Genomic DNA, 72,089 nt, shown 5'->3' on the forward strand with positions numbered 1-72,089 from the left:
ATGAATGTAAAAGTAAATCCTTTTTACCAGTATCTTTTTGACCAACAAAAAAGGTTATGCACACCCCTTCGACTTATGTCAAAATATTCGCATCAGTAGTATAGTAAACAATTTATTTATGATATTCGCATGAATAATAAGCGAATACGTGGGCGAATAGACATGTAATCGACATAAGTGAACTTATATTAACGAAGACCGCCTCAAATAAGTACACAAACGTCTAATTCCCGCTAGCTGTAAACACTCTATCCGTTGTGTCTCTCGACATGCACGTCGAAGACATTCTGTCTGTGGGTCCCCAGGTGTGTGTATTTTGTTTTAATAGCATCTTTACAAAAAGTTTAACAGCAAAGCACCGGGTCGTTTTAGCGCTGAAGCCGCCACGGAATTCAGCCAAATACAGGAGCAGAGAGGACAAAGACGCGGTAATTGGGCGTATGATACAGTGCCCTGGAGTCGACAATTTAATTGAATAAATATTAATGGGTTAGAAGGGGAGATAAAACGAATATATTAAACACGTTGCAGTCCGAGAACTCGTTAAATCAATCATAACTTTCGTAACTAGATCGAACGAAATAATTGCATACCTATTGTTGCCTTAAGGAAACCAGGTGGGTGGTTCAAGAAATACGAGCGACGTATCTTTGGCGTGCCTTTTAAAACACACAAAATTCAATAATAACAGAGTCCCTAAACGCTCACATACAATTTTTTAATGTAGTTGTTAAAATTCCCTAGATGAAAAGCCGGAATTTCGATCACCACTTTACGACTATTCAATGTGTATACGAGTTAGTTATTTCTTTCCTGTATCTGTATACAGTAGGCAATGCGTTATATTCTTTGTTCTAACTACCGTACTTACATGGAACTACTTTAATAATACGTACACTGGCACACATACGTGTCCGTCTTTACTCCACACGACCGTCACAATCTCTCTCAGTGAATCATTCAGTCAATCTAAAAAAAAATACCAAACCGCGCTCTATTGGGAAGTGTAAATATATATAAACTAATAGTAATTTGCAAACCAAGGCGACACGGAATACATCCAGATTTCTCCATAACGTACTGCTTGTCTGTGTCGTAGATATTCACGACCCAAGTCACATTTTCTTTATATTACGTGGCTCTGTAAACCATGCACGAACGCGCTAAACCTCAAATACATCAAGAGCACGTACTAATATTGTGAAACCATCCACACATGAATACCACTAATTAAATTGATTATTATAATAGAGGTTAAACCACAGCCATGAAATCATACTAACTATCTGATACGCTGCTCAAATACGTTTAACAGGTGGTTTTTGGAGCATTGATAACACCAGCTGTAATTCAGTGTATCAAGGGGTCACATGGGCACCAACAAATGCCATTTATTTTGAAACAAATATAATTACAAGAGGATAAACGCACAGTACCAGAATAACAAAGCTGATTTGATTTGTGAATGAGATTTCAGCAAAAACCAACTGGATTCAAAATGGATCGACACATTTCAAGTGTGTGCTCATCTGGTAAACTTTTCAAATGTTAGTGTGGTTGAATCACTCCCATTTTAGCAGAACCCCATAATATATTTACTTAACCATACTGAAGTAGTTCTTTGAATTATGTAAATTTTGTAATTAATATATGCAAATTAGAACTAAAAACAAATATATCTGGTTAATTATTATGCAGACTTCAATCAACAAGTCATTGTCAATGATATAGTCCCTCATTTTTTAGTGGGGGGGGGGGGTATTGAGCAGGTTAAAAATATGGTGTTACTTCAAATTGCGTCTTATCCCAAGTTTTTTTTTCAGTCAAATTTAAATGTCACTTCATAGAAACAAGATCATTCTCATATCATACATTGTATAGCAACAAACATAAACCAATTAGATATTTTGAATCAAATTGAGAGAGTTGCCCAAGTTTGAGTGAAATTAGCCCAGGCAGCCCTGAAAAACAGTTCACGTTTTGTGATTTTTGTTATGAAACACCCATCATATACAAAAATAACTGAAGACAACATCAAAGAGTTTTTCTATTTTTTTGTTATTCAAATTCATAAATAGAGTAGTAGCATTTTTTGCCAATAATAAGCCAAACTTAGTTTACATCCATACTGAACACTTCTTAACTAAAGAAATCCCAGCACCAGGTTGTGCCTGAATGGACGGCACAAAAAATCTCAATGCTAGCTGCAAGGTGATGAAGGGCAAATACCTAATTTGGAAAGAGTTCCTTTTGTACCCCCCCCATCTTTAACCCTACCCTCCAGCACTCCCCATTTAATTGTATATGCCCCTCCTAAGGACATCTATAGTTATCTAGAATTGGGTAACGGGGAGTGTTAAAATTAGGGTTAGGGATGGGGGGTACAAAAGGAACTCTTTCCCCTAATTGAGTTATCCTGGCTTTAACAACAACGATGACAACAACAACAGCAGAAACATTGGCAGCAATGACAACAATGCCAGACATTGTAACATACCTTACCACTCCATTATCATTACAGCAAGGTTAAAATCAAATTACTATGGCTAAGCCATATTCGATCATCACTGTGGTGAAATAAAATGTATGATGATGATATGCAAAGTGAATGTGATAAATGCACGACACACAAAAAAACAAAATACACATGAATGTAGTAACAGGTTGGGGAAAGCTTTACTGTGGAACATATAGCTAATTAATATGCAGTTTAAATAATTTATATTCACAGACCTAAACCTTAAACTTATCAGGCCTGTGCAAAATTCTAGAAAACTTATGTTGTATGTTTTAATGACATCTGACACAGACAGACAGACAGACAGACAGGGTAAATAACAAGCAGCACTGGAATGGAGCAGAAATTTTATTGATTTTCAATAAAAAAAAAAAGGTACATCATTCAAAGTTATTTTGAAACAAAATAAAACATTATTAATTCATCCAATAAACTTAAAAAGTCTTCTAGACTGTATTTCCTATAATCTACGTCAATTTTCCATAAAATTGTTTAAGTTACAGCATTTGCACCTTTTGGACAACATAATTTTTCACACTTTTTTCTTGTTTTTTCTTCTATAATTTTGCATTGTCTGATCGAATTTTATGAAAACATATGAATAAAATTATGCAGGTAACAGAAGCTGACTTTGTAATGAAAGGGATGAAGAAAAACAAAAATATATTTTATCACAGCAAAATGTTTCGATTTTGTGACAAAATGATTCAAATGCAGATATTTTCTGTAATTTGCACATGATCATGAAATATATATTTGATGAATTCAAATGTATCAAAAAGTTGCAAATTCTTGGAGTTTTAAGAAAAGAAGTTCATTTAACCTCTATTGTGAAGTTAATGTGCCAAGTAACTTGTTAGATCTAGCAGAAACTATAAGCTAAAAAAAATATCAAGAAAAGAAGATGAAATTAATTTATTTGCACCAAACCATAGTTTATTCCTGCAACACGAAATGACGAAAAAATATTAAATACAAATCTAAACTTTGAGATTCTATCATTTATTTCTGGGTCCTCCGGGTTTCCCCATTTTCTGTTGACCTGGTTTGGGAGCCCCTCGACCACGACCTCCGAATGCACCTGCAAATAAAGAAAATAAAATTGTAAGATATATTTCTACGGAAACAAAACTCTTGAAATTGAACATTTTGATAATTATTGTGTGTCAGATGACAGTTTCTGGGAACTGAATGGCACAACTCACATTTTTTATGTGCAAGTGCCAGTATACTGAACAATACCAAAGCGATGAGGCAAGTGGTTTCTATGGAAATTCAATCAATAATACATCACCACAAAATAAATCTACAAATTGGTTAGAGCATCACCAATTGTAACAATGTGTAAAATATCAAAGAAGTTACAAAGATGCTTTCAAAATAATATTTTTTTTTTACCAAAAAATATTAATTAAAATTAAAAAATTTAGGTTATCATCACAAAATAAAGAATCCGATCGAAGTCCACCCAAGATACCTATAAATATTAAAGCAATATCACCAGTGGTTTTAGAGAAAAAAATTAGTACACAGAATTATGATATATAAGTAGATAATATTTGGTAATCGTTGTCTTATTAAAGTAACTATTCAAAATACCTAGACGTTTCAAGCAATGGCTCTTTAAACAGAATTATTTCGAGTATGTCACAGTAATCACATCAAGTAACAAACAAAAACAACTCATTATTGAATACAAACAGTGAATTTTACACACCAGTACTGTTGTACTTTCTTTTCAGTACAGATTTGATGCTATTTTGGGCAGCTTCAATAATATTTAGATACTGCATTGAGACTTTGTATGCTACAGTAATCTCTCAGATAACAATAGAAATGAAAACTTTACTTTCAATTGGTGTTTCCGTATTAGTCTTTTTTTAGTTGATTGCGAGAGATTTACGAGGATTAACAACCAAAATAAAAGGAATGTAATAAATATAGTTGTACTTTTTAGGCAAAGTAAAAATAGAATCAATAGTATGTGATTTATGGGAACACGACTAGACTAACAGAGAATTCAATACAAGCAGTAATTGGGTGTGTGCATTCAATAACAGATAAGGAATGCCACATAATGTAAGACTTCATCATTTTTCATAAGGGTGCAAGATTGATGATTTCATTATGTCCTAAAAGTTCACATTATATTAGCAAATAAACATCACAATAATTTATTTGCTAAGTCATGTCATGACATGAAAGAGTCCCTGTTAGATCAATAGTAAACAAAACTGAAATAAGTCAACCATCTGGGACCAAATGGCAGATATGTTTCATTATAATGCATTTTTACATTAAAATGATGATCATTCGGCCATCTTGAATTGGATCATCAAACAAATTACTGTGCAATTGTTTGACATGATGTCTAATGCATCTTTGAAGTTTGAACATAATTGGTTGAGGTATATTAAAGATATGGCTCTGGAACAGCATTCATTCAAACAAAATGGCCTCCAGTTGTCCATTTTCAGGATTTTACCCAACTTTTACCGAACTTTCTCCTTTGTGAAGTTATAGTTGGTTGCCGTTATCTCAGTGTATTCAAAGGCCTACATAGTACCACTTTAATTATTTTGGGTGAAGATAAATATTTCCCCGTTTCACCCCAATCTGAGCTTTATAATTAGCATGGGTGGTTCATACCGCCAAGCACAAAGTAACTGCATATTTTAGTGACACTGACAGGGAGAATGTGTCTAGAATGCATTGCATGTCAGATGTAGATATAGATCTGAACCTCAAACTTATCAGGCCAGTGCAATCCACAGGTAATCCACAGGGCATAGCTTCATCCTAACAGGACTAAAACGACAGTCAATCCTGATGATATATAATTGTCAAAATGAACATATTTAGACCGACAGGTTCAAGTCCATGAGCTTGATTCTGAGTTTATCAAAAAGCTTAGAGGTCTGATACTTGTATCACATCATTATATAACTAACAACTACCAATGCTATAGCCTGTTTCACATTTAGCTTGCCTAAGGCCAGCCCAAATTTATTGTTTGTTGGATAAACAAGATTAAAATTTGGTTCGCTTTCACACAGTCAATATGTCATTATTTAGGCCGTCCATTGGAATGCAGATTTGTTCTGTCAGAAGTGTACAACATGGCAGACTTCAGATTTTGTCTGTATATATTTAGGAAATCTTGAAGAAAATGTAGTTTCTTAAATTGTCCTGGAGTTCAAACAAATTTGAGTCATGGATAGCGGCGAAATTGGGCACAAATAAACTGTGCAATTTGATTTGTTTTGAACTGTTAAGAGGAAACTTGGCGACAGTGTCGAGACTTGACACTAGGAAGAGACAATAACTGGTAGATACAAATAGTTTTGAGGAAATGTGAAAAAAATCACAAGACTTTCTCTTTCAGACACTACGATTGTTGTTTTCAATATTGCTATAAATCCGCTCACAAAAGTCTCAGCGTTTTTTTTTACTTGTTCTATTGTTCTATTTCAATATCTCCTAACTGGGCTGTGATCTTTTCATGTCTTTCATTTTGAATTTGGTCTATCGTCCATGTAACAATCAATGATTTTATTTCTTTTTAACAGTCAAATTCACTTCTCTCACACACTCTCAACCATCATTTCTGCAATTGTGAAAAGATTTTGAGACAGTGCAACACAGCTCACGAACCTAATTCACATATTTAGTCAACGATAGCGGCGATTGCATAATCTGGCACTTGTTCATATAGTAGTTAGGTTGGGATTAAAACTAGGGCTGGTTCTGGCACCCCCTTCCTCAGCACAACTTATTTAGGCCAACCTAAATTTTTAGGTTTGTGTTCACACTTGAAATTTAGTCAACAGCCTTAAATTTGAGAAACAGCTAAAGGGAAAACATTATCAATTATAATTTGGTGTCACTGGGTGGTGTGTAAATAGACACAAGGTAGTTAGGGACGCAGGTGTGAGGAAATATTATGATAGATGCTGTAAAACATGTCTTTTTCACAAGCATGTCTTTTAGCGGATTTAGCGAGAGAACTGATTCGCTAATTCAAGATGTCGCTAATGACTTTATTATAAATTCAAAATGGCCAAGCCTTTGGGATTTGTATACAAGTAATCCGGAACACAAAAATCTGGGGCACTTCCTAATTACACTTGAAATTTTTCTTTGTTTTTATGGAGCTGATAACTGCACATTTGTTTTGGCAAGCGACAGACAAGTATTGTGAAAACAGGAAATCAACAATGACAAGAGAGATTCGCTAAATCAACATTTCGCTATTACTTCATTTTACCACAATTTGCTAAAATTGCATGTCGCTTTTTCAACATGTTTTACACCAACTACCGGTATAAAATGAACTAAATTGAAAGGTAAGCTTATATTAGTAATTACCACATTAGAACATAGAGGGGGCACATCTAAATGGGAAAATCAAGACATTGTTACTGATATACTCAGAATGTCACATGGATAAAAGAATGCATGTGACGTATGTGACAGTACATCTCATATTTTTTTAATGCTCAAAATTTCCCTAGGGGAATTAAAATGGTTACATTGAATAACAAGCAGCCTGTTGGCTGAGATAGCTCCGCTGTTAGCAAAGCACATTTCAATTAAGAATTGAAGATCATTAGAAAAGGAACAAATCTGAGGGAGGTCTACATGAGGTACCTATATGTATAGTATCAAAGCAATCAGACTTGCGGTTTTTAACAAGTTGTCGAAAATATCACTTTTTATCCCAAATGACAAAAATATTCATCAGAATTAGAGAATTGAAGATATCATCACGAAATGAACAAATCTGAGAAAGGTCTTCCTGAAGTACCTATATGTATAACATAAAAGCAATCACACTTGAGGTTTTTAACAATAAGTTGAAAATATCACTTTTTACCGAAAATGGCAAAAATATCCATCAAAATTGGAGAATTGAAGATATCATCACGAAATGAACAAATCTAAGAGAGGTCTGCCCAAGGTACATATACATCAAGTATCAAAGCATTCAGGCTTGTAGTTTTCAAGAAGAAGTCGAAAAAGTAAAACATTGACACGGACGACGACGGACAATCACTCGTATGATAAGCTCCGCCCGACAAAGTCGACAGCGGAGCTAAAAAGTTGACACAGATGACAACGACGAACAATCACTCATATGATAAGAGGAAATACAGGACGAAATTCTAGCATATCATAAACTACTGCTTACAATACAGTGACATACATCACTACAGAAATGTGAGTTTACACATAGCAAGCTTAAAACTAGAACACCTATAAACTACATACACGTAGATGCACGTGTCACCTGATGTATGTAACCAAGATCCATGTCAATATCTAGCAATGACAGCATAGGACGGAAGATTTTGAGCAGATAAATGCAATTTTATCACAAGTATCATATTGATAAGAAACATATATCATACACAAGTTTGTTTGCAGAGTGGATAGAGGGGCTGGTCACTGTACCCCCTATAGGGCATGTATCCCACCACCCACATAACGTGGTGGTTCTATTTTGTTATGGAATCTTGCTGGTGGCAATATATACCTGAATCTGTGAAACTATACTCAATAGACCACCCATTATGATTCAAGCCTACCTCTACCTTCCCATGCAACAATAGACATCTCTAAGAGTCAAGAAGTCTTAACAAGTTTTCTTCTAATTATTTTAATCTTACGGTTAGCTCATTACAACGCAGCATTTATTGAGCACTACCCAAGGATAGTCATAGATGCGTGCAGGCGTCATTCAGAGGGATTTAATAACATACAAAAATCATCTATTTTATTTGAGGTTCACTTGTATGTTAAGCTTCTCCTGCAGCGCAGATATCATAGAAGGACTTAAATACGTACATGTACAAATCACAAATAGAGATACTCAGAATAACAGCAAGTATTGGCAACAAGTAAACAAGTAAAAAGAAAAATACCTAAGTTAAAAACAAGTGCATTGTAAAGAGGTTCTTTGTGTTCATTTACCATATATATCAATTTATGAGAGCATACCAAGCAGCCAGGGTGGTAATATCATAAGGTGTAAAATCTAAATAAGCTTCACTCCACTTAACACTTGAGTAATTTCTTTTAAGGAGATTTGGAAGACAATCAAATAGAGATGCAAAGACTTGTTACTCCTACTCTGCTGCCTTTAGGAACCACTCATACAGACTTAACTGTCTAACAATGCTGTTTGCACACAAGAGTGCTACAGGGAGCGTCTCAAAATTTTTTACAACTTTTAAAAGCATGCTGTGTTTTTACAATATGTTCACATCCATGTAATACAAAATGACTTTTGTGATACCAAATGAATACACAATGAAAAGTATTCCCTTATTGTCACAATAGTAAAAAGCACAAAAAATTTTGAAAAAAAATAGTTCAATTTTCTTAAATTGAGGTGTCACTATCAATAAGTATAGTATTGCATGGCAAAAATACCAAACCATGCTTCTATGTATATGCTGTAGTGTAAATCACTCCAATTTTGCAATACATGAAAAATCATATTTTTTTTCAGCAGTGAGGAACTGAAGACATTGAGTCACAGTGACTTCTGCAGAATGTCCTCACAAATTATTTCTGAGAAAGTTCTTGTAGTTATTAAAGTGAAACATTACTTTCTATTTTATTTGTTTGCTTGTAAGAAAAACACATATTTTTGTAAAATGAAAGAGAAAAAGCCAAACTTTCGGGCTTCTTGTATCTTATTGTAAACAAATTTATGTGTGAAAATTACATTGCAAAAGAAGGTAGGACAAGTAAGATGATATTGCACCTCAAGAAGTGGAGCCCTATCCTGCTCTATCTGAGATAACTTTATTGTAAGACAACTATACAGATGTAATACAGAATATTAAGTAACCAATAACAAGTTTATTGAAAAGTTCTTGTAGTTCAATATATAGTTGTGACTTCCAAAACGTATACAAATTTTCATCAACTGATGTAATCTCGTAGATAGACAAAAATAATATATAAAGATGAAAATTGGGTTATTTTGATTATAGTGCGGTTATCTCAGAACAGATGACAAGCAATTCCAAGTGTTATGAACAAATCTAACATTCCGAGTGACACAAACAAGCAATTATTATAAGCTAATAGGGGTCATACATGAGGAATAATACTTTTATGATTACAAAATCATTATTACTACCTTATACTGAAATATTTTTGATCCGGCCCAGTTAGACTTAAAATATACCACAAGAATTTACTCTTGAAATATAATTCTGGTATGTGTTTGTTGTTCATGGATATTTCAGCTTCATCATCCTCTACTTCGTTTATTAATTCAGATTTCTCAGATTGAGTAAAACTTGATACCTTGGATTCATGTCTTTGTTTGTATATGTATGTTCATGGTTTATCAATAAATGTTCACAAACAAAGTTGCCATAAAGGAGTTTTTTTGTGAGAACATATTCTTTCACTCATATATTAGAATGGGACAAACTACTGAAACTGTTGAATCTCAATACCCCTTTCTAATTTTTTAATAATATTGTTCCTGACACAATGTTTCATTATCTTCAGGAAGAAATTTATAAATTATATAATCGAGTCGTTTTTGTTTTTTTCAATGCGTTAAATTTGTAATTAGCACAAAAGTGATAATATTTATATCAAAAATATTTGTTTCCATATGTGACCTTTTATAACAATCATCAATTTTCAAAGACTTGTGAAATTGTATTACACCACCTTAAGGAAATCATACATCATAGCTGACTAACGGGTACAATCAGTTCAATAAGGTCAGCATTTTACATTATACCCACAATTATCCAATTTGTCAAAAGTTTCCCTCGAGGCATAATCTAAATTTATTCACTCCCTTCCATGCTGTAGGGGTTCGTAATATAATTCCAATTGTATTTTTATTTTGTAGTGACTTTAATCTTGTGTTGTTTTTACTACTGTAGATCAGTTTAAACACAGTAAGCGAGCTGACAGGGGGCCTTTAAAGGACATCTCAGACAATTTCATTTCTTACTTGTATCTTTATTTTGCATTCTTGTTCAGCCTGGGTTTACCGGCTGCTTATATTTGTGCAGAGTTTGAAATAAAACTATTAGTCTATTATCATGAGACTTTGAAAAATCTACAAATAAAATAGACCAGTGAAATGGTCTGAATAGTTTGACCGGCCTTTACACACAAGTCAGTCTATGCATGTGAGTTTCCATGGAAATGTACTGAAGTTATGGAGACAACCAATCAGTGATGACACAGTATTCTGTGACGTCAACATATTCAAGTGCACTGAGAAGGGCATTTGAAATGATTTGATTCATTTACATGCATTGTGGGGGGAGGGGGGGGGGTCATACAGCATTGTGCAAGTCAGTAGTCCCAACATAGAATACAGAGTTTTTTGACAAAAATACATGGTATGTATGGAGTGATATTCAATGCGTCCAACTATCACTCATCACAAAATACATCAATTATAGACACACCTGATAGCAGTGCATTTGTACATGTTTTATATACACAATCATTAAATGTGACCATAGAAACACATTTGTGATGTATCAAAGTACATGCGATACTAACTATACAGTAATACATTTTGCCATACAAACCACATGTTGGAGACTACATTTGTATGTTACTGGGTTCCATGATGATAGCAATTCATTACCATGGCATTAAACAAGCCCCAGAACAAGCATAAGCACCTACAGAGCATTAGTAAATGAATTTGAATCTTGGCCAGTGAAATTGACCACCCAATTGAGCCTGCGGCAGGATTGGGGGTCCACCCTTTATTTTTTGGTGTTTAACACCAGGTAGGATTTGAAAATTGCATTCATCAAAGGCAAGTTTGATGTAAACGACGACTATGCTATCAACACTAATGCACTTATATGAATACTAGAATAGGGCATTCATCAGTTATTGCCACAAGATGTAGATAGTTAGAAATGTTCCTATGTCAATAGTGTTAAAAGCAGACATTGTTTATTGGACATATCACACTCACAGCTATTGGATATCTAATATATCTAAGTGGCTTTATATCAACTCTATACTCACTACGGACACTGAAAACTTAGATCCAGACAAGGTTCTCAATTTACAAGTATGTACAGTCATCAGACTGATATGGGTCACTGTTGAATGATAACATCAAAATATTTAGTTTTTTCACAGGTGGACGTCAACACTTATTAAGGTTAGGCAGGCTTGCTTTCTCAAGTTTTAGATCGAGTAAATGTTCCTGTATCATTTCCAGTTAATTTTTTTTTTCAGTTAAGCTCCACAGAACCACATGTTACAATGGATGACATAGTCCCTGTTACGTTTTAGCAACTCCGACAGTGGAAAATAAGTGTTAAAATGTTTGACACTGAAAAAATGTGCCAACAAGCTAACTGTACATTGATTTAATTTAGTAAAAAACAGACAGGACAAAATACCAGTACATTGACATACATTGTAATAAGATTCAATCACAAAAAATCAGCACTATATCAAAATGTCAGAGAGCCCCAAAGTTACCGTCACGGGAACCAGCCCGTCAAGGGCACTGTTCCTGCAAGACTTCAAACGAACCAAACTCCAGACCTCGTTGTGCTACAATCGTATAAACGCACAAGGAATAATCTCCTGTTAATTAGTGGAAGGAGCAAAACTTTGGCTTTAATAAAATTCTCCTGTGTAACTCTAGCAATAGGCTGTTCAGGTATCATCCAAATAGCAAACATATTCTAATTGCAGTGTAAAACCTATAAGTTAACCGGTAGAAGAAAGTAGTCCTTTTAAAACGATACACTTACAACAAATCACAACTTGTCACAGGCCAACTGCTCTAAGCACATTTACTCTCCCATGACATGCACAGTAGATTCTGTTGTAGCTAAGTAATACAAACAAACAAACAAACCAACCAGTTGGGATTATCACAGCAACATGAGTATAATCCTGTTCAAAATGGCTGCCATTGTACACATGTATCAAAGTGACATTGTTCTTTGTCAATATTATATTGTTGAAATCAAATTATTGAACTTAAAGATTAACATACTCAATAAACTGGCTGAGAATAGGTTAGATCCTACGAGTATGAGCTGGAAAATAGTATGAGCTGGAAAATAGGCCATGTTAAGAGGTGACAAATTTATGAAGTTATTGTCAATTGCATACTAGTATTTTCTAGCTGACTATCACCTTTGCATTTGATATAGACAACAGTTTCAGTGTTATATTCCAAGTATATACAATATCTGATTAAAATCTGATGTACATGTAAAACTATGGATGTTTTTAAAATACAGTCACTGGCTTATGGACTTTGGTATACATGGCTCTCACTACATGTACATCTGACCAACTAATTATGCAAATCGTGTTCAATTCTTGCAGATCAGTAGCCTATCGGAGCATGTGTTACAGGCAACTGTTTTTGAACAGCATAAGTAAAGTGTGTTTTAACTGGTTGACAAATCCATCATTGGAGAGCTGCTGAATTGAGAGAAAAAGATGAATGACTGATCTTGAAGGGCGTTATCTTAACACACATTGCTACATTAAGAAACTAGTTGCACGACTCTAAATCCATTTACTGAATCAAGCTTATTTTGCAATCTTTTCATATTATTAGAAATAAGGGATTATATTCCTGCCACATACTATGGCGCTTCTGTGTCTGATGAAAACAATTTTTTTTGAATGTGACGTCAAAGTGCCGCACAATTTCAAAATAAGGAATGTTTACAGCATGCCGTAATTTTCGGAAATGCTAATTCCAAATATGGAATGATTACATGCGTAAGTGTTCTCTGATAATAATAACAAACATGGCTGCCACCAGAGTTTGACTGGATTTTGTTCTAAGCATTTTGGATTTCGGCATTCCCATGATGTATCCTTGGAAGGAAAAGATGTATAATAATAAGGTTATTACGAGTATACCTCAAAGTATGCACTCAAGACAGTACGCCATCGCATCAACCTCCGCTGCGTGTCTTCGTGCATACTTTGAGGTATTTGTTCTCTACAGCCACTGTTTTGTTGGATCCAGCTGGACTAATATGAAGGTGACACATGAACTGATAAATAAAAGACATGTCAATGATGATTAAGCTGATAGAAATCAAACAGAAATTGTTTGTTTGAAGTTGTCTAAGAGAACCAAGCAACAGTATCACTGCACAACTCTCATCAACTCTATTTATTTAGTTCACTTCATGATAACTTGTGTTCTAATATGCACTGTTTGAACAGGTGGGTACAAAGTAATTTTTATGGAGTACCGGTACTGTAGACAAATTTATTTTCACTGTTTTCGAAAAAAAAAAAAATTAAATCCAGCAAAAATACTAGAAAATTTTTGCCAATTTTGTCATGTGCCTCTAGTAACTGAAGAAGAGGTTAATATTTAGTTTTAATGAATTGAAGAGGGAACTACTGACTGAGGTAACTACCAGTACTGAAAAATCTGTATTAGAAAGCAGTGGTTTCTATCATAATGGTACAATACAACATCGGGGATGTGGTTTCTATTATAGCATCTACACATATGAGAAATGATGAATTTCAATTGTTCAAAAAGAATGGGTGCAACATCTATTAGGGATGGGGCTTCCAATAGAAATTTAATGGTACATGTTTTATTATACTGATTAAATAAACACAACATGAACTGAGCCCTACAGTCTGTTGCATACATTTTTTTTTTAACTGTATATGCACAAAAACAAAATTAAGGTCACTGGAGTTTCATTATTGAGGAGTTTTATTGATCATCACATGACTATGTTCTATCCAATCAACATGAAAATCTCGATTAAGTGACCATGTTCTACCCAATCAACATGAAGGACTCGATCATATGACCATGTTCAACCCAATAAACATGAAGATCTTGATCACGTGACCATGTTCTACCCAATCAACATGAAGATCTTGAACACAAGGTATGGTAAATATATATATAAATACATGCTTGATATTGTGAATAACATTTTGTGAAAATCTGTCAGACTGAAAACATATCACATTATCAGTCAGTGTAATTTGATAGGATGAAATATTCTCAATATATAAATCAAGCAAAAAAAAAAGAAGATGAAATAATCACTTCTGGAAGAAAAATCACAGAAAACAAGTCATGTCAAGTTTTTAGTGACTTTGTCAAACAATGAAATAGATAGTCAGATTATGTTTAAATATTGGGATAGTATTTAGCATAACTACAAATGTGCATGAAACAGGTGTAAAGACTAAGTTTGAATGAAATTGGTCAAAGCTTGCCCCAGAAACTGTTAATGACATGCCCAAATGTTGATTTTTGGGACAATTAATGGCTGTCAGTTGAAGGTCAACAAAATAAATCAAAGCGATATTCCATGTATCATGACTTGTGATATACTTGTTGAAAAAAACAAAACATTTAACCCATTATATCTTGCCTTTGTATTAAATTTAAACCCAATCTGTAAAATCATCTCTGTAAAATGGGCAGAACACTCATAAAAAACAAAATGGCCACCAGTCCGCCATTTTGAATCGAATTACGAAAAAAACGTGCATCAGTAACCCAACATGACTGATGTCAATGCCAAGTTTGAATGAAATTGGTTAAGGTACGTTCGAGAAACGGTTGATGACATGTCCAAATGTTGATTTTTGGTGCATTTTGTGACAAAAATGGCTGCCAGTCTGTCAAAGGTCAACCAAATCAAAAATAAATAGATAATTATTAATCTTGTAATCTTATTATAACTTGTCTTCGTACCAGCTTTGAAGAAAATCTGAAAATCCAGGCATCTCTGAGAAATAACGACGGATGCAGAATATAATAATTGGTGACTCTATTGTGAATGCAACAGATGCTACAGTGTACAAGTGACCAGAATTCTTTCCAGTTGTTGATTTAATTATCAACTTATAAAGAACTTTCTAATAATTGGCTAATTCTATAAAACCCATTCATGCTCCAATTATAAATATTAATAAATTAAACTATGACAACAGATATCATTGTTTTCCCTAATCTATCAACTTAATCCATTGTAGGATTAACTGGCAGCTGTTTTAGTAATCACATAACATTCCCTGCATCTGTATCTCTAGTTGTGATAACCGACAACAAATACAAATACTCTAATGCGCTTCTTTTCAAGATTTAATTCTAATAGAGAAAATACTGTAAATGGATGAGAGGATATGGTATTTCCAGATTTGCTTGGATAATTCTAAAATGTGGGCCAGGTAGACAGATTTAGTGAAATAAAGTTCAATAAACAACTTACAGAATTGATTATGACTAAAATGATTATAAGAAATATAAAAACGTATATTGCGTCAAGGTCTCAATAGACCAATAAAACGAATGTTTAAAACATTCCAGTAACACATGATTGGAAAAGTGTTGAAAGGTAACACATTTTGTATTAAGTAATTTCACAGTCCAGTAGTCTTGCTCAAAACATCCTGCAAACTATGGACAATTTGACCTGTTCAATAGAAACCCCTTTTTTACATGATTTTGTTCATGCATCTATGGCAGAATATACCCTCAATGACTGTCTGGCAGAATTGTATCCCTGATGACTACTCCCCCAAGTGACAGCAATTTTGCCTGGTGCCTTATGTCTACATGTATATACAGATGTGTAATTGTACATTGGGTGGCTATGTATACAACTCTCCATGCAGAGCCAGCAGACAGACTTGTTGTTATTACCTTATAGCTGCCACCAAGTATTTTGTCTGACAGGAAGGCTGTGTGTACCCCCTTTATTACAGCTTTCTGCCTGATGTCTTTTTGTACCTCTTGATCCATGACAGACTGATAGCCTCTAGCTTAATTGTTATGTATACCCCTCCATGACAGCTTTTTGTCTGAGGTCTGTGTGTATCCCACCATAACAGCCTAATAACATGACTGTCTGTCTATCCCTCTGTGACAGCCTGATAATGTTTTTGTCTGATGGCTATGTATACCCATCCATCATAGCCCCAGAAACCTTTTGCCTTCACAGTGAGACTGATACCACCTGTTGGCATGTACAGGTAGTTACAACTGTACACCACCCAGGACTTGTGTACGGCAACAAACATTTGATAGCTGGTGATCAAATACTTTAAAATAATAATGAACAGGTTTAGTAAACATTTCAATGTACCCCATCAGGTTCAAGTTCAACTACCAATCTTAACCTAACAATCAGTGAGTTCAGTGTCAATATTTATGGCCACCATAGAATAAGCAACACTGTTGGTGGGCACTACATGCATGTCACGGACACATGAGAGTATCAAACTGTTACAAGCATTCCATCAAATCTTTGTTAACACGTCTCCATCCATTCACTCATGCAGCAATGAGTATTTGTGAACATAGCAGAAAACGCTTTAAAATACTGCCATACGGTCATTGAAACTTTAAAAGGAACTCGCTAAAATAACAATTTATCAAAACCAAGTTAGGAATTTGAAAGGTTAAGTAAACTCACACGCTGTGATCTGTTCAACCTCAGAGGTATTAATTAATGTAGATAATAGAATAGAATAGAATAGAATGATGATTTTATAAAATTATGCTTATTAATCATATGCTAATTTATGTTTATTAGGCATAACGTTTAAGCACATCGCTGTATGCTGAATGGTTTTCAAAATAAAAATAAATTTTACATTTCTTGGCGATATTTTTTTCAAAATAAACATTCAGTCATCATGATTACGAGTTAATTATTATTGCACCATGAGAGTAATTGTTGTTATCAAGTATGGAATATTCATAAAGTGTTGATAAAAATGGTAAGATGTACATATCAAGTATGGTATGGATAGGCCGATGCATGTAGCATGGACATCGCCACATTTAATTAGTCATACAACGTCACTACTGTTAACAATATTTTTCGAACTGATTTTTTTGCACCTTTCGGGCCAAATAAAATGTTGTGTTTCCTGTTACCCAACCCACCCACATTTCTCAGGGAAATTAAAAAGTTTATTTCATGCAAATGAGATCAAATTTATTTACTTTTATGCAAATTAGCTATGGTCATTCCACTAACATTGTTTTTTCGATGTTATGTATTTTAATGTTATTTTTCAGTTAAAACACGATTATGTTCTTACGAAAAAACAAATTCAATGAATAAAAAATATAATAAAATAAAAATCTTTTTTGTTTTCAAAATAATAGTTTAGTGTGAAATATACATAGGACTACAGAAAAAATGTGCAATCAAGGTAACATATATAGTTGCTATAATACTCAATAAACTGCAGTAATATTGCGTAGTGTAGTGTAGTGTAGAAATCATTCAACACCTAGCATAACATAGTTATGGAGGAAATCATTTAAAAACATTTAAAATACAATATAAATAGTTAAACATGTAATGCTATGTGGACTGTTACTGGATATCTATTTACCCGCCTAGTAACAGAACTGCACCCATTCTAAATATTTATTTTCCTGCCTGGATGAGCGAGCATGAAATGAAGTATGACCCAAGTAAAGTCAGAATTATCAGACTGTGTCGTGCTGTGTTGACAGTCGGCATATATAGGTAAAGCCAGGCAAAACATTTCTTGTTCAAAGAACAGTTACTTCTGCACAAGTCCTTCTGACTGCTAGAGTTAATGCAAGAATATTCAAAATATGTATATTATATTATACCAGCACTTCAATTGCCTGAATTTAATCATGCAAGCCATGGTGAAAAAAAAGATGAACAGTGTTTCAATGTTTCGAAGTAGGCCCAAATGCAAATAACACACAATGAGCATAACTAACTTTCAAACTAGCTACCTGCAATTTAGGTCTTTTTACAAAAACTGTAATATTTACATTTTATAACGATGGTTACTCCACTACTGTCCAAGATAGTAACTGTTATGTATTACACAGTGGTTACGCCACAAACGACCTAAAATGGCCACTGCTGTGTATTATACAGTAGTTACGCCACAAACGACCTAAAATGGCCACTGCTGTGTATTATACAGTGGTTACTCCACTACTACCTGAAATGGCCACTGCTGTGTATTATACAGTGGTTACTCCACTACTACCTGAAATGGCCACTGCTGCGTGTTACACAGTGGTTACTCCAATACTACCTGAAATGGCCACTGCTGTGTATTACACAGTGGTTACTCCACTACTACCTGAAATGGCCACTGCTGTGTACTACACAGTGGTTACTCCACTACTACCTAAAATGCCCACTGCTGTGTGTTACACAGTGGTTATTCCACAACTACCTGAAATGCCCACTGCTATGTGTTACACAGTGGTTATTCCACTACTACCTGAAATGGCCAGTGCTGTGTACGACACAGTGGTTACTCCACTACTACCTAAAATGGCCACTGCTGTGTATTACACAGTGGTTACTCCACTAATACCTAAAATGCCCACTGCTGTGTGTTACACAGTGGTTATTCCACAACTACCTGAAATGCCCACTGCTGTGTGTTACACAGTGGTTACTCCACTACTACCTGAAATGGCCACTGCTGTGTATTACACAGTGGTTACTCCACTACTACCTGAAATGGCCACGACTGTGTATTACACAGTGGTTACTCCACTAATACCTGAAATGGCCACTGCTGTATTACAGTGTGGTTACTCCACTACTACCTGAAATGGCCACTGCTGTGTATTATACAGCGGTTACTCCACTACTACCTGAAATGGCCACTGCTGTGTATTACACAGTGGTTACTCCACTACTACCTGAAATGGCCACTGCTGTGTATTATACAGTGGTTACTCCACTACTGCCTGAAATGGCCACTTCTGTGTATTACACAGTGGTTACTGCACTACTAGCTGAAATGGCCATTTCTGTGTATTACACAGTGATTACTGCACTACTACCTGAAATGGCCATTGCTGTGTATTATACAGTGGTTACTCCACTACTACCTAAAATGGCCACTGTGTATTACACAGTGGTTACTCCACTACTACCTAAAATGGCCACTGCTGTGTATTACAGTGGTTACTCCACTACTACCTGAAATGGCCACTGCTGTATTACACAGTGGTTACTCCACTAATACCTGAAATGGCCACTGCTGTATTACACAGTGGTTACTCCACTAATACCTGAAATGGCCACTGCTGTATTACACTGTGGTTACTCCACTACTACCTGAAATGGCCACTGCTGTGTATTACACAATGGTTACTCCACTACTACCTGAAATGGCCACTGCTGTGTATTACACAGTGGTTACTCCACTACTACCTGAAATGGCCACTGATGTGTATTACACAGTGCTTACTCCACTACTACCTGAAATGGCCACTGCTGTGTATTATACAGCGGTTACTCCACTACTACCTGAAATGGCCACTGCTGTGTATTACACAGTGGTTACTCCACTACTACCTGAAATGGCCACTGCTGTGTATTATACAGTGGTTACTCCACTACTGCCTGAAATGGCCATTTCTGTGTATTACACAGTGGTTACTGCACTACTAGCTGAAATGGCCATTTCTGTGTATTACACAGTGATTACTGCACTACTACCTGAAATGGCCATTGCTGTGTATTATACAGTGGTTACTCCACTACTACCTAAAATGGCCACTGTGTATTACACAGTGGTTACTCCACTACTACCTAAAATGGCCACTGCTGTGTATTACAGTGGTTACTCCACTACTACCTGAAATGGCCACTGCTGTATTACACAGTGGTTACTCCACTAATACCTGAAATGGCCACTGCTGTATTACACAGTGGTTACTCCACTAATACCTGAAATGGCCACTGCTGTATTACACTGTGGTTACTCCACTACTACCTGAAATGGCCACTGCTGTGTATTACACAATGGTTACTCCACTACTACCTGAAATGGCCACTGCTGTGTATTACACAGTGGTTACTCCACTACTACCTGAAATGGCCACTGATGTGTATTACACAGTGCTTACTCCACTACTACCTGAAATGGCCACTGCTGTGTATTATACAGTGGTTACTCCACTAATACCTGAAATGGCCACTGCTGTGTACTACACAGTGGTTACTCCACTAATACCTGAAATGGCCACTGCTGTGTACTACACAGTGGTTACTCCACTACTACCTGAAATGGCCACTGCTGTGTACTACACAGTGGTTACTCCACTACTACCTGAAATGGCCACTGATGTGTATTACACAGTGCTTACTCCACTACTACCTGAAATAGCCACTGCTGTGTATTACACAGTGGTTACTCCACTATAACCTGAAATGGCCACTGCTGTGTACTACACAGTGGCTACTCCACTAATACCTGAAATGGCCATTTCTGTGTATTACACAGTGGTTACTCCACTACTACCTGAAATGGCCATTTCTGTGTATTACACAGTGGTTACTCTACTACTGCCTGAGATGGCCACTGCTATGTGTATTACACAGAGGTTACTGCTGTGCATTAAACATTTACTTTATTTCTGATGAATGTAACTGAGAACAAACACATGTACAATAATTCAGCATTGGGCAACCCATCAGAGTTAGACAGCACAGAGTTTAACTTCTCTACCACCAAACTGTATATGTAGCTTTTCACAATAATGAATATATTATTTATTGTAATTAGAAATTTGCTGACAAATAACTCAACAATATGACTTTAATGTTGACTCATGTCAGCAAAGGCAATATACACAAATTTAGCCAACAAAAAGGTATTCATGAAGGAGAATGTTAATATAATATTGGACTCTCTTAGCATAGTAATATAAGCTTTCCTTGGCCAACTTTCAATAGGTTGAACTCCATATCACACAATCATCAATTAGTTTGTCACCAAAGGGTACACCTTCTGTGCCAACACAATTAGTGCTATTTACTCTTGAATAATGTACAGAATGCCTGGGTTACTGTTTATTTAAATCTTGAATAAAAGAAACATGTCTAAGTGAATAGTTTAAAAGTTAGCAGCTTCTCCTATGGTTTCCTGTACTATTGATTACAGCCTGCATACCGATGCATAGCTGGTAAACACAGGTGTGCTTTACCCTCTTTTGCCATCAGGAAATGCAATCACAGCTATTCAATTATTTAACTAGCAAATAGGCATTTTAAAATGTCAGAGCAAGGTGAAAGACTGAAACACTGTCATTAAGGTTTTATTGCCACTAATTATAGATGGAGAAAAATCATTTATCATTTTAAATAGCAACAGTATATACTAAATGGTATGAGTTCCCTTTTACTTGGACATGTAGACGATTTTACATTCAGACTCATACATGTATACCCATAATGCAATGCAGCAATGACATCATTGTAAAGATGCTCTCCTCTTGAGCAGAAATACTGCATTCATCCCTGTAAGTTGAAGAGAGTCGAGAAGGTATTGTGTGTTGGTGAAAGTTAGGGGTTTACATCAATGATATAATTTCATGACCTTTAACCCATTGGCTCTGGAATTCGTGTACGTACAATATGAAAAAACTCCGTGGAATTTGTAACAAACCAAATTTGAAAAAATGCACATTACAGCTGTTGATGACAATGGAGTGATTTCAATACGATATCATCATGTTTTTCTTAATATACTTCTTGGCAGTTCAGTTTATTCCATCAACATGACAATTGGACAAATGATTTGTAGTTTTGGGTTGGGTCTACTTCATAAGATGGGTACTCCAGCCACTGAGAAACACGTTTCAAACCTTCAGTCTTTGTGTAATAAATGATAGCAATATCCCCTTAATCTGTCAAAATACTATCAATGAAAAACTCAAAGTTTTCAAATTTCTGTAGTACAGCTTGGAATTCAAAAATTATTCCCTGGTAGAAATTTGAATGAAATAATCTTTCAACATTTTTGGTCTCTTCTGATCTCTTTGTAATTATAAATGAGTGATATTTTTGTCAAAGAAAATAATTTCCAACTCATACATTTCTGTAATCATTTCTTATTAAAAAAAAAACTAATCACTATTTAAATGACAGGAAAATACTCTGTATTCAATTGATGGGAAGAAACTTTTTTAGTCAGCCACAACAAAGGCATGTGAAAATCAATTACTGGTGCTACAATGAATTAATTGAGCTTCACCATCAACAGAAAGAAAAAAATAACATGTCATCTTTCATTTGAATACTGTTAATTTTGGGTTCTTAATTCACAGTCAAAGCTAACTGGTTTAGAAACTAAATGAAATCTGTGTCCTTGTAGATATGGAAACAAAACACAATTCATTGACAAGTTAGAATAATGCATTGGTTCAGTGTGTGTCAGGCATAAAAGCTCTTATTTTCACAAAGCTATAGATTTTTTTTTTCATTAGAAGAACAGATGTGCTCTATCAAGCACCTAAGTTGTCAATGTTTGATTAGGTACAGCCTGCAGTGACAATTAACATGTGTGGATTCTAAAACAACCCCACCATTCATGGCTACACATCAGCATAGCTCAGGTCATGAAAGACTTCAATGTCATGTAACAAAATGTGCCAGCAAAAGTCCAAACAAACAATATTTTTTCTGATCAAAGTAACGCATTTGTGGTTGAATGAATACAACTATTATGACCTCCATTAAATTTGACAATTGTTTTTATTCTGTTCTTATATCAGTGACCACAACATACAGTATTATCTGATATAGTAGTAGACCCTACAATTGTAGGGTATATAGTCTACAGAAGAATATCAATAATATCAGTTGTTGCCATAGAGGGCATAATAGTGAGTTTGAGTGCAGAAATGTACATGTTTTTGTTCACTGTCAATTTTTGTCCATTGATTCCTAATAAAATGTTGAAATGAAATGTCTTGGCCATAGACCACTGGTGAATAGTTCACAGTGACTCCCTACAGAAACCCACTGTGATCTTCACCTACAGAAACCTACTGTGATTCTCAGCTATAGAAACTCACTGTGATCCTGGCCACAGAAACCCACTGTGATCCTGGCCACAGAAACCCACTGTGATTCTTGCCTACAGAAACCCACTGTGATTCTGGCCACAGAAACCCACTGTGATTCTCGCCTACTAAAACACACTGTGATTCTCGCCTACAGAAACACACTGTGACTCACTCCTACAGAAACCCACTGTGATTCTCGCCTACAGAAACACACTGTGATTCTCGCCTACAGAAACCCACTGTGATTCTTGCCGACAAAATCCACTGTGATTCTCGCCTACAAAACCCACTGTGATTCTTGCCTACAGAAACCCACTGTGATTCTTGCCGACAAAACCCACTGTGATTCTTGCCTACAGAAACCCACTGTGATCCTGGCCACAGAAACCCACTGTGGTTCTCGCCTGCTAAAACACACTGTGACTCACTCCTACAGAAACCCACTGTGATTCTTGCCTACAAAACCCACTGTGATTCTCGCCTACAGAAACCCACTGTGATTCTTGCCGACAAAACCCACTGTGATTCACGCCTACAGAAACCACTGTGATTCACGCCTACAGAAAACCACTGTGAATCTTGCCTACAGAAACCCACTGCAATTCCAGCCAACAGAAACCCACTGCAATTCCAGCCAACAGAAACCCAATGCAATTCCAGCCAACAGAAATCCAAATTCCAGCCAACATAAACCCAATGCAATTCCAGCCAACAGAAACCCAATGCAATTCCAGCCAACAGAAACCCAAATTCCAGCCAACAGAAACCCAATGCAATTCCAGCCAACAGAAACCCAATGCAATTCCAGCCAACAGAAACCCAATGCAATTCCAGCCAACAGAAACCCAATGCAATTCCAGCCAACAGAAACCCACTGCAATTCCAGCCAACAGAAACCCACTGCAATTCCAGCCAACAGAAACCCACTGCAATTCCAGCCAACAGAAACCCAATGCAATTCCAGCCAACAGAAACCCACTGTAATTCCAGCCAACAGAAACCCACTGCAATTCCAGCCAACAGAAACCCAATGCAATTCCAGCCAACAGAAACCCAATGCAATTCCAGCCAACAGAAACGCAATGCAATTCCAGCCAACCGAAACCCAATGCAATTCCAGCCAACATAAACCCAATGCAATTCCAGCCAACATAAAACCAATGCAATTCCAGCCAACATAAATCCAATGCCATTCTCGCCCACAGAAACCCAGTGAAATGTACTAAAATCAAATCCGTGAAACTAAATTATGAAACTAAATTGGTTATGGTTTACTTTTAATATTGGTATCTTTGTAAAACACATACTCATTGGCCAATTAACCCATTGTGATGCTGTCATTATGACCATCAATACGATAATTTGTCAACAACTAAACAGTATACATATAAAACCAAAGTCCACTTGAAAAGGTAGACAAAAAACTTTCAGTGAATGGTGAAAGTAAAAGGGAAACTTTATTTTCGGAATATTTAGTTAGTGTCTGGGCAAACTTCCAACATAATAATATAGGCATTCTCCCATGAATAAAAATAACAATATCAATGACAAGTTGAAGTTGATGATCAATCAAGCCAAGTGTAAACACAGTTCTAACAAACCCAAAGGTCTGCCCTCTTGGTTTTTACAAAGCGTACATTGGAATATTTAGAAGAGAGAATACGTCAGATGCATTTCAGTTCTAACGACTCTTTGTAGTATAACTAATCCGTGAAACAAACAAAGACAAAAAAATATGTATGCAGACTGTACATAAAAAGTCTGGTAGCTTTGTGTTGGTAAAATTCTATTTGCTTCAGAGTAACATACAGAGATTGTACAAACAAATAAAACACAAAAAATATAGCAATTTTGACACACATTGCTAAAAACAAGTATCTTTCACAAGAGGTTATTCCATAGAGACATACAGAAGACATGAGAGTACAACTGTTTCAGTCTCCATGGAATGTTATTTCAATTAATTTGGTAAGTCAAATATTATTTATTGACAAGACAAAATGTTACAAAATTACTATAAATATGGTAAGAAGTCAGTTGATGTTAGTAATAGTTTTAGCAATGAATTAAGTACAAATTCACTGATTCAACATAAAATTATAGCAACTTATAAGCAGAACCAATACATAAGTATGTATCAAAACTTGGGAAAAAAATGAAATAAAAATTGCAGTTCATTGCGAAACTACTAAATAATATAATGTAAATATAGTATAACTTATAAGACAGAAAACACAAAAAACAATACTAGTACATACACAGATTAGTAAACAGAAGCAAACACAATCAGACAAACAAAAACACTTTAAATACTTATACCAGCAATTAAATATAAGCAAGAATATTTTCCAATTTTTTGGGTGAAAAATGCATCAGAAAACGCAGCCTTTTCAAATGAAACCATGTCTTTCATAATAATAATAAATTGCCAAGTAATCGCAAATGGACAGTAACAGCTTGAATACAGAAAATATAGCAAGATTAAAACAATTTTTTTGACTTAAAATCCCAAAAATTCTTATTCTACATGTCAAAGTAGTATATATAAATATAGTAGTCACTATTGAGTAGTTCCTGTAGTGTACAGACTTGAGGCAAACAGTGGTATCCACCCAAGCTATCAAAACATATATACTGTTTTCATTAGCAAAGTATCAGAATAACTAGCATACCAATGTATTGTTCTGATGAGGAGTTCATTCTAACAGGTGTCATGCAGCTATTGAATTTGTGAAAAACCTGACTCCCTTTGTAGAAGCCGCTGATACAAGAAGCACTTCAAAAAAAGACACTAACACCTAACAAATGCAAATATTTAATTTCAATAATGTCACTTTAGATGCCGAAGTTAATTAACCTTTGAGTGGCCGAATTTCCCCGGTCCACATTTCTCTCTATTTTGTTTACAAAACTTTTTATCAAACAAAAATAATTTTCTATTGTCTACAAGTCTTCATCAAAATTTTGGACAAATTATGAAAAAATTATGTGGGTTAAAAATTTTTGAATGGAGACAAATGATGGCCTTGATAATATTGATAGTCAACATTTTAATTTTCATAATTGAAAGTATAATTTGTGAATATTGAACATATTTTGCAAAATGGAAAACATAGTAAAACTACTGTGAGCTTGCTTCAGTTAACGTATCTGTAAATGACTGTTAAACAAACATAAGAACGACCCGAAAGTCATTTATGTACTAAGCTTTTAGAAAAATATAGGTCTTTTAGGGCTTGCAGACAATAAAATCTATAGAGATTGCTTAGATATCCGTCTCTTCTGAACACACATCAACAAAATCATATCACTTTTATTACCAGTCAAAGGCATTTATAGAAAAATTAGCCTTGCATATCAACTCCTATTATACAAGTGAATATTATATAGCTTAATAATTATATTTTTATCAATGTAATCCTGTTCATTTATTATAAAAATAAATAAACATTTAGAAAAGTACATGCATTTCAAATTGGAAGTTCAAATACATATGTAGGGCATGGTCACTCCCAGGACTTGTACTTGATGCCCAATAAATTTGTCTTGGTGCCTTTGATATTCCCTATATTATTCCTTTATGGTTAATGCTATTTTATAAAATTTAGCCTAAAAAATGAGTGCCTAATGAACTCCAATAAAATGGCATACATGTATAGATATTACAAGTCATTAAAAACAAGTCATTGAAAATGACACAGTCCCTGTTAAATTTTGGAAAGTTCTCTTTGTGCTTGTCATATTAAAGCAGAGGGATTGTCACGAGCCTGTCCTTGAAACTTGAGTTCCAAGTGGCGTATACATCAGATTGTTTATTTACATCAAAACACGTGTTCCGTGTAGTAGTAATATGGCCAAAAAAACAGCCGCTATTCGTCCATGTTTGATCTAACTATGAAACACACTGATATGTATGATGTATGTGCCAAATACGAATGAAAATGATACATAAATTGTGCAAATACAATAGTAAGGCCAACAAGTCAGATGGCTGTCAATCGGCCATCCTTGACAAGATTTTGAAACAAATTGTCATGGACATGCATCCTAACATGTATAAAGTACATGTATGTGCCAAATTTGAATGAAAACTGACAGAGCACGCATAAAGAGATACCGCATAAAAAAACAAAAAACAAGATGCCTGCCAGTTGACCATCTTTGATCGAATTGTGAAATAAATCGTCATGGACATGTACCCTAACATGTATAATCTATGTACCAAGTTTGAATGACAACTGACAAAGCATGTCCAAAATACAACATTTTCAAAAAACAAGATGGCTGCTAGTCAGTCATTTTGAATCGAATCGCTAAACCACTGCATGTGCATATGTCCCACATAAGGTACTAGGCACATGCAAAGAATGAACGCAATCGGTCCACAGGATTCTGAAATATGACTCTGGACAGACTGACGCACGAACGAACGACCACAGGGACGGACGGACAGACAGACTCAGGAACTCAGGGACGGCCGGGGACATATATCCTAACATGTATGATCTATGTACTAAATTTGAATGAAAACTGACAAAGCATATCCAAAATACGACATTTTCAATAAACAAGATGGCTGCCAGTCGGCCATCTTTGATCCAATTGTGAAATAAATCGTCATGGACATGTATCCTAACATGTATAATCTATGTACCAAGTTTGAAAGAAAACTGCCAAGGCAAGTCCAAAATATACTATTTTCAAAAAACAAGATAGCTGCCAGTCGGCCATTTTGAATCGAATCGCTAAACCACTGCATGTGCATATGTCCCACATAAAGTACTAGGCACATGCAAAGAATGAACGGAATCGGTCCAAGGGATTCTGAGACTCCGGACGGACGCACGGACGGAGACCGAATTATAAGTCCCCGTTTTCGGACTTCGTCCGAACAGGGACTAATAACACAGTCCCTGCTGGTATTTTACAATATGATTTCTTATCTAAATACCAAATATTATAGATAATCTGTGAAAGAATAATTTCATGAAATTGCAGATGAAAGTAATGACTTATTTCAATGTGTTAATTGAAGTTATGGTGGGTATTTATGAGCATTTTTCTATACCACAGTTAATAATTTCATTAGGTAATGTATATCACATCTTGTCTATTAATCTACTTTCAACAAAATCAGTCAAGGTACATCCAAGATATGAATGAGACCACATGAAAATAATAACATATTTCAATTAAGAACTGAAGATCATTAGAAAATGTACAAATCCGAGAGAGGTCTACCTGAGATACCTATATGTATAGTATCAAAGCAATCAGATTTGTCGTTTTTAACAAGTCGAAAATATCACTTTTTACCAAAAATGACAAAAATATTCACTAAAATTAGAGAATTGAATATATTATCATAAAATAAACAAATCTGAGAGACGTCCACCTGAGGTACCTATATGTATAGTATCAAAGCAATTGGACTATCAAAGCATTCAGGCTTGTAGTTTTCAAGAAGAAGTCAAAAAAGTAAAATATTGACACGGACAATCACTCGTATGATAGGTTTGAACTTTTTTTTTTTTTCATATAGCTTAAACAATTGGGAAACATGAATTCTAATGTACATGTAGGACTCTAAACTAAGGTAGACAACAGAGGTCATTCCCTACATTGTATGCCCCACCCACCTGACTGCCTGGATGGTATTTCATGTATTGAAATGTTTTAAGACAACATTTGCAAACCACCAACTTATATCCGGTGCTATCACAAAAGAAAACATTGAACAGAGATATTATTGAAATAGTATCATATTCCATGCTTCACCATAAAGCTCAGTAACACAAACCAGTACATGATTGCTATAACTATGTATCTGTATAACTTTTCTTTAGCAATGTGATTGCATTGCTGGGTAAACCTTAACAGGTGGCAAAGACCTCAAACTCCTGTGAAAGTTTCAAGCTACACAGTAGTAATTCATTACTCATTGTGACACAAACACTGAGATTTTTAAATTGCACTGTGGACAGAAATAGCACATTCACTTTACTATCGGTACTATTGCCACAAGGCTGGCAAGTGGGTACAATTATCGGTAAACAATATATACGCACTGTACACAGTATACATACTGGGCAGACTGGAAACAAACCTAGTCTCTTAGAAGTTGGACAGACATTCTTACAACACATTATGACTATAAGGCATGCATTATATGACAACATTGCTACTGACTATTCTTTCACAAAATAAATGGGAAAAACGAAAAATAGGTTGTAAGTGTTTAATTCGTGAAGTTGATTATTATCTTTATATCTATGTTAAATTAGAAATGTAAAACTTTGCAACTACCCGGTCTCCATCTGTCTATAGCGCCCTCTAGTGGCAGGATTCTTACCTCTTGCAGGATTCCCTCTACCTCGTCCTTTCTGTTGTGACTGAGCTCTGCCTCTACCCTTAGACACGACCTCCTCTTTAACCATATCTATAACCTCATCTGGTATACGTAAATATTTTATTGTACTTCCTCTAATATAACATTCTGGCATTCTCCAAAACTTGTCACCATCCTATTTAAAATAAGAAAGTTAATAAATACAATTATCAATTAATAAATAAATAAATGAAACAAGGTAGTCTCAATACAAGATAGGAAAATGTATTTTATTTTACGTCAGTGATTGCTATACACAATCTTATATTCAATTCAATTGTAATTTAATGCAGTGAAAATATATCCTATTTTAAGTTAAAACAATTCAATTCTAATAGCTCCATCCTGGTTATTACATTCATAGGTGACAAAATTTAGTGTTTACGAGTGTAACAAAATGTTGTATTGTAACTAAAGTATTTTATTTATTTCAAACAGAACACAGGTACACTCACTCACAGACCTGGATAAAAAACAAATTACAGAAAAGACAAAATAAATAAATTAAATCAAAACAGAAATACATAATACATTACATAGTTTTAAAATTCCTTGACAAGGCAAATTTAATTAAAACTTACAACTAGTGGAAAAATGTTAATATTGCTATTTCATTGTAAGATGACAATTTATTAAGGTTTCTTAAATTTATACACGGAATACAAAAACAAATTTGACCTAAATGACTAGAGATGTCATAGTGGACGTTAATAGCTTTATGTACAAAACACAACTCAATGGATCTTCTTTTAGTATGTAGCTAGGGAATATTTAAAATGTAACAATATATGAACTCTGACCTAATAGCATGAATATGTATTAGTAACTAGTGAGCATGTGCATGTTTCGTCATCAAAGCAACATTGTGTATGATTACCGGGGGGTATATGGTTAAATGTTATAGAAACTCTGCTGTGGTGTTGGTTAGTTACTCAATCAACATAAAGAGAAAATATTGAAACAGATATCCACATGGCAAATAAAGCCTAAAACTACATTGAACACTTTGGAATGTATATTCAAGATTGGAAAATTATGGTAAGAAACATAGCAAAAGTGTGAAACAAGAGAGGTTACCCTATGATGTCATTCTAAGTCATCATCAGATTACTTGGCATTTCATCTCTTCAGTTTAAACATGTGGAAGCATTTAACTCAGTGTACTGTGAATTTCCGGGATGTTTGAGTGTTTACATGTACATGTAACTGGTAAATATTTTAAGAATGTTGCAGTGAGGAGGTTTTCTTTATGAAAGTACTCTGGAAGTTTCACCATTTTGATGTAGAAAAAAAGAAGCAGAATAAATACTGCCCTCTAGCAGCATATTTTGTAAACTTTTGTTTATTGTAAGTTTCAAAAAGAAATAGACTTGATCAGCAACACCAGTGTTCATTTCTGCTTCCAAGGCAAAATATCTATATATAATCCCCACGATATTTTTTCATAGGTTGATGTCAGTAGACGTGGATGGTTACTGTCAGAGATTTGTATCAATCTGAGCCGCTGGCCAAGATTGACGCTACTCTGGCGGTGATCACATACAATGAAAAAAGTGACATAACACTGTGGCGATATGCGTTTTTGTTCTGCCCAGTCTTAAGTGTGGTGATAAGCAAGTTATGCATGAGATAAACATATTTATTTAGAGACAAATAAACTTATTGTTAAAAGTATCTTTATTTTATAAGTTTACTACCTTTGCGACTGCCAACCTGGAGTTAAATTGCAATTATCTCAGTGATGAGAAGACAATGACACTGTAAGTTTTATAATCTGATCATGCAGGTTTTTTACTATTACATTTGTGAGTTGAATAAACTTCATTTTCCTTTTGCTGCTTCTAGTTCTTGGCACAGGGCTTTGAACAAGTATATTTTTTTATCTTTTTCTCACATGACAGTTATATTGTATTAAAAAGCATTTCATCAGTTACAGGGGTTATTATATCATATCAGTGTCAGCCTAACTTTCATGTAAACCTGTACAATGATTTCAGGGTGTTGTCCATACCATATTTATCAACAGAAATAAAACCTCCCCATCCTATTATACTAGTATTATGAATCAGTAATCTCGGACTGCATAGACCATACATGTATACGTGTTGATCAGAACCAAAACATACCAGCGTTTTCAAACAAAGTTTACATAACCACTAGATCTAGTATCATTTTGCTGTAATGCTACTTGCACTGACCACTAGTTCTGTGTTGATTTCAACACCCATACATAGATTTACATACAACCTAACAAAGTACATAATGACAGAGTGCAAATTTTCAGATTAGTAGGGGTGCAGAAAAAAAGCCTCAGTTAAAAAAACACAGAAAATGATGTCCCAAAAAAGAATTATCTGTGATTTGATTATCTTTACTTTTTACCACGACTTTTATTCATTCTGAAATTTTTTCTACATTCTATCAATGGAGATACATTTGAATCTATAGACAGTTCACATAAAGCCATGACACCTGAATTCCACAACAGGGCTGGCAATAATATGCTGACTGTAAGCTAAGAAGGACGCTTGACTTACCCTAGAAGTACAGATGACTTCTCTAAGATGAATATTCATCCAATTATCACACGATACCAAATGACCGTTATATGTTTCACCATTCTTCAACTCAACAAGCTGTAAATAAACAATGAGGTATTTCATAATGTACAGTTCAGCTACAGTACAGATACCATGCAACATATCATTATTTTCACATTTGTACTATGCGTTTACTGCATTGGAATCAGGTATTTATTTATTTTCACATCACTTATTGATTGCATTTGGATTGCACATTTATTGTCTTTCCCTCGTTATGCCTGCATTGTATATTTTCCGTTATAAGCACTGTAAGCACAGTCACGCATATCCCAGCAACATTATGTTGTTTAAAGTGTAGGTCAAGAATATTCAAGTCTTGGGCTGTAATACTTTTAATAAACATTTTAATAACATTCTATGCGTGTTATTTTTTTGCAATTCCTGTGACATAGAACTATTACACCATTGTGAATATTTACGGACATAATAAACAATGAGCAAACATAAAATGTATTTCTGTTGAAATATAATTTAATAGGCTAGGCTCATTTACAGTTCATCTTTATCACCATTTCTCTCACTATAACCTTGGTTATCGGTAGTTTGAATTTGGTTTGGTCTTGAAGCCAGGTTTGGTGCATTGAAGCCAGGTTATTTTTGAAGAAAATTTGCTTAGTGATTAACATGCATCAGTAAACTAAATATTTCACCAACACAAATGTTATAAACAATTTTATTTTTCCATTATTTTTGTTTGTACTTTATTATTTAGTTTGTCAGTTTTGTTGTTTTTCCTTGGTTATTTTTTTCTCATTTTGTTTGTCTTTCTTCACATCTGTATTGCATATTATTCAAAATGCTAATAGGGATACGAAAGCAATAAAGATCATTATTCAAGTCAGAGGCGGGGTCTTAATAAACGTTTTCCCAGGAATGTGAGTGATACCGAGAATTTCGCCGGATTTGTAATGAAACCTAGAAAGGGAACGGAATCAATTCCTTGTAATCAACACGGACACTTACCATTGGGTGGTTAACAGCCGTCCGAAGTAACGATAACGGCAACTGAAAGTAAATTTTTAGCACATGATTATTCTTCAAATAATAACGCAATAAAAACGAGTGCAGCGAAAAGTTTCGGATAGATAACACTATTAAAACGAATTAACAGTATTTTTACCTACCATTTTGTATATACTGTCGTACACTAACACTCAAAATGGCCGCCATACGCATGCGCCGAGTAGAAGTCGTAAACTGTTACAGTAAAATGATTGAAAAATGCTTTTTTTCTTCAATAAACCCTCCTCCAAATAATATAACATAACAATTTGACATATTAACAACAGCTGTTCTTGGTATCCGAATATTAAGTATTTGAGCCGGATTACGTAGAAAATGTTAGAGCCGTAAAAAGGTGACAACAGATTCTCCCTGTCAACTTCCGGGTTTAGTGACATGTGCGCTTTTATTCGTACATGTACAAAGTACTAAGTAACACGTTTTAAATCAGAGCTTTTTCAGCCTTTTTCAAGATGAGCTCAAAAAGAAGTATTAGTCTTGAAGATGGCACCGCTGTGGATAGTCCAAGCAACAAAACACCAAAGAAGTCGGTCACGAAACTAAACATTTTGCAACATCAAGCCAATATAAATGGAAAGTATTTACAAAAAAACCATAAACAAATTATCACAGACGCTTTTCAAGATCATAAACATTGTGAAATTGGTAAGTAGTGTAAAATGATGGACACTCTGTATACGATTATAATGACAGTCACCTCGATCACAGTATCTGTTATATCCAATATTCGCATTTCAACAAATTGTGTTATTCAATTCAAAGTTTGACAAAAGTTGAAAAAATTTGATAATTTGTCGCCAGTATATTATTCAAAGTTTGAAGAAACTTGGTCAAAATTTTTCTGAAAAAAAGTCGTTGGATATATCTGATTTATTGGATAGTTTTGGCATTATTCAACGGGCAACAAAATAAAAGAAGAAAAGAAAAGGAAAAATCATACATATCTGAAACTGAATAAAAATACAATTGACAACAGATCTCATGGTGAATTCATACTACTTTCATTTCTATGTTTCCAAAGATGTTTAAGAAATAGTAATTTATGTCCTGTAACTACTGTGTTACAGAATGTACTCTTTTATAAACTCAGCACAATTTTTCAATCAATGAATTCTGTGTTACAGTATGCCCTCTATTTTTTCACTGCCAGATATTGGGTGCACATGCTAACCATGGTTCTAGCCCCCCTATAACAAAGTATTTAATATGCAATGAAATATACAGTAAAATGGTGAACAACGAATAAATTTAAACTATTGCCATGGTAGCCATTACTTATATCTTCAACTGTACAATTTTGAAAGATGAAATTAAAATAAAATGATAATTTGAATTGTCCACTATTCAAAACTGATGTGTACTTTATAAATAAACAATAAATATTGTTGAAAAATAGTTTCCTTAGTTTCTGTTTCTATTGCTGCAGGTACCAAAGTAATAATATAATTTGCTTCAATTGGAGAATGACAGTTTCTCCTCCTTTTATTTTCTAAAAACCCTAGGACAACGTGGTACTTTTATTTTTTACAGCTGAAATTGTGGTCCACAGTGAACCATTTACTTGTGTTCAGCTGCCACATTTCATACAAGATGGTAAATTTTTAGAAGGTCTTAAAGATGAATTGCTCGATTCAATATTCTACGAAAAGTCCAACGACCTCTACAAGTTTCAACAGGTAATATGTCAACCCCCCAGGCAGGTTACTTGGTTAACCCTAGTCTTACCAGCCCCACATAGTACATACATTGACTTGACCACATATTAAAGGGTGGCAGTCGTCACGCCGTGTCCTGTTCGACTCATAGCAACGTATACAACGCGTGTAAAGTACATTGTTTATTTACATGAAATTCGAACACACGCTGCGCGACGACCACCGCGCTTTAAAGTTTAACCCTAATCTTAACCATGTACTTTTACATTAAATTGACCACATAAGGTTTAATTTTTTCCAAATAGCAATATAAAATGTTTCAAAATGCAACAACTGTTTTTCTATCCTAGTCAGATGATTTGAAGAAATGTTCTTCTCCTCATGTTAAAGAACTTAGGTGAGTTGTATTCAGTCTGAATATTTCTTCCTCTTCAAATTAATTTAATTATTTAACACATTGCAGGCCTAGACTCTAAGAGTAGTGCTATAGCCTTGAAAAAATAAAATTGCTATTTGACAACTAAATTGTAACTCACTTGCCTTAACCTTTTCACCACCAGACTTTCTCACCCAAATTTTATGCTTAATATTTCTGGAAAATAAACCCAAATTTTGGAGCCACCGACAAAATTCGAGTTTTTACTCAAACAATTTACTTATTTTTTCAGTCTTTTGAAAGAAATTGCTAGTGACCATAAACAGGACTATTTTGTGATGAAAAGTGGGAACTCGTTGTGAAAAGGTTAACAAACTGAAGTGAATGTGTAGGCAACATACATTTCAGACTAGTGAGTGTAAAAGTTAACATCAAGCCTGTATTATTAACCATTACTGTCACTTGCTAAAATAAGAATTTCAAGTGCAATGTGCAGGGTTTGTGATTATTTTATTCTGAAATTCAATTATAGTTCTTTCTGAGGAATGTAAGCAGTCAATATTCTAATCTAAATGAATGAATGTATCATTGAATGAATGTTACTGATTATTAGTCAATCATGCTCTCTTTAATGACTTTTTTTTTTACCTGGTCATGTAGTGATCCAAAATGTGATTTTATCTACTTCAATGCGTGCATTACACCGATTCACTGTCTTCATATACGTAGAATGTTTTTATCTCAAAGATTATGTGTTCGCACACTAAATATTTATAGAATCATTTTATATTTGAGAGATAACTGATGGAAAAGTTATTACCCGTTGAATGAATTTTGAAAATAAATAATAGAAATCTTGGTTACTTAACCCATATATATCATTTTTTTCACAGAAATTGTATCCTTATCATTATTATTATCTACAATCAGTGTTTTGTCTTTCTTTCAGAAAACTTTTATATGGAGATTTTCTGAGTTGGTTACGAGATGTGACTGGCATAGCACTCAATGATACAGTCGACATGACATGTGCAAAGTATGAATATACAGGTAGGAAGTCACACTATGATGTGAATCATTTAATTCTCACTGCTAAACAATTCTAGCTGACATTAGCAATTGTTTATTTTATCAGGTTTTTTTTTTACTGAATTCATATAGATGTGTTACTGTGCCATGATGATGAGTTAGAAGGGAGACGCATTGCATTTATTTTATATCTTGTACCACATTGGGACATTAAAGACGGAGGAAATCTAGACTTGTTTGAAACCGATGGTAAGTGACATCTGAAATGCTGTAAGATAAAGGCCTAGCACCCTCAACTAACTTTAAGACGATTATCACATGTATATGTATATTCAATACACTGAGAAAAATCAATTTGTAATAATATTAATAACTTTATTATAATCATATCCTTATTATGATGTTGACTTAAAAATAAAGAGTACAACAAAAGATGCTATGAAAACAAATATATAAAAAATATAAAACAATTATATAAAAAATATTAAAAAAATAATGGAATGTATGTAGAAAAATTTGTGACAAATATTGTAATGAATCTACACTTATAATGATGAATTGTATGGAAGTTTCAATCTATGTGACAATAATTTGTTCCTACATTTTTTCCTACAAATTTAATTTCTAATTATTTTTACAGAGCATGGACAACCAAGTGAAATTGTGAAATCTTTAGTTCCATCTTGGAATACTCTGTCATTTTTTGAAGTCACACCAGTGTCATTTCATCAGGTACTTACCTCACCCACAGATTACCAGTATATCATCAATAGTCAATACTGGTTCTAAGGCTACCATTGGCTGAAGTCATTTGTAATTGTTTCTAAAATACTAGTTGTAGAATCCTTTTCTGTTATTATTCAATGAAAATTATCTTCAAGTGTCTTTATCTAAAAAACTACAAGCTTTATTGCTTTGATACTTGGTTCATTTGTTCATTTTGTGGTGATATCTTTGTAATTTTTGGTGAAGATTTTTGACTTCTTGTTGAAAACCGCAAGTCTCATTGCTTTGATATTATACATATAGGTACTACAGGTATACTTTTCTCAGATTTGTTCATTTCGTGATGATATCTTCAGTTCCTTAATTGAAATTTACATTGTTCACAGCGGAGCTATCTCAGCCAAGAGGCTGCTTGTTTTATTATACTTGTAATGTTTTGTCTTGCGTGGTAGGTTTCTGAAGTCTTAACACAAGATAAAACCAGGTTATCTGTAAGTGGATGGTTTCATGGTCCTCCAATTGACAGACCAGCACCGTTTATAGAACCATTACATGTATTACAACCTGCAGTAACGTTTCAGGTAATACTTGATATTACTGTAAAATACTTTATTTTTTTGCTTGAAATTAATTTTCACTGAAGGAATGATTCAGTGAATATAAAATCCTGTGAATATACCTTTTCTCCTATATTTTACAACTTGTCTCTACTAACCACCCAAAAAGTCTTTTCAGCGAAAATTAATTCCAGCTAAAATAAAGTATTTTACAGTATTATACATTTGACTTTGGAAACAATAGAATTCATTGTTTGTTAAACACTGTATAAAGTGTTACAGATGCGTTCGAATGTCTTCCTTTTTTTAAAATGTCCATTATATTTATGTCACATACAAACGCTTTCTTTTGTTTAAGTCGGACGCAGCACACTGTAAATCCAATGTGGAATAGAATCATGTGACTGATTTCTAACGTCATGTGTGTTGCTATTTTGCACTCAACAAAGCTATGATCAGTAAATGTAGCCACAAACAGTACTCATCACTTGTAACCTCAAGGCTAGTTTTATATATTTTGGTTCACAGAATGACAAACTAGGTGACTGGTTGAATCCAATGTACATAGATATGCTTATACAATCTCAGATACAAGAAAAGTTCTCAGAAGATTCTGAGATTGAACTTCAAAATTTTCTCAAGGTACAGTTTTCTACTTCAGCATACAAAACCCAGTGAATAATTAATTAATTGTTGTATTAATTTGACATGTGATTTTATCGTATTTATCTTAAAGATCACCATAGCTAATATTTTGGATATTGGGTCATATTTTGGGAGATTGCTAGAACTAAAACATTTTATCGATTTTTTTCTCAAAATTGTGTAGTACAATTTGTTCACGTCCATGCCTGGCATCAACACAGATCATATAGTTGAACACAAAGCTGATGATTCTATATTTGTTATTATAAAACATCATCATAATTAATTATGTGTTGAATATTCTTGTATTAGGAGGAGAAATATGAAGCAGTCTTATCTGCAGTAAAAGAAAGTGCAATAAAATGGGTAAGAAAAGGCCCAGCAAATAAGAGGTACATTACATAGTATGTTTGTGCTTTACTGATATACTGTAAAATACTTTATTTTAGCTGGAATTAATTTTCGCTGAAAAGACGTTTTGGGTGGTTAGTATGGAATTTATTTTCACTGATTGTTGATGAGTTTAATGTGAAATATAGGAAAAAGGTATATTCGCTGGATTTTATTTTCACTAAATCATTCCTTCAGCAAAAATAACGAAAATTAATTCCAAGCGAAAATAAAGTATTTCACAGTAAAATGGAAACAGAAGTATAAGATAACAGGGATAAATATCTCTTCTCATTGGAGTGTTTCAAAAGTTTTTCCTAATTATTAATTTGAACTCATCTAGCATTTAGATGTTTTACCCAGTAATTTTTTAGAAATAATTACAAAATTAACATTTCCATCGGAATCCATGTTAAAGAATTAATTTTATAAAAAAATAGATATCGTCCATTACAATTTTCTACTCAGTTATGGCACCCATAAGTTCACCATTTGTAAACAAATGAAATTTTGATGAGACTTTTATTATATAAACCAACAGTAAATGGCTGGAACATCATCATATCCATGAATATTTGAACCATGTGTAAAAAGTAGTTCTGTAAAAATAATTTACAATTAGTCCATATTTTTAAAGAGAATGAAATCTATTCATGTGTTTTAATGGTGCATGTGGCTAACCACCTCAAGAATAAATAAAGATATGCGACTGAGATGCTTTGCTTTGCTTTGCTTTGGGCCAATAAAAAGATATTTAAAAGGTAATTTTTTATGTTTGTCTTCTGTTACCATAGAAACTATGAAATGGCAAGTGACACGAGTCTTCCAGGAATCTTAAAGGAATGTATAGAAGTATTGAAATCAGAAGAAATGTTTTTATTATTGTCTAATTTCACTGGTCTACGACTACATGAATTAGCACCAGACAGTGATAGTGAAGATGATATGAGAGGAGATGACTCAGAAAGTGTAAAGGCAAAGGAAGGTATAAAATCCAATCTTTAGGTAGTGTTGCATGATTCTCCATTAAAACATTATATTGTCTCTTAGAAGTAAATCTTTTAATAAAAAATGCATATTTTTTTTCCTGTATAAAACTTTTAATTTGGATTATGTTAATTAAATTTTAAAAATACAGTATAATAGTGATTCATAGTTCTAAATAATAAAGTCACAAAACACAGAGGAACCTTGGAAATGTTTGATTGAAATGAGTGAGATTATCGCCACATTTGAAAATGTAAAATACTCATATTACAAACTTTGCTTTATCAGAAATGGCCTGAGATGAGCACATTCCAATCTTTCACAAACTCACTCTTATTTGCATTAGGATTTCTAGAAACTAGAAGATTAACAAACATTATCACGTATAACACCTATATAAATCTTGATGTATTTGATGATTTACTTATTGAAAGCTTTATTACATTGTCCACCAAGGCAGAAAGGTTTGTCAATTTCACTGTGGGTGTTATGTAACTTTGTAAAACTGTATTTACAGAGACAAAAAAGAAAGAAATTAATCCACGATGTCGAAGTGAAGTAAGACGATGGAGGCATGGTTCCTATACATTACTACATGATACTGATACAGAGGGTGCTGAATATGCACTGGATTGTATGCTGTTTTTAAACTGCAATGGTAAGGCAGTATTGCAAGTAATTAGCTGCAAGTGGGTTTGTTGCATACAATTATAGAGGTGCCATCAGATGTGGGACATTTTATATGAATTCTAAATTGAATGGTGACTGGCTTAAAGTTACATTTCTATTTTGCAAATACCGCTATGGCAACATCACCCACAGACCAAGCTAAAAATACATGTGTTCAAGGGATTATTGTATACTAAAAGCAGGTATCCTGCTCTCACTTTCCCATCTTTTTGAGAGTCTTGAAGGGTCTTATCCCGTAGACAAACTTATCTAGAGCGCCCTCTGCTGACACATTTTATCCATACATCCTCAAACTTAGATATGGTGTTAGTCATTAAGAAGTTAAATTTGTATTTTTGACTCCCATGTGCGAAGCACAAAATGGGAGTCTTTGCAGTTAGTGTGTCTGTATGTGTGTGTGTATGTGTGTATGTGTGTATGTGTGTGTGTGTGTATGTGTGTCCGACTGTTCCACTGCTATCTCAAGAACCATACATCGGTTTTTGATGAAACTTGGTGCATAGATGCTCTGGGCCAATGCGCAGATTTGATTAGGTTTTGGTAAAAATCCATGCTCGTTAATTACCTAATTTGCATGATAATTAGCTAATTTTTAGCTGTTCTATGACTGTTCCACTGATATCTAAAGAACCACTCATTGGATTTTGATGAAACTTGGTACATAGATGCTCTGAACATATGCGCAGATTTGATTAATTTTTGGTAAAAATCCGTGCATATTAATTACCTAATTTGCATGATAATTAGCTATTTTTTAGTGGTTCCATGACTGTTCCACTGATATCTAAACAACCACTCATTGGATTTTGATGAAACTTGGTACATAGATGCTCTGAACTAATGCTAGGTTTTGATTAGTTTTTGGTAATAATCCGTGGACACTAATTACCTAATTTGCATAATGATTAGTCAATTTTCGGTTTTTCCACTGATATCTCAAGTACTAATCATCACATTTCAATGAAACTTGGTACATAGATGTCATACGACACTGCACAGACCTGATAGTTTTTATGGTAATATCAGTACATATTAATTACCTAATTTGCATAATTAATTAATTTTCAGCATTTGATATAAGTAGTTAGCATTACATTTCAATGAAACTTGGTACTTACATACTTAAGGACTATGCAGAAATTGATTGTTTTCGATAAATATTTGTGCATATTAATCACCTAATTTGCATAATTAGTTAATTTTCAGCTTTTCCACAGGTATCTCAAGTACTAATCATCGCATTTCAATGAAACTTGGTACATAGATCCTTTAGGACTATGCAGAGACCTGATTAGTTTTAGAGTAAATAATTGTGCATATTAATTACCTAATTTGCATAATTAATTTTCAGCTTTTCTACTGATATCTAAAGTACTAATCATCACATTTCAATGAATCTAGAATTATGCAGACCCAATTAGTTTCCGGTAAATATTTGTGCATATTAATCACCTAATTTGCATAATTAACCAACTTTCACACTGATATCTCAGGTACTATACATCACATATCAATGAATGTACATGGATGCTGTAGGACAATAGACAGACCTGAATAATTGCGGGTTAAAATCTGTACATATTAATTACCTAATTTGCATAATTAACCAATTTTAAGCTTTCACACTGATATCTAAAGTACCGTAAAAACTCCAAAATTTCGACCGGTTTTAAATAATTGGTGTTAGATATGTGACGTGTTTTTAGAGTCAAAATTAAGGTGCATTTTCGGACGGTCGAATTTTTCAGAATAGAAATCAGCAAATGAAAAAATGGGGATGATAGTGTGCTTCATTAGTTTTTAAAAAATGCAATGTCCGTCAATTGACGTAAACTTCCTCATGTTTCACGGTAAAAGCAAAGGTCGTGGCCGAGTTGTAACTCAAAATCTAAACAAAGTCATCAATCAGTGAGTATTATGACATGCAAAACAAAACATCAGGACGCGGAGAAGAGGTCAGCACAAAACTAATAGGTCAAAAGACAAAGCTGTCTCGCACTACCTAGAAAAACTTGCGAATGTTCGAAGTACAGGTATCCATTGGACAAAAGATACATGGAAGTTTAGCAAACGATCTCCCCGACCCAGTGCAATGTATCCGGTTAGAATCAAAGCTCACGTGTCCCTTATTTGAGGGACCAAATTCTGCCGTAAATTCGCCCTTGGATTAAAAAATAAAATGGGATTTAAGAAAATAAAATGGGACTTTTAAGGTGTATTTTGGCGTCATTTTTCGGACATTTCAATCAATCCTGCCGGCTAAAATAGAGTCTAAGTTTTACCGTAGTCATTGACGTTTGTCTATTCAAGAGTACACGTGTATGATTTTTATCGTGACTAGCCTAGCGTGAGCGGGTAAGCTTCCTTTCGAGAATGAGCTGTTATCACTGTGAACAATGTTAAATTATTCTTCAGATGACCAGTTTATTTTTTAAAAACAACTAATTTTTTTATTTAAAAAAAATCATGCCGTTTTCGCATCAAAATCCAAGCCAAAACATCGTACTACAACACCAATCTCTTCCGCATTGCGTTCAATAACATTAACATATTTAAATAAGCTATGGTAATTTGAACACGTTGGCATCATCCAGCTTTTTGATTGGTTAATTAGCGATTTGACCTATTTGACCTAAGAGAACATGGCGGATATCCTACAGCATCAAACGTTTATACGAGACCGGAATCATTCGCTTACGATGAAACTAAGTTGACTTTTATTTGTATTTCATAACCATTCAACAAATTTATTTTGTGTACATTATTATAATCACTACTGAGTACAGTAATAATCAACAATTCAGAAACGCAGCATGCCGAGATTTTTGTGTTCGTTTTTATTTCAAACTTCGTTTATTTAGAATATATTTTCGTTACCAATAAAATAAAAATCTCTCAGTCAATCAGAAACCCGGATTCATGCCTTCGAGGAAGGTCCCGTTTGAACGCTCACATCGTTTTTTTTTTCGTTTGTGGGAAAACTAAAACTGGTCGCAATTTTCGAATAAGAATGAGTCGGCAATTTTTAGTGGAATCGAAAATTTGGAGGTAAATAAAACACCGAAACCCGGCAAATAAATAGGCGATCGAATTTTTAGAGGGGTCGAAATTTTGGAGTTTTCACGGTACTAATTATTCCATTTCAATGAAACTTAGTATAAAGATGCTTAGGACAATGTACAAACCTAATTAGTTTGGGGTAAAAATCTGTTCATATTAATTCCCTAATAAGCATAATAATTCATAATTTTTTGGTTCTAATCACATTTCAATTAAACTTGGAGACATAGATTTTCTGTTACATTGCGCAGACCTCATTAGTTTTACACTCAAATCTGGTCATATTAATTTTCTGATTTGCATAATTAGTTTTCAGCTAAGTAATTTCGAATTATATTTAATGTGTCTCCAATACTCTCAGCACATGGGAGTTCTTTCTAAGCTTTCTTTGATTGTTATTTCAGGTTGGGAGAATGATTATGGTGGTTATGTGTCTTATCTCGCTAAAGGTGAAGATGAAGAAGTAAGAGACACACCAACATTATATTAGATTTTAGGTTATTTGTCCCTATTCAAAGACAGTCAGAAAATGGAGACTCAATCTCCATAAAATTTATCTCTGACATGCCTGGACCGATTCCATTCAAATTTCTTACAAACAATCATGCATAATAAGATACATCTGTTTATTTGTTTCACAATCTGATTCTTTAAAGATGGCTGATTGGAGGCCATTTTGTTTGATGAATGCATTCCTGGAGCCAGAACTCCAACATGCCTAAATGATCACGTTCAAACTTTACAAGTACATCATATCACACATGTGCATTCATTTCATAGTCCAACTCAGATTGGTGGATTTAAATTTTCAATCACAGCTTAATCAACTGTCACTCGTGGTATTTTGGTGATTCTCTTGTGGTTTTCATAATAACTGTACAAGAATGAATATTACATGTACCTATCTAATTTGCATATTTTGACTCGTATCTCAAAATTTGAAATCATGCATATTAACTGCTGATATTAGTTATGATTAGTTATGATCAGATTAGTTAGCCAATGGTTCAACAATTGAACATCATGTTCAATAAAACTTAATTAATTAGCATAAATTAGGTAACTTTCTGATATCTCAAGAACCACATACATTTAATAGATTTAAATGTTTGGAATAAAGGTGGTTTAGGATACGCAGACCATATTAAACCATTGATGTACAATGTGTTTATATGTCTGTGTGTGTGTCTGTTCCACATGTGCTTATTGTAAATTTAAATGACAAAAACAAGTCTATAGTCGAAATATTTCAAAAAATATTTCAATGATTTTGCATGCAATAAACACAATTTTTGTTCAATGTGTATTGAAAGATGTGCTCCTAATACAGTATTCTTTATTTGTGCTTCATGCCTCCAATACTGTCAACACACAGGAGTTCTTTCTAAGCCTCCTTCGTTTATTTTCAGCTTCTTTCAGTAAATCCAGCTGACAATTCTTTGGCATTGGTGTACAGAGATAAAGAGACACTACGATTTGTAAAACACATCAATCAGAAAATATCATCTATAGCAGAGAAAGATATGGAAACAGCCGGCTTTTATGATATCACACTGGTTTATTATGAATAAAAAGTGACATCACAGTTAAGTGTTTACTGTGACAAATATTTGGCTTTTGTAGTTGTATACAAATGTATAATTTATGGAATTATAATTCAGGTATGTTATAGTGCATTATTCAAGCATTTGTGATTTACTTTGCCTGTGATGAAATGAAAGGTGAAGTATAGAGATTACCATGTCTGTTTAGCATCATCACCGTTGTCTGCTAACAGTCTTGTGCCCACGATAACTCATTGTACTTTTTCTCAGCAAACTTGTTTTTATTATCAATCAATCTATAATCTCGGTGAATTTCAATGTTCATTACTAAAAATTTTTGGGGAAATTGGTGAAAATGTATCTACAAAATCAATCTGCATTGGTTTAACATTAGCTACTTTATACTAGTGTTTCTAGAATTTCACTTATAAGAATGCACTTGAAACCTATCTATTTACAATATATCCATAACACCTAATGGAACACACAGTCTTATACTGTTACTCTCCAAGGCATGGATTGCATTGGAATATTTGTGGAGGGAGTTTTGATACGATAATGAAAAGAATTTGCTTGAATATCATTATAACAAGTTGACTCATCCTTGTACTAACATGAGATCCCATTCTAATATCTGGGGTTCAAAAGGAAGAATATAGTTTTAAAACAGTCCTTGCTCTAAGATTTATTATTGTGAGTGAGTGAGTGAATGAATGTTTTGATGTGTTGTATAAATAATTTTTCTCCAGCCAAACTTTTAATATATATATATATATATATATATATATTAATGTTTGGGTAATTGTATACAATTCATGTTATATTCTGTAAGGGACATTGGCATTAACACAGTTTATCTTAAATTAATTGAAGGACAACATTTATTGATGATAGACATATTCTTGTTTATTCGTTGCTGATATTTATATCACTAGGTGTGACATCGATGATACTCTGGTGATATGCATTTCATAAATTCCGTATTAGTACAAGTGTGTGATATGGTATCGGAATATAAACAAATTGGAAATGATTTGAAACATGCACAAAATGTGGAGCACGGCAAAACAAAAGAAACATGTACCTGGTAAAACTATTGGCATGTAACAATTTTGTGCATTTTTGCCTGCCAAGAAGTTCCCATTTCCTCTCTCCAGCGTGTATCACCAGTTCGTATACATGCAATGATTCATACAATTTTCATGGGATTTCACCAACAGAAATAATGACAACTTTAAATTGGGCATAACCAAAAGTACATTAAATAATAATTATTTTATTAAACCTTAGTCAGCGAAATCGTTTACATACAAAGCATTATGTTTTTAAGACGAACAGACATGAAGTACACATTTGGTGGCAGCGTTAGTACACAGAACTGTGATAAATTTGAAATATTTGCTTGATGTGTTACAATACTTTGTAAATAAATGCATCTAGTTGAAATATATAAATCTGTGGCAGCACATTTCTGTTCAATATTAATAAATCTTGGTAAATCCTGACTAACTGGGGGATTCGTAACAGTAGCATTTATTTCCTTGTGTTTTTGGCTTACCACGCGATTTTCCAACCAATTTTCTGGCGCCGCTATTAAAACTTTCCAATCTAGGTTTATCACCTTTCTAAAATCTCCGACTTTTCACTACTCCAAATATCATTATAATCTTCCAGACAACATTCTCTACTTTCCAACCAACTCTTTTGACCTTCTGGAAACTTTGCGACCAGCTTTCTCAACTTTCTAGACCAGATTTCTTTTTTTTTGGATTGTTTTGACTTCCAAGCCAATTTTTATGACTTTTGAAACAATATTTAAGACGTTTTAGGCAACATTTCCCGATTCCCACTAAACTTTTCACTCAAATTTGTTCTTTCCTTCCAACAACTGACTGTCCTGACTTTCAAAGCCACTTTTCGGACTTATCAATTCAATTTCGACTTTTCAGTTAACATTTGCGACTTTCAAGACAACTTGTCCAACTTCACACCCAATTGTTTCATTTGTTATTCAAATGTCCTTGCCTTACCCATCTTTGCCTCCAATGTTGTCACGGAAGTTAGTTAACAATTTTAAAGTCAACCGTGAATTGTAAAAGTTGTGAGGAAATTGCATGAATAGTTGTGCAAGTTCATTGCAAAGTCGAAATCACTGGTAAGAAAGTCATAACATTTGCTCGGAAAGTGAAAACCTTGGTTGTAGGGAAGTTGCTTGTAACATTATAATGTCTGAAAAGTCGTTAAAGTCACATGGAAAGTTGGTAAAGTAGATGCAAAGTTATAAAATATGATTGTAAATAAAGTTGGTTGTGAAGCAGCAAAAGTATACTGCAATGATCTTACAATTGGTTAAAAAATTGTTAAATATGTTTAAATTCAGTGGGAAGTTGTGAAAATTGACAGCAAAGTCATTAAAGTAAGATCAAAAAGCTGTAAAAGTTACCTGGAATGTTGCGTGGGTTGTTTCACAAATTTACTGCAAAATTGCAAACGCTGTTGGAAAGACAATCGAAAATGTTTGTAAGAAAGTCACGAACGTTGCTTGGAAAGTTCTCGAAGTTAAGGGAAAGTTGTTAAAGTTGACTATATCATCAAAGTCAGTTGGAAAGTTATAAATGTTGTCTGGAAATTTAAAAAGTTGGGACAATCCCACGGAAGTTGGCTAGAAATTACTAAACGTTCCCAGGGAAATTATTAAGTTACGAGGAAAGTTGCTGAAGTTTACTTGCAAAGTCGTACACACTGGTTAGAATTTTGTAAATTTTGCCTGTAACGTTGTTACATTTGGTCTCCCAGAAAGGCACGTAAAAAGCTTACAAGTTCATTGACAAATTGTAAAAGTTTACTTCAAATTCGTAAACTTTAGTCGGAAAGTTGTGAAATTTGTCTAAACAGTTTCTCTAGAGTCATCTGATTTATATGGATAGTTGTAAACGTCAACTGTTGAACGATTACTGTGGGATTGTAATATTTGATTAAATTTGGTTTGACAATCGTAACAGTTGCATACTAAAACTTGTCTGAAAAGTCGAAAGCTCTGAGAAAAGTGTCAAAGTCGACTGCAAGTTGTACGAATTAAGTGCAAAGTCGTAAAGTTGATTGAAAGGCGTTCAAACTGATTGGAAAGTTGTCAAAGTTGTCTGTATAGTCGACAAAGTTACGTAGAAAAAATGACAGCAATGTTGTTGATTTCAACATTAAACAGTGGGCGGGAGGCCGCAAGTTTGATTGAAAAGTCATTAAAGTATTACGTGAAAAAGTGCTCACATCGTTTTATTCACATGTAATATTTAGAATTTCTTTTATTTTGTGTTATTTTAAAACAGTATTATATGTGATTTAAAACGAAAACAACGTTGTTCAATTTTCCAGGTATCAGTGACAACTTTCCAATAACGTTGCACAACTTTGCACACTGTTCTTTATAGATTACGGCCAAGTTATTTGGCCGGCCGATATAATGAGGCCTGCTAAAACAATGAGCGTTTCCAAGTCCTTTCGTCACCTTTTCAAACCATATGAGTGATCATATGACGGTCGCATTTCCAAGCAGTTTCATTAATTATCCTATAGCTTTTCAAAACTTTTCACAGCTTTGTAACCGGTTACCGTCAGCTTGTAGGACATTCCTCTAATAAAATGAGCGTTTCATGTCTTTTGGTCACTTTTTCGAACTTTCTACTACGCGATTCGATATAACAACGACGTCGGTCCAGGCAACTTTGCCAACATTGTTGTCCCTTTTCACAACTTTTCATGCAGTTTTGTAACATGTTCCGATCAGCTCCTATGACAGTAGGCTAGTAAAATGAGCGTTTTCCGGTCTGTTCTACCCGCTTTTCGAGCATTCAACTGCGTGAATTGATATGACAATGTCGATCGAATTTCCAAGCAATCGACTCTGCCAACTTCGTCTTCACTTTTCTTACGTTTGTGCGCTGTAATTACAGAAGCAACATTCAAATTTATACAACTACGTTCTGCACCAGAACGCCATTTACTTTGCCACGTGCTTTAAATTTCATTTTCATCGTATCAATATAACAATCATGAGAATTACATTCCATTTTGTCATTACACATAAACTATCAGCAATGAATGACCACCTGTTGTTGTGTTTTGAACATATAATATTAATCTTAATGTAACTTGTGTGAACCGTGCTCGGGCACCGTACGTGCCGCGATTTTGACATGAACGCAAATTATAAAGACATGTACGAGTGCTCGATACATTACGGGTTATGTGATATACATTAATTGCGTAATTCGACTATAGTGGTTTCAATACATTCGTTTTCTATAATAAATCTCTGACACATAAATTAATCCCAACAAACGATAAACATGTAATTTTTAATTCACCACACAATCCACGCAAATGTATTTTAATCTACCACACAAAGTTTTTTTAAAACTTAAATAAAGTGTGTCAATGGTTTTGATGTGCCTGCGTGCATTAGGTACGAAGGGATACAAGTCATCGCACTGCTTGCAATCGAACATGACGGAGTTCAATCTATTATAAAACACACATCAGAAAGATTGGATTATACTGAAAGCTCACATTGACAGCTCTGCAAAGAAGACGACGAAAGTTTTGACATATTTGAGAGGTAGCATCGATAAACGGCTAAAGAACATGCTTCATAGAACAACCTGTATACATGCTGCAGTAAGAAAATCCGTGCCAACAATTATAGACCCTTACTACGATGTCACGTTTATCACCCGAGAAATGCCAAACGTGAATACAGCCGACTGCAAGAACAAATCCCTGCAATTTTCGAAGCTGGTTAACAATGAATTGGGACGTTTGGTACAACAGTTATCACAATACTCCGTTAGTGCTTTACTAATGTATATTGTGACACTAGGTTACTCCATATTCAAACACGCCAACATTCAAAGCAATGATATTCATGGAAATCTCGCTCGATTCCTGAATTGTTTTCTTCTTATATATATAGAATAGAATAATGCTATATTAATACCGTAAAGAAAGAGTTAACATTTCTTTTTAGGTTTTCAGATTAATAAAGTAAATATTAAAAGTACATGAAATGTAAAAATTGATTTAAAAAGAACTCAAAATTGACGAACGACAAAAATACTACAGACAATTATTAATAATATAAGAAATATTAAAATACTGTGATATGTAAGTATATCTGTATGTAGCACAGAATATGTATAAAATATAAAAGAACATGACAAAATAAAAGAATTAGTCTTGTTTAGATTTAACTAAATATTTGCAAAGAGTGATAAGATGGTTTGTATTTGGTGACTGTAGTACAAGTTTAAATTGTTCTTTTTTGTTTAAGTTTTTGTAATCACTGTTAATTTCTTTAAGGATATTATAAATGTCATCTCTGTGTTCTGTGTACAGTTTACATTCTAGTAAATGATGTAATTCATCTTCTATCTCTTTACAGTGGGTGCATAATCTGTCTTTTATCAGTGTTTTTGGTTTTGTGTACCTTCCTGTTCTATAGCTAGTTTGTGACTACTTGTTCTAAATTGTGCTAGTATTTTGATGTAATGTCTGTTATCTATGTGTTTTATGTTCCATGTCTAGTGTGGTTTTGTATGTACTGTAAGTGCGCAGTTTTGCATCATCTCTTTTGTCATTGTTCCATGCGTTAGTGTAATATTCTCTGATTTAAATTATCAGTTATTGTATTGTTATATTATCTATATTACATTTAGTGTATATTTCTAAGTTGTCTTCTAATGACTTCAACCATGACCCCGGGTAATTATTTATCTCAATATATCAAATTGTTGGTCGGTGACATATGATGAAAAATTATATATTGTGTTTTACAATTAACATATTCATATCTAGAATTATTTAAAACTGGCGTTATTTATAGAGAGTTTTAATAACGGATGTGGACTATAGAAACCGCTGCTGAATTGAAAACTCACAGTGTAAATCGCAATTTTCGACTTAGCTTTAAACAAAGCAGCTCCCTGAACAAAGGAACGCAAAAAAGTGCGAGCGGCATGCACGGGACTTATGGCGATCCATTTTAGGCGTCGTTAGTCTTAGGTTTTTGAATACGGTTTGAATCGTTATACAGTCTACTGTAAATGTTGATTGTCTCAAGTAACAGTGAACTTTATTTGTTCCAACCATGGAGGTAATTTACCTTCATGTTCCAACACGCACGGCGAAGATCATGTGAGTGGTCATATGACCAAATGTGGACAATGGCGTAAGCACCAAGTCATGATCACAAGATGTTAATCACGTGACAAGCTGCCATTATTACGATTCAACACGCGTACGTACCCTTGCAAACATTAGGCCAGTAAGTTTGGTTCCACACATAGGGTTACAACTCGCTCTTCAGTGGTTTGTCTTTTAGGACGGCGTTACCACGTTCACGCCATTGACGCTTAAAAACGAACGACTAACCAGCGTTCCTCAACACCGCTTACTAACAGCTACTTCATAAATCAACCTAGTCTGCTAAATCTTATTTTCAGGCCTAGCCGGCATTATGGTGGACGAAAAACAGTCAATTGTAACGCCGAACGTTAATTATTCCGACCCTCCTCCACAATATCAAGGTGAAAGTCATCCTGGCACTAATGCTCCACTTTATCAAGCTCAGCAACCGTATCCAGGACAACCACGTTTTGGCCCCTCACCTCCTGTGTGTGTCATACAAGGTATGATATGTATTGTTGTTGTTGTTTATGTTATGGGTAAACTCTGGGGAGGGCGATGGCAATATTGGAAAAAAATGTGTGGGGGAATCTTGCAGGAATCAATAACAGAATAGAAATTTTCACACCTAAATCTTAGAAGAAAAATATGTTCATAAAATGGTAAAAAATACAGCAAATTCAACATGCAAAAACATATTAGCACAAAATTAAGTAAAGGAAAAATATTTCGCGAAGCTTTGCTATAATCGCACCCCTAAGTTTTTCTATTTATCCACCGCTTAGTTATGGTTTCTGAATTTGAAACGCGACGGTGTCCTCCCCTATATTGACTTAAGCTATTGCACCTCCCTGGTTGTACCTGCTGTATAACACACACATTGCAAAGTTTGTGTTAGAAATATATAAATTACCAGTGCATTCACTACGTTACATTTTTGTTCTATCCAGGTTCACAACAGTACTTGGACTTTCCTGCATGCGTACGTTGTGTCAGGTGCAATACTGACATTGTAACAGATATCCAATATAAACCTGGTGTTTTGACATGGATGAGTTGTGGAATTATTTGTTTAGTTGGGTAGGTATTATAAACCAAATAATTACTGTATTATTACCGTAACAGTAAATACATACTATTTTATCTCGTGTTAATTGCTCTACCAACACAGTCTCTCCACGACTACATAGATGAATTACGCTTTAAGTATGCAAAAGTACGCCTGAAGAATTATTCACACAACTTGCTTTTTATGTACAAAGCAATTATAATAAACACACTCTTTGGCTACATACTTTTACAATAAATGTAATCTACAATCGTAATAGAGAAAGTTCATCTGCCAGCAACGTGTATATCAAAGATGGATAAAATTATGATTTATTCTATTAAAAATATCTTCTTATCAGTACGCTCTCTAGTGGGAGAACGTCAGAAATGCACCGTCAGTTTTTGTTTCTAAAGAACGGTATCTAAAAAAATATGTAAATCCATAATTTTGATAATTCGATGTATTTCTCAATGTTTGATATTTTCGTCTTATTTTGTTTACCTGTGTATTAAATGTCAATCTAATATTTTTTAAGTATGACTATTTTATTTTGACATATTCATCTGTATTTGTTGTGTTTATCCTGATATATTTATTTCACAGCGGATGGATTGGATGTTTTCTCATCCCGTTTTGCATTAATGCATGCAAGGACGTCGTCCATACCTGCCCTAACTGTAAATGCGTTATCGGTAAATATGACAAACTACGCTGACGAATTGACCCGGGCCGGAACCGGAAGTTATATACATATGTTGTGACGTGTTTACTAGGACAGTATTATGGAAAGAAAGTATCATGAACACTGGGATAAAACCTCTGTATCCATCACACCACGTTGAATGTTTTCGTGTTTTTAATAAAAACATCTTCGGATTTTATCCTTGCAGAAAAATGATTAACCCATTATCTTATATTTCTTTGTTAATTTTGTGCCAAATATTTATTGAGATAGGTGACACAAGTTTTACTTTATGGATTATAAATATAGAATGATTTATAACGAAAAATATATTTATTCATAGCATATGTAAATGTCTAAACACGTTGAATTAGTTCATTACCTTTTGAAGTTGTTTCCTTCAGAAATGAACATTAATTATAGCCAAGGCTGTTACGCAATATATGATTCAGTTTCTTTTGGGGTTGCTTTCTGGGTTACACTATCATTGAAAAGAAAATACATGTACGTATTAAGTTAACATCCACATGAGATGTATGAGAAATACAAAGACAGAGCATAATGAATACTGTATAGATTTACATGATTAAAGACGCCATTTTGTTCTCTGGAAAGAACACAATCACTGTAGTAGCAAAGAATTATATTTTGTTACATTGTATAACAATGGAGATAATACGGAACTCATGGAGGTTTTATTATCACGCTTTTCATCAGAATACAAAAAACATCAACATTATTTATAGTAATTCAGTTCGTGTATTTATATTCGATGGTTTTTATTCCAAATAAAAGATGTATCTATTAATAGTGACATACTTATTTATCATTATTGTTTATTGCATTTTGGTTGTCACAAACAGTCAGTTATTCAGTTTATTTCTTTTCCATTCATAGTTCACGGTGTAGTTATTATTCCCGTACACATAATAGACTCCCATTTGTCTCTAAATCGTTATTATTGATATTAAGTCTATTATGATTTAAATCATCAATATAAAACCGCATATCGTGCATATATCCACTTATTTTTAAAATCCTTTCCCGGTGATCCTGAAAGTAGAGTTAAATTATCAAAATTTAAATTAACGTTATGTTGTTTGAAAAGATTTAAAAAAAAATACGTACGCATATCCTTCAATACTGACGATTTAAATCCAAATAGAACAGTATTTAGGGTTACGCAAAATGAAAATATATTCAAGAAATATTCAATAATATATCCCATGTATTTCAATATTACATACTAGTATTCTCGATTTTAAGTGGATTTAACACTTTCTTCTCGCTGGCGTCAAACGAGTTCCAAACACGTTTTCTTAAAACTCAGTAGTCGATATGGTATCTTAGCATATTTTCGAATATTCAATGGAAACAAACTGTTTCATTTGCTATTTCACCGTGGTAAATGACGGCATATCGTATTCTATATTATAGTATATATCAGTTTTTTAACAATGTGCACAAATGAACCTTTTTTCTAGTTTTGACAATTATTTTTACACCCTGTATTTAAGTATTCGTTCTAAGTACATTATACCCGATGCTCACATTTAATTAATTCGAGTATACCAACTTGTTCTGAAATAATTTAATATTACATTTTCAAAAAAGACGAACATCCCAACACGATTGAGTAACGTGATAACGACAGGTGATTACCATATTTGTAATGACGTCACTGAACAACGGCCCCTTCACAATCATATACTGGTTTTGATATCTTTTTTTTTATTAAATTTTATTCTCGTATAAAAGAAAGCAGATCACCGCGACACGGTCTATCGGGGTAAATACAAGAGGACTATAGTGAGCGGCTTGCGACAAATGGGTGCTTGAGATCGTGACTTGATCACGTGATTAGCACGAATTATCGCCAGAGGTGGAAATGGTGCACGGGACGTCACGGTGAAAATAGTGAGTATTTCTCTCCCTCTGTGACACTATTACGTCGACCAAATTAATTAATACATAGATAGTAATGAGATTATGGTAATGATAAACACTTACGTAATACAGTACAGTCCATTGTGATTGTAATTGCGTGAACAAATTGCTTCGACTATGCACCAACAGCTTATATTGTGTTACAAAATTACTCTCAGTGCAACAATTGTATTCTCTTCATCTTGATAAATATTTATTAATTTCAATTCCAGCCAATCAACAAGCACAGTGCACAAGAACGTAATTTGAATATGTTCCAATGTTTTTCAATCTGGCAAAAGAAACCTCTCGTTTCTAATCTATGAAATTTTATTATATAAGTCAACAGTGATAAACAGATAAGAGGGGTTAAAAAGAATGGGGCACAGATTTGTGATTATTTAATAAACAAATCACATAAGTTGTTCCAACTCCCGGTGACTTCATCCCAGAGACTGATAGGAATGTGCCTTTAACTTTCCATTCTGAAGATTAAGAATCACCTTGAACTGAAAATTCTGTTCTTGTAGGACACAATAGCGCTTGTCTGACTCGGATTAAGTTGATACATTGCTTTCACTCGCTTAATATATTTAGAAACTATTACAAATTATTTCATTGCTATGAAATCGGTCGTAAATAGCAAATCCGCCGTAAATGACAGTCAATGGAGTCCCAAAAAATATATACTAGTAACTTAAAGCGGGGGAGTCGTCACCTGCGCATGCGTCAGATGCCCATAGCGTGTCATTGCTTACGAACAAGCGTAAAAATATATAACTTAGAGCGGGGAGTCGTCACCTGCGCATGCGTCATATGACCACAGCGTGTCATTGTTTACGAACATGAGCCTTTCCGTTTTTAGTGTGTGTTGTTATCGTTGCTTGGGGCTCAATTCCCGCGCGTGCACAGGTGACGACCCTCTCGATTTAAATATTAAGTTTTCAGAAAAGACGAACATCCCAACACTATTCAGTCACGAATCACACGTGCATGTTATTCGGAGTTCGCCTGAAAGTCACTCACTACGGATTATGGCAGCCAAACGAGTTTCGAATAGAGTATTCTTCCAATTTTATTTATTTATTTATTTATTTATTAAACAGGTTTCCCCAATTACAGGCACTCATAAAATACAAATACAAACAAATTTACGAAAATAATATAAAATAAAAAGAAAGACCCAAAGCTCAACTTATGACATTTAAAACAGATGTCTTAAAAGAAGATAGACTCGTAAACATGTCTACTGAACCAGCAATATAAATACAATTTAACAAGTCACGACATCGAGGGATAAAAAAATATTTTCTGAGATTACTGTCACAGCGACAAAGAGGTAGTTTGAAGGGATATACGGAGCGGAGATTTCTGGAGGGAGCATAAAAAGGAATGTTGGAAATAGTGTAGGGAGAATCAAAAATATTAAGGCATTTATGCCAAAAGATGGAGTCAAGATAATTTCTACGACTCTCAAGTGACAATAAATTAAAACGAAAACATAATTCATTATACTGTGACGATCCAAATGGGCGAGAAGTAAGATAACATAAGTGTTTGACAAACTTTAGTTGGACCCGCTCAACTTTACCAACCAGGTATTTTTGATGTGGTGACCAGATTTGAGTACAGTATTCAAGACGACTTCTAATTAACGAAATATACAAACTGCGTAGACATATAATACTGGTAAATTGTCTACATGTGCGCTTTATTAGACTTAGCATTTTGTATGCTTTTGTCACAATAGTGCCAACATGAGCGGACCAACTAAGGTTATCCATCATTATGACACCAAGGTCTTTAACTTGATCGACACGTTCAATCGGCAAACCATCTATCTTATAATTGTGATAGAGACTCGAGCGTTTCTTAGTGAACGAGATAACGTTACACTTCTGGGGATTTAGCTTGAGAAACCAATCCTTACACCAATCATGGAGCTTATTTAAATCATTATGGAGGGTGAAACAGTCTGTAACATTTATGATAGATTTATAAAGTTTTGTATCTTCGGCATAGGTTGAGCAGTATGATGAACTTATGTGATCGGGGAGATCGTTCACACACATAATAAAGAGTACTGGTTCCAAAACGGAGCCCTGTGGCACTCTAGATGATACCTGCTCATTCCGCGAGCACATAATTCAATGACGCATTTGTTAAAATATAGTTGACTAACTTAATAACCCCAGGTTTTGCGTTTAGTTCTGTTTTTGTGTCTTTAACTGTAGACAAAATGATTTTGTTGTGTATATGTTTATTGAACGCCACGATAGTATATGCGTGATTTGAGATTCCACGATGCGAACTTGTTTATTGTGATCAGTTTTATTGGTATATTCGAAATATATTTATTGAGGGCGCTATAACGAGCTTGCTTTGGGTACTCAATTCTTGACAAAGATATTTAATGAAGGGTAGTCTTCTCTCTTCTTTTTATTTTTGAAGAGCAAACATTCCCCAACATTTTTAATAAATGTTAAATCTATATCTAGGTATTAATCCATTATATATATTGTAAGCTACATAGATTAGTGAAATGGCGCAACATATGTATTGACTTTGAACACGCCTCCCTAACAGAAAATGATTATTTGTTTGTCCCAAATGTTCACATTAGATGTGACCCACATTTTCGGAATACCTGAACATTGTTTATACCGACTATAAAGTAAGACGAACCTGTATTTTGTTTTCTGTAGATGTAGTGTTTAACCGATAACGAATGGTAGAAATAATGAAAACCGAAATAAGTTAGTGACACACAACAACATATTCGTTCAATGTAACAATGGCGTTTATGTACAGTGATAGATTCGGTCCGTACAATAACAATCACTGCACTGATTATCATTACTGGACATTTCTCTTACTATTTCAATATGTTATTTATTGTTACATGAATCAGATAACAATAATTCATTCACTCATTCGTTTGCGAGAATACAATGTACACAATTGTTTACACAGACAGGTAGTTTAATCAGATATTTATTCATTTATTAGCAAATATATATTAACATAAAACAAATATGACACATACATGTACTTGTGTAAAATAATTTAACCTTTGAAAATTTTCACAGATTTCTTGACTTTTTTTCGACATAGAGGGCAGTATTTCACTCTACTTGCACACCGAGTACACATACACAGGTGTTTGCAAGGCACAGTCACTATGTCTCTTTTCCGTTCCATGCACACGATACAACAATCGCCATCAACGGTCAACTTATCGTCACCGTCTTCCTCGTCTTCGTCTGAGGTGGCGCTGTCTGTCAGTCTTTCCAGGCACGATTCGAGAGAAAGGATCTTGACTTGAAGTAGTTCGATTTCCCTCCATAACTTCTGGTTTTCTTCTGTCAAGTAATGTTTGTCGCTCTTAAGTGCAACGATCATATCACGAAAGTGATCCGATTCTTGGATCAATGCTTCGTTGGCTGATGTTTCCATGGTAACGGACGTTGCTAGCTGCTCGCAGCGTGTTTTATTCTGCTCACAGTCTACGCGAAGTTGATAGTATGATGCAATCATAACACAGAGTGACGTCACGCTGATCGACAGCAACGAATAGAGCAGTACTTCGATTAGGGACTCTTCTACCCAATATGGTAGCGCCAAATACAGAATAACAGCCAGCGTAAAAGCATAACCCACATTAACAGCAATTGTTTTCAGTCGATTCCTCCATTCCCAATGACAAGCTGACGGCATCTGGGCCACCTTGTTAATCTCTGCTAAGTTGTCGTCACAGTTGGTTATCTTTGTCATGTCATATTGGTGATAATCATCCGCCATCTTATTGTATGTGGTTTCCATAGTAACAAAGTAGGGGGTTCTGAAATATAAAATACGATACACGTATGAATACGAGCGTTATAGCGCCACCATAATATTGTCAAGAATAGTAGTACACAAATGTAGTACAGAACGGATTATTTCATTTTATGCTGCGAAGTGTTCCAGGTAATTAAACACATTTAGTATACAATATTTGAACGAAATTGGAATCGAATGAGTAAGAGGGTGTGCAAACCGTTTGTGGTATGTGACATGACACGTGCTTTACAAACTGTCGTACAGAATTTTACATTTCCGTCTTAGCGACTGCAATGAAACTTTTTAAAACAGTATAGCCCGTAATTACACGTACATACACATCGCATCGACAGTTACACGCTACATAAGTTACACGCCAAATAAACTGAATCAAACACGACCCATGTCCTCGTACCGTGTTTTACGGGTTTCTCACCGTGTATTTCAATAAAGGACCCACCTTAAATTTAAATATATACGATGTCAGAACTGGAGGTGTGTTGTTATTGTTGACTTAACGGAGGCAAGAGTTGAATGATGTGACCGGAGTAAGTCCATATATTTATACTAGTTGTTGTCACACGTCCCGAAATATGTGTTAAAGTCCGTTGTCGTCCTTATTCGCCCTCGAAGTTTCCACCCAACAAAGTGTTAGATCCACTTCACAGTGGTAATTAGTATCGCCCCACCCAGGGAGACGGGACGTTTTGGAACAATAGACGTGTTACATAAACTTCACCACCAGTTTACACACTTTTAATATTTGATTAATTTATGCAGCACCTAACAATAGAGGGCGGAACACCACTCTTCGAAAATAATACAATTGTTGCGTAAGAATAAATCATCGTCACAACATTAAATTGAGAACTGTTGAAAAATTACTACTGTGTATATCAAACAACATCAAGGTTCAAAGTTGGTGATAAATGTTATTAATATGATTTGGAAATTTATATGGTTCTAGTATCTTTCCAAGAAAATTTCTGTATATTTCCGTTAAATTGATGAATGATGATATAAAGTGTGTAACGGTCGTATCGTGTTTAGATATCGCACAAACTCGGATTAAGTTGATACATTGCTTTCACTCGTTTAATATATTTAGTAACTATTACAAATAATTGCATTGCTATGAAATCGGTCGTAAATGACAACTTAACATAGTCGATTTGGTATCTTAGCTTATCGTTGAATATTCAATGGCAAACAAACAGTTACATTTGGTTTTTATTTTGCTTTTTTACCATGGTGATGGACGGTCAATCGTATTCTATACAGTATGTATATATCGTTTTTTTTTAACAATATAACTTTTTCTAGTTTTGATAATTATTTTTACACTCCGTATTTAGGTAATCGTGGAAGTCTTGAATACATTATACTGATTGCCCGACATTTAATTAATTGGCCTATACCAACTTGTCGAAAAGGCAACGGCATATCTGAAATAGATACATATTAGAGTACGCCGCGATAGTGAATGCGTGATTTGAGATTCCAGGATGCAACAGAGAATACAAAGTGGGGATACAACTGTGAATAGTTGTCCATGGTGACGCATGATAGCAACAGGTGTTTACCATATTTGTAATGACGTCACTGAACAACGGCCTCTTCACAATCATACACTGGGGTTGATATGTTTTTTATTAACTTTTATCCTCGAATAACAGACAGGAGGTCATCGTGTCTACCGGGGTGAATATAAGAGGACTATAGTAAGCGACTTGTGACAAATGGGTGCTTCATGAGATCGTAACTTGATCACGTGGTTGTAACTATCTACCTTTCGCTAGAGGTGGGAATGGTGCATGGGACGTGAACATAGCGAGACTTTCTCACCTTGTGTAGCACTATTACGTCGACCAAATGAAATTAACACATGAATAGTAATGAAATTATGGTAATAAACACATACGTCACACTGTACGGTCCATTGTAATTGTAATTGCGTCACGGTGAACAAATTGCTTCGACTATGTACCAACGGCTTATACTGTGTTACAATACTCCTCTCAGTGCAACAATTGTATTCTCTCCACCTTGATAAATATTTATAAATTTCAACTGCAGTTGACTCTAAACAGCCAATCAACAAGCACAGTGCGTTGAATACGTTCCAATGTTTTTCATCGGGTAAAAGAAACCATTCGTTTCTATTCAGATGAAATTATATTATATAAGTTGATGGCGCTAAACAGATAAGAGGGATTAAAAAGAATGAGACACTCATTTGAGATTATTTAATAAACAAAATGCTGCAGAAACATTTAACTTCGCGGTTTTGAGCTGTCCAAGTATTTCGCGGTGTTTAAATTTCGCGGATTGTCGAAAAATAAAACAAAGGGTCACATCACATGAAGCAGTCAGTCAACGTCTTGTTGATTTCCGACACGTGTAGCCTCCAATAGAACATTTATTTTCTGCACGCCTATCAGTATTACACAACACCTATTTGCAGCTCATTGCAGTCTGGCATCTATTTACTGTATCCTTTATTTTAAATACTAAGTAAATAACGTGTTTGCAGACGGTCTAGAAAGTTATACAAAACTAGCATCCTTTGAAAACATAAGTGTTAACCATCGATCAACGGAAAAATGTCCATACAAATCGATCAGTGGTTCATCCAAAAAAAATATCATTTGATGACAAAAAATACTCATATATTTAATGTAATATGCATTAATTTTTTTGGTAAGTAATACCGAAAGTATATTCTGAAAGATGTTTCAAATAAAAACAAACACATCTGCATTGCTAAATAGCAAATGATCACGGTAGCGCAATCCGGTCATGCTGCGTTTGACAATTGTTGATTATTACTATAGTATCATAAGTTGTTCCAACTCCCGGTGACTTCATCCCAGAGACTGATAGGAATGTGCCTTTAATTCTCCATACTGAAGATTAAGATTTACCTTAAACTGATAATGATGTTCTTGTAGGACACAATAGAATTTGTCTGAATAAAAATTAAAAACACGAATAATTACGCATATGTTGATGAAGCAAAAAACAACCGCACGCATGCGTAGAGAATTTCATTGTTTCGTCAAATGAAAACGCAAGGTAGATCGACAGGTTCGGTAACCTGTGCAATAAAAATACTATGTAGGGCTAAATATGGCTGTCACGAAATTTTTTTAAAATTTGAATATTAAATTAGTTATCAATAGAATTGTGTGATTACATGGAAGCCCATGGAAAATAATCCAAAATGGCCGTATTTGAAAATTATTTTGCATAATTATGTTTTCTTAAAAACACGTCTTTCTTTCTCCTGAAATGTTTAAGTATGAATGACTTGCATATATGTTAATAGTAACCACTTAAACATTTTGAATAATTTACTGTGATCTTTTTTCTGTGTTTTAATTGTAGTGAACTACCTTAAACCTTTTCGGTTTATGATAAATTACGGTAAAATGTATTCATAAACATACAATCGACAACACAAAAAAATATATATTTTCGTGCATATTGCATTTATAAAGAATGACGAACATGTATTTTGTTTTCTGTAGATGTAGTGTATATCGATAAAGAATGGTAGAAATAATGGAAACCGAAATAAGCTAGCAACACGCAACAAAACAATCGTTCAATGTAACAATGGAGTTTATGTACACTGATAGATTCAGTCCGTACAATAACAATCACTGCACAGATTACCATTACTGGACATTTCTCTTACTATTTCAATATGTTATTTATTGTTACATGAATCAGATAGCAATAATTCATCCATTCATTCGTTTGCGAGAATACAATGTACACAATTGTTTACACAGACAGGTTGTTTAATCAGATATTTATTCATTTATTAGCAAATATACGTGATAACGACAGGTGTTTACCATATTTGTAATGACGTCACTGAACAACGGCCCCTTCACAATCATACACTGGTTTTGATATGTTTTTTTTTAATTTTATTCTCGTATAAAAGAAAGGAGATCACCGCGACACGGTCTATCGGGGTGAATATAAGAAGACTATAGTGAGCGACTTGTGACAAATGGGTGCTTGAGATCGTGACTTGATCACGTGATTATCACGAATTATCGCCAGAGGTGGGAATGGTGCATGGGACGTGAAATTAGCGAGACTTTCTCTCCCTGTGTGGCACTATTACGTCGACCAAATGAAATTAACACATGAATAGTAATGAGATTATGGTAATAAACACATATGTCACACAGTACAATCCATTATGATTGTAATTGCGTCACGGTGAACAAATTGCTTCGACTAAGCACCAACAGCTTATATTGTGTTACAAAATTACTCTCAGTGCAACAATTGTATTCTCTTCATCTTGATAAATATTTATTAATTTCAATTCCAGCCAATCAACAAGCACAGTGCACAACAACGTAATTTGAATATGTTCCAATGTTTTTCATTCTGGAAAAAGAAATCTTTTGTTTCTAATCTATGAAATTATATTATAAAAGTTAACAGTGATAAACAGATAAGAGGGGTTAAAAAGAAAGGGTCACAGATTTGTGATTATTTAATAGACAAATCACATAAGTTGTTCCAACTCCCGGTGACAACATCCCAGAGACTGATAGAAATGTGCCTTTAACTCTCCATTCTGAAGATTAAGAATCACCTTAAACTGAAAATTCTGTTCTTGTAGGACACAATAGCGCTTGTCTGACTCGGATTAAGTTGATACATTGCTTTCACTCGCTTAATATATTTAGAAACTATTACAAATTATTTCATTGCTATGAAATCGGTCGTAAATAGCAAATCCGCCGTAAATGACAGTCAATGGAGTCCCAAAAAATATATACTAGTAACTTAAAGCGGGGGAGTCGTCACCTGCGCATGCGTCAGATGAACATAGCGTTTCATTGTTTACAAACATGCGTCTACCCATGAGCCTTTCCGTTTTTAGCGTGTGTTGTTATCGTCGCTTGGGGCTCAATTCCCGCGCGTGCGAAGGCGCTGACCCTCCCGCTTTAAATATTAAATTTATTTATTTGAGTTACCAACAGGTTTCCCCAATTACAGGCACTCATAAAATACAAATACAAACAAATTTACGAAAATAATATAAAATAAAAAGAAAGACCCAAAGCTCAACTTATGACATTTAAAACAGATGTCTTAAAAGAAGATAGACTCGTAAACATGTCTACTGAACCAGCAATATAAATACAATTTAACAAGTCACGACATCGAGGGATAAAAAAATATTTTCTGAGATTACTGTCACAGCGACAAAGAGGTAGTTTGAAGGGATATACGGAGCGGAGATTTCTGGAGGGAGCATAAAAAGGAATGTTGGAAATAGTGTAGGGAGAATCAAAAATATTAAGGCATTTATGCCAAAAGATGGAGTCAAGATAATTTCTACGACTCTCAAGTGACAATAAATTAAAACGAAAACATAATTCATGATACTGTGACGATCCAAATGGGCGAGAAGTAAGATAACATAAGTGTTTGACAAACTTTAGTTGGACCCGCTCAACTTTACCAACCAGGTATTTTTGATGTGGTGACCAGATTTGAGTACAGTATTCAAGACGACTTCTAATTAACGAAATATACAAACTGCGTAGACATATAATACTGGTAAATTGTCTACATGTGCGCTTTATTAGACTTAGCATTTTGTATGCTTTTGTCACAATAGTGCTAACATGAGCGGACCAACTAAGGTTATGACACCAAGGTCTTTAACTTGATCGATACGTTCAATCGGCAAACCATCTATCTTATAATTGTGATAGAGAGTCGAGCGTTTCTTAGTGAACGAGATAACGTTACACTTCTGGGGATTTAGCTTCAGAAACCAATCCTTACACCAATCATGGAGCTTATTTAAATCATTATGGAGGGTGAAAAAGTCTGTAACATTTATGATAGATTTATAAAGTTTTGTATCTTCGGCATAGGTTGAGCAGTATGATGAACTTATGTGATCGGGGAGATCGTTCACACACATAATAAAGAGTACTGGTTCCAAAACGGAGCCCTGTGGCACTCTAGATGATACCTGCTCATTCCGCGAGCACATAATTCAATGACGCATTTGTTAAAATATAGTTGACCCACTTAATAACCCCAGGTTTTGCGTTTAGTTCTGTTTTTGTGTCTTTAACTGTAGACAAAATGATTTTGTTGTGTATATGTTTATTGAACGCCACGACAGTATATGCGTGATTTGAGATTCCACGATGCGAACTTGTTTATTGTGATCAGTTTTATTGGTATATTCGAAATACATTTATTGAGGGCGCTATAACGAGCTTGCTTTGGGTACTCAATTCTTGACAAACATGTTTAATGAAGGGTAGTCTTCTCTCTTCTTTTTATTTTTGAAGAGCAAACATTCCCCAACATTTTATTAATCCATTATATATATTGTGAGCTACGTAGATTAGTGAAATGGCGCAACATATGTATTGACTTCGAACACGCCTTCCTAACAGGAAATTATTATTTGTTTGTCCCAAATGTAGATGTAGTGTTTAACCGATAAAGAATGGTAGAAATAATGAAACCGAAAAACTAGTGACACGCAACAACATATTGTAACAAAATATATGTTGCCCGTAACTCGAAGTTCTGTTAATTGAACATTGAGTTATAATTTGGGCGTGGTTTCACAAAAGTGGGCGTGGTCATTTCTGTAACTGGATGTTCGTAACTCGATGTCCGTAACTCGAACAATTTGACATCTCCGTTTTCTAATACGAATATACACTGATAGATTCGGTCCGTACAATAACAATCACTGCACAGATTACCATTACTGGACATTTCTCTTACTATTTCAATATGTTATTTATTGTTACATGAATCAGATAGCAATAATTCATTCACTCATTCGTTTGCGAGAATACAATGTACACAATTGTTTATATAGACAGGTAGTTTATTCACTTATTTATTCATTTATTGGAAAATATATATTAACACAAAACAAATATAATAACACGTGCATGTACTTGTGTAAAATAATTTAACCTTTGAAAATTTTCACAGATTTCTTGACTTTCTTTCGACATAGAGGGCAGTATTTCACTCTACTTGCACATCGAGTACACATACACAGGTGTTTGCAAGGCACTGTCACTATGTCTCTTTCCCGTTCCATGCACACGATACAACAATCGCCATCAACGGTCAACTTATCGTCACCGTCTTCCTCGTCTTCGTCTGAGGTGGCGCTGTCTGTCAGTCTTTCCAGGCATGATTCGAGAGAAAGGATCTGGACTTGAAGTAGTTCGATTTTTCTCCATAACTTCTGGTTTTCTTCTGTCAAGTAATGTTTGTCGGTCTTAAGTGCAACGATCATATCACGAAAGTGATCCGATTCTTGAATCAATGCTTCGTTGGCTGATTTTTCCATGGTAACGGACGTTGCTAGCTGCTCGCAGCGTGTTTTATTCTGCTCACAGTCTACGCGAAGTTGATAGTATGATGCAATCATAACACAGAGTGACGTCACGCTGATCGACAGGAACGAATAGAGCAGTACTTCGAGTAGGGACTCTTCTACCCAATATGGTAGCGCCAAATACAGAATAACAGCCAGCGTAAAAGCATAACCCACATTAACAGCAATTGTTTTCAGTCGATTCCTCCATTCCCAATGACAAGCTGACGGCATCTGGGCCACCTTCTTAATCTCTGCTAAGTTGTCGTCACAGTTGGTTATCTTTGTCATGTCATATTGGTGATAATCATCCGCCATCTTATTGTATGTGGTTTCCATAGTAACAAAGTAGGGGGTTCTGAAATATAAAATACGATACACGTATGAATACAAGCGTTATAGCGCCACCATAATATTGTCAAGAATAGTAGTACACAAATGTAGTACAGAACGGATTATTTCATTTTATGCTGCGAAGTGTTCCAGGTAATTAAACACATTTAGTATACAATATTTGAACAAAATTGGAATCGAATGAGTAAGAAGGTGTGCAAACCGTTTGTGGTATGTGACATGACACGTGCTTTACAAACTGTCGTGCACAATTTTACATTTCCGTCTTAGCGACTGCAATGAAACTTTTTAATTTAATTTATGCAGCACCTAATAATAGAGGGCGGGACACCATTCTTCGAAAATAATACAATTGTTGAGTAAGAATAAATCATCGTCACAACATTAAATTGAAAACAGTTGAAATAATTACTAGTATTACTGTGTATATCAAACAACATCAAGGTTCAAAGTTGGTGATAAATGTATGTAATATGATTTAGAAATTTATATGGTTCTAGTATCTTTCCAAGAAAATTTCCGTATATATTTTTAAATTGATGAATGATGATATAAAGTGAGTAACGGTCGTATCGTGCTTAGATATCGCACTAACTCGGATTAAGTTGATACATTGCTTTCACTCGTTTAATATATTTAGTAACTATTACAAATAATTGCATTGCTATGAAATCGGTCGTAAATGACAACTTAACATAGTCGATATGGTATCTTAGCTTATCGTTGAATATTCAATGGCAAACAAACTGTTACATTTGGTTTTTATTTTGCTATTTTACCATGGTGATGGACGGTCAATCGTATTCTATATAGTATGTATATATCGTTTTTTTAACAATATAACTTTTTCTAGTTTTGATAATTATTTCAGTTTTACACTCCGTATTTAGGTAATCGTGGAAGTTTTGAATACATTATACTGATTGCTCGACATTTAATTAATTGGCGTATACCAACTTGTCGAAAAGGCAACGGCATATCTGAAATAGATACATATTAGAATACGCCGCGATAGTGTATGCGTGATTTGAGATTCCAGGATGCTACAGAGAATACAAAGTGGGGATACAACTGTGAATAGTTGCCCATGGTGACACATGATAGCGACAGGTGTTTACCATATTTGTAATGACGTCACTGAACAACGGACCCTTCACAATCATACACTGGGGTTGATATGTTTTTTATTAACTTTTATCCTCGAATAACAGACAGGAGGTCATCGTGTCTACCGGGGTGAATATAAGAGGACTATAGTAAGCGACTTGTGACAAATGGGTGCTTCATGAGATCGTAACTTGATCACGTGGTTGTAACTATCTACCTTTCGCTAGAGGTGGGAATGGTGCATGGGACGTGAAAATAGCGAGACTTTCTCACCCTGTGTAGCACTATTACGTCGACCAAATCAAATTAACACATGAATAATAATGAGATTATGGTAATAAACACATACGTCATACAGTACGGTCCATTGTAATTGTAATTGCGTCACGGTGAACAAATTGCTTCGACTAAGTATCAACGGCTTATACTGTGTTACAATACTCCTCTCAGTGCAACAATTGTATTCTCTCCACCTTGATAAATATTTAAAAATTTCAACTGCAGTTGACTCTAAACAGCCAATCAACAAGCACAGTGCGTTGAATACGTTCCAATGTTTTTCATCGGGTAAAAGAAACCATTAGTTTCTATTCAGATGAAATTATATTATATAAGTTGATGGCGCTAAACAGATAAGAGGGATTAAAAAGAATGAGACACTCATTTGAGATTATTTAATAAACAAAATGCTGCAGAAACATTTAACTTCGCGGTTTTGAGCTGTCCAAGTATTTCGCGGTGTTTAAATTTCGCGGATTGTCGAAAAATAAAACAAAGGGTCACATCACATGAAGCAGTCAGTCAACGTCTTGTTGATTTCCGACACGTGTAGCCTCCAACAGAACATTTATTTTCTGCACGCCTATCAGTATTACACAACAACTATTTGCAGCTCATTGCAGTCTGGCATCTATTTACTGTATCCTTTATATTAAATACTAAGTAAATAACGTGTTTGCAGACGGTCTAGAAAGTTATACAAAACTAGCATCCTTTGAAAACATAAGTGTTAACCGTCGATCAACGGAAAAATGTCCATACAAATCGATCAGTGGTTCATCAAAAAAAAATGTCATTTGATGACAAAAAATACTCATATATTTAATGTAATATGCAATAATTATTTTGGTAAGTAATAACGAAAGTATATTCTGAAAGATGTTTCAAATAAAAACAAACACATCTGCATTGCTAAATAGCAAATGATCACGGTAGCGCAATCCGGTCATGCTGCGTTTGATAATTGTTGATTATTACTATAGTATCATAAGTTGTTCCAACTCCCGGTGACTTCATCCCAGAGACTGATAGGAATGTGCCTTTAATTCTCCATACTGAAGATTAAGATTTACCTTAAACTGATAATGATGTTCTTGTAGGACACAATAGAATTTGTCTGAATAAAAATTAAAAACACGAATAATTACGCATATGTTGATGAAGCAAAAAACAACCGCACGCATGCGTAGAGAATTTCATTGTTTCGTCAAATGAAAACGCAAGGTAGATCGACAGGTTCGGTAACCTATGCAATAAAAATACTATGTAGGGCTAAATATGGCTGTCACGAAATTTTTTTAAAATTTGAATATTAAATTAGTTATCAATAGAATTGTGTGATTACATGGAAGCCCATGGAAAATAATCCAAAATTGCCGTATTTGAAAATTATTTTGCATAATTATGTTTTCTTAAAAACACGTCTTTCTTTCTCCTGAAATGTTTAAGTATGAATGACTTGCATATATGTTAATAGTAACCACTTAAACATTTTGAATAATTTACTGTGATCTTTTTTCTGTGTTTTAATTGTAGTGAACTACCTTAAACCTTTTCGGTTTATGATAAATTACGGTAAAATGTATTCATAAACATACAATCGACAACACAAAAAATATATATTTTCGTGCATATTGCATTTATAAAGAATGACGAACATGTATTTTGTTTTCTGTAGATGTAGTGTATATCGATAAAGAATGGTAGAAATAATGGAAACCGAAATAAGCTAGCAACACGCAACAAAACAATCGTTCAATGTAACAATGGAGTTTATGTACACTGATAGATTCAGTCCGTACAATAACAATCACTGCACAGATTACCATTACTGGACATTTCTCTTACTATTTCAATATGTTATTTATTGTTACATGAATCAGATAGCAATAATTCATCCATTCATTCGTTTGCGAGAATACAATGTACACAATTGTTTACACAGACAGGTTGTTTAATCAGATATTTATTCATTTATTAGCAAATATACGTGATAACGACAGGTGTTTACCATATTTGTAATGACGTCACTGAACAACGGCCCCTTCACAATCATACACTGGTTTTGATATGTTTTTTTTTAAATTTTATTCTCGTATAAAAGAAAGGAGATCACCGCGACACGGTCTATCGGGGTGAATATAAGAAGACTATAGTGAGCGACTTGTGACAAATGGGTGCTTGAGATCGTGACTTGATCACGTGATTATCACGAATTATCGCCAGAGGTGGGAATGGTGCATGGGACGTGAAATTAGCGAGACTTTCTCTCCCTGTGTGGCACTATTACGTCGACCAAATGAAATTAACACATGAATAGTAATGAGATTATGGTAATAAACACATATGTCACACAGTACAATCCATTATGATTGTAATTGCGTCACGGTGAACAAATTGCTTCGACTATGCACCAACAGCTTATATTGTGTTACAAAATTACTCTCAGTGCAACAATTGTATTCTCTTCATCTTGATAAATATTTATTAATTTCAATTCCAGCCAATCAACAAGCACAGTGCACAACAACGTAATTTGAATATGTTCCAATGTTTTTCATTCTGGAAAAAGAAATCTTTTGTTTCTAATCTATGAAATTATATTATAAAAGTTAACAGTGATAAACAGATAAGAGGGGTTAAAAAGAAAGGGGCACAGATTTGTGATTATTTAATAGACAAATCACATAAGTTGTTCCAACTCCCGGTGACAACATCCCAGAGACTGATAGGAATGTGCCTTTAACTCTCCATTCTGAAGATTAAGAATCACCTTAAACTGAAAATTCTGTTCTTGTAGGACACAATAGCGCTTGTCTGACTCGGATTAAGTTTATACATTGCTTTCACTCGCTTAATATATTTAGAAACTATTACAAATTATTTCATTGCTATGAAATCGGTCGTAAATAGCAAATCCGCCGTAAATGACAGTCAATGGAGTCCCAAAAAATATATACTAGTAACTTAAAGCGGGGGAGTCGTCACCTGCGCATGCGTCAGATGAACATAGCGTTTCATTGTTTACAAACATGCGTCTACCCATGAGCCTTTCCGTTTTTAGCGTGTGTTGTTATCGTCGCTTGGGGCTCAATTCCCGCGCGTGCGAAGGCGCTGACCCTCCCGCTTTAAATTATTAAATTTATTTATTTGAGATACCAACAGATTTCCCCAATTACAGGCACTCATAAAATACAAATACAAACAAATTTACGAAAATAATATAAAATAAAAAGAAAGACCCAAAGCTCAACTTATGACATTTAAAACAGATGTCTTAAAAGAAGATAGACTCGTAAACATGTCTACTGAACCAGCAATATAAATACAATTTAACAAGTCACGACATCGAGGGATAAAAAAATATTTTCTGAGATTACTGTCACAGCGACAAAGAGGTAGTTTGAAGGGATATACGGAGCGGAGATTTCTGGAGGGAGCATAAAAAGGAATGTTGGAAATAGTGTAGGGAGAATCAAAAGATGGAGTCAAGATAATTTCTACGACTCTCAAGTGACAATAAATTAAAACGAAAACATAATTCATTATACTGTGACGATCCAAATGGGCGAGAAGTAAGATAACATAAGTGTTTGACAAACTTTAGTTGGACCCGCTCAACTTTACCAACCAGGTATTTTTGATGTGGTGACCAGATTTGAGTACAGTATTCAAGACGACTTCTAATTAACGAAATATACAAACTGCGTAGACATATAATACTGGTAAATTGTCTACATGTGCGCTTTATTAGACTTAGCATTTTGTATGCTTTTGTCACAATAGTGCTAACATGAGCGGACCAACTAAGGTTATGACACCAAGGTCTTTAACTTGATCGATACGTTCAATCGGCAAACCATCTATCTTATAATTGTGATAGAGAGTCGAGCGTTTCTTAGTGAACGAGATAACGTTACACTTCTGGGGATTTAGCTTCAGAAACCAATCCTTACACCAATCATGGAGCTTATTTAAATCATTATGGAGGATGAAAAAGTCTGTAACATTTATGATATATTTATAAAGTTTTGTATCTTCGGCATAGGTTGAGCAGTATGATGAACTTATGTGATCGGGGAGATCGTTCACACACACAATAAAGAGTACTGGTTCCAAAACGGAGCCCTGTGGCACTCTAGATGATACCTGCTCATTCCGCGAGCACATAATTCAATGACGCATTTGTTAAAATATAGTTGACCCACTTAATAACCCCA

General features: G+C 34.5%; 3 protein-coding genes across 4 annotated transcripts; 2 read left to right on the plus strand and 1 right to left on the minus strand.

Moving 5' to 3' along the window:
- Positions 1-3,432: 3,432 nt before the first annotated feature.
- LOC144344202 (U6 snRNA-associated Sm-like protein LSm4) lies at positions 3,433-33,572 on the minus strand. Its single transcript, XM_085503093.1, has 5 exons — positions 33,503-33,572; positions 33,342-33,383; positions 32,313-32,411; positions 29,740-29,911; positions 3,433-3,599 (listed from the first exon to the last, which is right to left on the minus strand). The coding sequence occupies exons 1-5, from the start codon at positions 33,503-33,505 to the stop codon at positions 3,517-3,519; spliced, it is 399 nt and encodes a 132-aa protein (XP_085359219.1). The 5' UTR covers positions 33,506-33,572; the 3' UTR covers positions 3,433-3,516.
- A 172-nt stretch (positions 33,573-33,744) lies between these two features.
- On the plus strand, positions 33,745-45,125 carry LOC102801400 (prolyl 3-hydroxylase OGFOD1-like). The gene is made up of 13 exons (XM_085503094.1): positions 33,745-34,046; positions 34,932-35,077; positions 35,407-35,453; positions 36,382-36,482; positions 36,594-36,710; positions 37,102-37,193; positions 37,640-37,768; positions 38,273-38,386; positions 38,702-38,781; positions 39,574-39,764; positions 40,284-40,424; positions 43,921-43,979; positions 44,926-45,125. The coding sequence occupies exons 1-13, from the start codon at positions 33,854-33,856 to the stop codon at positions 45,085-45,087; spliced, it is 1,572 nt and encodes a 523-aa protein (XP_085359220.1). The 5' UTR covers positions 33,745-33,853; the 3' UTR covers positions 45,088-45,125.
- A 6,200-nt stretch (positions 45,126-51,325) lies between these two features.
- On the plus strand, positions 51,326-53,787 carry LOC100373750 (lipopolysaccharide-induced tumor necrosis factor-alpha factor homolog). Of its 2 annotated transcripts, XM_085503579.1 has the most exons (4): positions 51,326-51,379; positions 51,558-51,743; positions 52,191-52,320; positions 52,895-53,787. In XM_085503579.1, exons 2-4 carry the CDS (start codon positions 51,572-51,574, stop codon positions 53,004-53,006), a joined length of 414 nt encoding a protein of 137 aa, XP_085359705.1. In that variant the 5' UTR covers positions 51,326-51,379; positions 51,558-51,571; the 3' UTR covers positions 53,007-53,787. The 2 variants fall into 2 exon arrangements, with proteins under 2 accessions (XP_085359705.1, XP_002742164.2); XM_002742118.4 differs by having other exon boundaries at positions 51,339-51,743.
- The last annotated feature ends 18,302 nt before the right edge of the window (positions 53,788-72,089 follow it).

The sequence above is a fragment of the Saccoglossus kowalevskii genome, chromosome 9 (assembly GCF_978046115.1).
Source record: "Saccoglossus kowalevskii chromosome 9, keSacKowa6.1, whole genome shotgun sequence".
NCBI classification, from domain to species: domain Eukaryota; kingdom Metazoa; phylum Hemichordata; class Enteropneusta; family Harrimaniidae; genus Saccoglossus; species Saccoglossus kowalevskii.

What these genes read in the sequence shown, in the direction of transcription:
- LOC144344202 (XM_085503093.1), bottom strand. An exon ending in CGGCTGTTAACCACCCAATG is followed by an intron (nt 32,412 to 33,341) that starts GTAAGTGTCCGT and finishes GTTTATTTACAG; the next exon opens with CTTGTTGAGTTGAAGAATGG. An exon ending in TAGAGGGAATCCTGCAAGAG is followed by an intron (nt 3,600 to 29,739) that starts GTAAGAATCCTG and finishes CTTTATTTGCAG; the next exon opens with GTGCATTCGGAGGTCGTGGT.
- LOC102801400 (XM_085503094.1), top strand. Translation starts at nt 33,854, where the DNA reads ATGAGCTCAAAAAGAAGTATTAGTCTTGAAGATGGCACCGCTGTGGAT. An exon ending in AACCTGCAGTAACGTTTCAG is followed by an intron (nt 37,769 to 38,272) that starts GTAATACTTGAT and finishes TTTGGTTCACAG; the next exon opens with AATGACAAACTAGGTGACTG. An exon ending in AACTTCAAAATTTTCTCAAG is followed by an intron (nt 38,387 to 38,701) that starts GTACAGTTTTCT and finishes TTCTTGTATTAG; the next exon opens with GAGGAGAAATATGAAGCAGT.
- LOC100373750 (XM_085503579.1), top strand. Translation starts at nt 51,572, where the DNA reads ATGGTGGACGAAAAACAGTCAATTGTAACGCCGAACGTTAATTATTCC. An exon ending in TCCTGTGTGTGTCATACAAG is followed by an intron (nt 51,744 to 52,190) that starts GTATGATATGTA and finishes TGTTCTATCCAG; the next exon opens with GTTCACAACAGTACTTGGAC. An exon ending in GGAATTATTTGTTTAGTTGG is followed by an intron (nt 52,321 to 52,894) that starts GTAGGTATTATA and finishes TTTATTTCACAG; the next exon opens with CGGATGGATTGGATGTTTTC.